At 43.0% G+C, this 72,089-nt stretch overlaps 1 protein-coding gene across 1 annotated transcript; it reads left to right on the top strand.

Moving 5' to 3' along the window:
* Window positions 1-25,247: 25,247 nt before the first annotated feature.
* olfml2a (olfactomedin-like 2A) lies at window positions 25,248-50,027 on the top strand. Its single transcript, XM_061261063.1, has 8 exons — window positions 25,248-25,533; window positions 37,165-37,428; window positions 40,668-40,775; window positions 41,670-41,846; window positions 42,380-42,626; window positions 45,411-45,680; window positions 45,859-46,044; window positions 48,140-50,027. Exons 1-8 carry the CDS (start codon window positions 25,462-25,464, stop codon window positions 48,742-48,744), a joined length of 1,929 nt encoding a protein of 642 aa, XP_061117047.1. The 5' UTR covers window positions 25,248-25,461; the 3' UTR covers window positions 48,745-50,027.
* The last annotated feature ends 22,062 nt before the right edge of the window (window positions 50,028-72,089 follow it).

Genomic DNA, 72,089 nt, shown 5'->3' with positions numbered 1-72,089 from the left:
TGATACAGCATGGCTTCACCACTAGGGGGGGTGCTTTAGTCAGGAATGAGCCTAGGTAAATAAAATAAAAAACATTACTGAGCCATTCTTCTTAATGTTGTAGTTAGATCATCTGAAGAACAAAGTTCTGGTAAAATTACAAATTAACAATTCCTATTGTCAGCACCTACAACCTGCAATTAGTTTTCTGAAGAGTCCAGATATTTTCACCAGAACCACATTCTGTTTGAGGTGCAAGGGGCTAGACTTTTTAATAGCACAATTATTTACACCAGAAGAATCAATGTTGTTTCAAAGCAAGTAAATTTGTGTAGAAGCACAACAAGCTCACAGTGACTGAATGAAGAAACTGGTCACAGTCAGTAGGCATGGAAGACAAAACTGAGGTGAGGATACAGGACACAGGGAAGCATCTGTTGCATCCATACAGATCTATCATGATATATATTTGGGATATAAGGAATCAGCTTAATAATACTCGTATTAAGGTTTTTAAATTAAATTGTTGTATTAATTACTACATACGATCACGCTACTTAATTCCACAGAGAAAAACTGCTGGTTTGTTTACAATTAAGAAATGATAGCATGTGTTATGGGTTTTTTGTATGAATCAGACAATTAGAAAATTACTTACCTCTGCGTGGGGCACTTTTATTATTAAAAAAGACTTTTCATGGGCAAGATGAAAAACAATGCATGCGCACCCATGCAAGTTTACAGTGAAATGTCGCCCAGAGTATAGACGTGCGATAACTGCAATGACAGCAGGTTGTGAGGAGTCGCAGTGCGTTCAGGGAGTGTGGGTCTTCAGTGGGAACGTGTGAATGTGAGAGTGGTACTCTGTTTTGTAATAAACCCCTCGTGAGGTGACTCACCTATCCCCTCGTTCTGTTCAGCCTCCAGAGCATGGTCTGCATAGAAGCCTACAGAGGACAGAGTGGAGCAGAGGAATATTTTAATCACTTCTAAAACCCTGGAAGTGCAATATGAGAGATTTATGTAGGACTATAAGCTATGTTAGAAATTATTATTGTTTCACAGTAGCTTCAATGCTAACCAAGCCTCTTAAGGGCCACTCCAAGCTTCATCAGTAAAGCAACATTTTAAAAACGAATGAACCTACACTTGAACGCCATTTTAAAAAGTGAAAAAATACAACAGCACTGGAAACTTAAAAGCATTTTTGTTTACTTGCTTCATACCCTGCATGTAAAGCATTGTATCATTTTTTGTAAATTATTTAACAAAACAAGTTTTTGTTAAATATCAGGCTCATAAGAAAAAGCAATACACATATGCTTGGTGAAGGATAAGCTTGTGTTAGGCACGGACTGAATGCTTTTATTAATAAATGAGGAATAAATGAAGAATACATGAGATGTTAAAACTGAAAGGAGTGAAAAATAAGATGTAAAAAGAGGGGAAGACGGGGGCAGAGCGGGGGTGGTGTGGGAGGAGCTGCTCCTGCAGGAGCCTGGAGATTAACACTATTGTGCAGACGGGGATTTCAGGAGGCTGACTCCCCAGGAAGGCCACGCGTAGGCACGTGCCACTCACCTGACCACATCCCCGTATCCCCGAATCACACCCCCACGCGGCCCTCACCCCTGCCCCCGCTGGCCCCGAGGTTAAGTAAGTGTATCGCTGGAAGCGGCGGGCTAAAGCCTGCTGTTGTTTGCAGATTGTATCAGCCCCCACCGAGCCTCCCTGGATCAGCTCGCATCAGAATCACATCATTTGAAAACAGCTGGCTGCCTTTCTGTCCCCACTGAGGGGACGGCCGGGCCCTTTGTCCCCCACCAGGACTGCTCCCCACCATGCCCACACACACACACACACACACACACACACCTTGTAGGGGAAAATTCACAGAACTGTTCTGTGAATTTTCCCCTACAACCTCCTGACGCCTTCTGGAACTTTCCAACTCTGCACACTTCTCCCATTCTCTGATAATCTGGATTTGTGATGTCGGTGTCGCAGACAGTTCGTTTTCATATCACATTACAATTTATTTTTATCCAAAGCCACCTACAAAACAGTACATTCATATACTGTATGACTGGGTATAAGGCCATGAGAATATGTCCAGTACAAAAAGTAGGTTGGCCAAGTCTGTAACTCCCGTACCAAGACAAAGTATCAAGTATCAGGCAAAGCAAAAGCAGCTGCCTTAGATTATTGATTGGTACTGTTCTCTGGGTTCACTCATTTCACTTGACTACAAATGAAACAGAAGCGCTACATTTACTTCATCGACACCACTGTAATTTGGACTAACATAAAAGCTCAAAAGTGTGTTTGAGTTTGGAGGTAAAGCAGCATTATCTGCAGATAACTGAAAAAGGAAGGCTTGGAGACAAATTGTATGCCAAGGCATACAGGGCAAGAAAATGCACGATCACTTAAGCACTACATTTTACTCACTACAGTACCTGCATTCTGCACTTTGTTAATTGGTCTGTATAACAGTTTCTATAAAAAAGATTTTTTTGGACAGCCTCAAAGAAACTAAGCTCAAAGAACTAGTGCCCCAAGGCCAAGCTAAATCAGTTCCATCATCTTGCTGATATTTCTGTTTTATAGAAGTAGAAAGCAAGAACACAGGCTCTTCCATCTTGTATAGCCGATGTGGCGCTGAACTCAATCAGCCATGTCACTCCCAAGAATTAGCTGTACAGATTTCAGTTGAGATCCCATCCCACTCATTTTCTGTCCATTCGAGAAAAATAAAAAATAAAACTCATCTGAGATGGATCATATACTGGTATATGGGCTTGAGTCCCTTACAGACATTGACAGTATTTTCCCATTTTCTAAATGCTCAGAGTTGACAGAATGCTTATGGTACATATGCAGTATGCTTGGACAGCCAAGAAAAATAAATGAAGAGAAGGTACTTGAAAAAAGAAAATCACTATTCTTGTTTCGTATTAAGTCTATTAACTGCCAAGGCAGACAGCCTGGCACTCTCCTGAGCTGTCACTCAAAGGCACCGTGGGATACGGCTCCCTGTGTGGCGGAGGCCTCTGTCCCAGCATGCAGTTTGACTGTGAAATGGACACACGGGGCAGGAGTGACAGAATGAGTCCGGGATGTGATGAAGCAGCGGTCACAATGTGATTCATCGTCCCTCCTCTTTCCCCCTCTCCTTTCTCTCCTTTTCCTCTCCCTCTCTTCAGATGCGACCGGAGTTCTTTTCAAACCCCAGATTCCTGGCGGCCTATTCTCCCGAGCTTTACAGGCAGCTATCCCAAGGCCTCTGTGAACCTCTCCACTTAACACCTCAACACTGGGCCACCATTTATACACAACCGCTCTTATGCAACGTCACTTACGAACACAGCACGACCGTGATCCAGGGCTGTGACCCTGGTGTGGAAAACAACCTGAATGCAACAGTGAATGATTTTCCTCAAAGAAACGCAGCCCGCGTCTTTATCTTCAATTCACCAGTGATGGACAATCACTGCAGCAGCCTCCACAACAGTCGCTGAATCACAATAAACTCAGCGAAAGGCTAAAAAAGCTTCACAGCCATTATTCCACCCAACATACAGTATGAGCGCTACTAAACGACATCTTTCCATTTTTTAATAAAGGAGTGCCCTCCTTTCATTTCTTTTTTCGGTTGTATTCAGGCAGGTAGAAAGCTGTACACAGTAGCAGACTGAGAACGGACAACAGCTGAGGAGGAGTCATGGCGAGGCTCAAACCCATACCCGCACAGGAGGAATGGCATGGGGCTGAGAGTTGGCCACCCTACTTACCATGCCAAACCGCTTGCACAATGTTTCATATACATATTTCAACACAAGGTTTGAAACTCTGCTAAGGCTAACTCTGCCACAGCTCCACTTACAATCTAAAGTAATCCCCACAGCAGTGACACATTACCCGTATAACTTAGGAAGCAGACACTGAGCATCCCCTGCAGCCCTCCCTATTAGACAGCATGCATGGCAGTGCAGGAATTATGGGAATTAGAGTTCCCTTGACTCACCCAGCATGCTGATTGTCTGTGCAGTGGCACTCTCCCAGTGACTACCACATCAGCCTGTTCTGCGTCTATGCCCAGCTCGGCCTGCTCTGAGCACGCTCAGTCATGCCCAATAAGAGACCCCCTCACTCATTCATTGACTATCCGATCATCAATTACTGCACAGGGCGCAGTGTCAGAGTGTAAGTCCTACCCCACCCCACACTTCCCCATGCTGCCTCACACACCCCCCCCCACCCGCTGCCACCACTGACAGCTGCAGATCTCTGACCTGACACACGCATCCGCCTCCTACACACTCCGCTGAGCAGCAGCATATGTTCCCCCCCCAAGCACACACACTTATAGACACACGAACAAAACACTTAGATAGGCACACGCGCGCACACGCACACACACACACACACACACACACACACACACACTTATAGACACACGAACAAAACACTTAGATAGGCACACACGCGTGCACACACACACACACACACACTTATAGACACACGAACAAAACACTTAGATAGGCACATGGGCGCGCACACACACACACACACACTTATAGACACACGTACGAAACACTTAGGCACACATGCCGCCTTATATGTAACCTACACTGATAGCCATACACTGTATACCAGAAAGATATAGTAAGTAAATCTTACAAAACGGACACATAAATATGGCAACACACTAGGTGTAAATTGTTTACATTTTGATTTCAATTACACAAAATCTGGGCTGCCCAATCTTGTTCCTGGAGATTTACAGTCCTGTAAGTCTTGCCTCAAACACTAACAAAGCACACCTCATTCAACAGCGAGAGATCTCATCGAGTTGTTAATTAGTAGAATCTGGAGTGCCAAATAAGGGTTGAAATGAAGACCTCTAGGAGATCTCCAGGAACAGGATTGGGCAGCCTAAAAGGTCATTTCTGGCTAGTCCCTGTGAAGTTGTCCAGGTGGAGTGAAGGAGTCTCATATAATATAAGATCTGGTTACAATCTTGAAACAAAGAATTGAGTCAAAGTTTTGTGCTTCCAGTTAATCTCCTCAGAAATAATGCCAATTCTTAAATAGACAGGAGGTGAGAGGAAGGAACTGAACAGGACTGGATTTAGGATTGGGGCGACCCAGCAGAAACCTGAGTCAGGCTGGCCAAGCAAAGGGGACAGAGCTGTGGACGCAGCGGTTCGAGGGGTATGGGGGGGGGGGGGGGGGGGGGGGCGGTGTTTGGGGGGCTCACTACACCGGCTCTGCGAGTCCTCAGCTAATCCCTCTGACCCCCGGATTGACCATTAGAGCCTGGGGCAGGGCGAGACCATGCTGCCCATACCTCCTCTGTGCTCCATTGTGTGGTGACAAAGAAGCTGGCAGTCTTTAACCTTTCACCCCCAAAGCCCCTGCAACCCTGGGCACATTTAACACACATGCGAAAACAAAATGCTGAAAGCGCTCTCTGCCACTTCTCTTCATCACAGAGGTGGGCCAGGGACTAGGAGAAGCGCATTTTGCACAGCACTCAGCCGCAGTGTACACTTCTGTTCTGTAACAGGGGAAGGAGGCAAACTCTATTGTCCCTATTCATATGAGCGTCTACTGTAGGGAGCAGGCAGGTTTAAAAGAGCAGGTTGGGCTTGATTTGCTTTGAAGAAAAAGGCAGCGTTACATAACGGGAGAAATCGGTTCCACTTTTGCCCGTCATTGTCATCTTTTCTTCATACAGTAGCTGTTACATACACCTCTACTGTTGACGTTAACCATGCAATCAAAATGTTTAAAAATCTGTATTCTTGAACAGTTATTTTTGGAGACATTACCCAACTGAAATAGCTTTTTTGTGTTTATGTCTATTCTGTCTAGTTTGACACTTTCTGGCACTGGAGCTGTGACAAATGCATGCTTACTGCTACATCTTTAAAAGCATCAAAGAAATTAAATGAGCAATTCTGAACAGATAAAAGTGCCAATATGCACTCCGGTGACTTGACAGGTAAGAATACAATTAATAAGCACCAAAAGATCAAAAACCCAATTAAAAAAAATTGTGAGCAAATGAGTACAACTATAATGGGTTCTCTCAAGACAATGGTGTCAGAAACACCATTAGATTGGGATTTTGCCACAGATTGTTGCTGCCATTTGTGTGGAGGCAATGTCGTACCTGGAAAGATGGAAAAGATTAAGATCCTAGTATAAAGGTTATATGAAAATGCCTGAAGGGAGTAATTTCATTTGAAACAAGCATTTAAAACAGGCAAGAAATAGCCTTCTGGTGTAATTTTACAAAATAATAAAACGCCAATGTCAACGATGATTACAAGAACATTCTGTTACTTATTCATCACCCATGAGTTCTCTTTTAAAGGTACAATAGGTAGGTTTTTGTTTTAAAACTTTGTTAATCCCTTTCTATCATTGAAAAAGGCTCACTAACATGTTGATTCACCCTCGGCCTGTGTCTATAGTCCTTATATTGCGGTTTCAAAATAAGCAGTTGACATGCCGGCACTCTGTACATATAGCTATACAATAATTCAAGCTCATTGGTTGAAAATTGGTTCTAATTGCCACAGCCAATTGCATTTCAATGTCAGCGCGTTCACAGAGAAGGGGGATAAACAGTGTTGTGGTTTGAGCATGTTTGTTGCTGCGATTCCTCTCTTGACCATTAGAAGTCCAAAATTAGCTATTGTACCTTTAACATTTTTTAAATAGTTTTGTTAAATTAGTTGTAAAAAGTACTATGCTAGATAGCCTATATTTGCACAGGCCATTAAAAAATGAATTAGCATTTTTAGCATGCATCAGTAACTAAAAAAAAATGTGAAGTAATTAAAGGCAATGTAATAAAGTCCTTAAATATAGATTCCATTGAACCCCACATACTTCCACACAGAGCAACAGGCAACCTCTCCCCCAACCCTCACTCTGTTCATGTGAACCGTGCATTTGGCTTTGGACATGCGGCAGGCTACGTCCCCCAGCAGTGAATTCCTGACAGTTTTCGGATTTTGTGGAACAGCATTCTACCCAGTGAAGACAAAAGCAGACAAAGTGAGGACAAATTCAGGAAACAAGATATTCAGGAAACAATGAATGACGTTTTGAATAATGCAACACTGGGTCACAGCGTTTGAACAAATAATCATCCTTCCTTGTGCAGGCTAATGGGATGTTAGCTTTTCTATATAAAAATATATGTCAAATATAACCATGTTATATTTCTTTGAATCGTACAATTGTGGTGTCTTTTAAAAGAGACATTTATATTTTCACAACATCAAGTTTGCTTAGCTACATGAATTACTAAACCAGTTGAACTTGTTGTTCTTGTGGACTCAGCCCTGTGCTGTATGCAAAACACAATACAATTACTATACTACTACAAAGATGGTACACGTTCATTTTTATTTCACTTATTTTTTTATTATTAACTGTCCACACACCATGTACTCAAATACAAATATGCAACCGTACCATAAATCTTATACATAGTTTTATTAAATCAGAATGCTCTTTGCTATTGATTTTTGGTTATAAAGAAATAAAAAAAGACTAATAGCAGGATTATGTAACCACTAAGGACAGGTCTCGGGGGGGACTAATGCAAAACCTTGGAACTACCATCTGCATTTGTTACTTTTAAGACTCTTCATAAAATCTAGTAAAATGTAATAAACCACAACATATAAATGTTTAATGATGAAGCACACACTCTCTGCGGTTAAAGGGGAGGAGTGGAGCATGTGAGCTCGCGTGGTGGGAGAGCGGTGACAGTGCTGTGGGCGGGCGGTACTCGTGTGGCAGAGTGTAACTCTGTCCGCCCTGGCAGCCCACCTCAGAGCCCCCACATCGCTCCATCACTGTCCGCCCCAGATGGCCGCTGTTCCGCTTGGGCAGTGGAGGAGCAACCCGCCCTGTCATACGAGCAGCCAGGCCCCTACCTGTCCGGCTGGCCTTATCTCACCCGCCAAGTGAATGATATCTCTATCGCATTTCATACAGACAGGCCCTGTGTGTGTGTGTGTGTGTGTGTGTGTGTGTGTGTGTGTGTGTGTGTGTGTGTGTGTGAGAGTGAGTGAGTGTGTGTGTGAGAGAGCGAGAGTGTGTGTGTGTGTGGGTGTGTGTGTGAGAGAGAGTGAGTGAGTGAGTGAGAGTGTGTGTGTGTGTGTGCGAGTGTGTGTGTGTGTGTGTGTGTGTGTGTGTGTGTGTGTGTGTGTGTGTGAGAGTGAGTGAGTGTGTGTGTGAGAGAGCGAGAGTGTGTGTGTGTGTGGGTGTGTGTGTGAGAGAGAGTGAGTGAGTGAGTGAGAGTGTGTGTGTGTGTGTGCGAGTGTGTGTGTGTGTGTGTGTGTGTGTGTGTGTGTGTGAGAGAGAGCGAGAGTGTGTGTGTGTGTGGGTGAGAGAGAGAGTGAGTGAGAGAGAGTGTGTGTGTGTGTGTGTGTGGGACAGAGTGTGTGTGTGAGTCTGAGTTTGTGTGAGTGTTTGACTATGTGCACATACATAGATGTGTTTACAGCCTGTGCGAGTATTGCATGTGTGATAACATGCTCATGATGTATAGAATGGGTAGTTTAAGGTGCAGTGAGCATATGTGGGTGTGAACACAGGCAGGGCACGGGTATTGTGTGTGGAGTGAGTGCAATGGAGCGCTTTGGCGGACTGTGTGTGAGGCGTGTTTCAGCGAATGCGTCACAGGGGTGGTGGAGGTGAGACAGCAGCTGGAAAATGATGAAGTGATTGCAGAGCAGCTCTCTATTATCAAAGCAGCAGCAAGAGGAAATGGAACAGGATGCACTTAAAAACCCAGAGAGGGGGAATAAAAACACCCCTCCGTCCTCTTTGTCTTTGGAAAGGTGATTTATTTCACCTCGTCACCGTAAACCAACAAGGTCAGGCCTTCGCAGAAGGTAGAATCGTTTCCCTCGATGCCTGTCCATTTCCCTTTCTCTAGCTACATTTTGTGCACAAGATGGAGATCTGCTGCACAATTCCCAAACACTGGTCCCTCACAAAATGGCTGGCAGTCCCCAACAATTACACTCAGCCATAAATAAAGGCATGATTTTGTTGACCTTGAAATATCGGGCCTTCCCTGAGAATGCAAACTGCCAGTTGAAAAAGCTTGAGAACCACTGCAGTACAGCTTTCAGCATTCAGCTGAGGTAATACCCAACACTAGTGGTCAACAACCCTGTTGCTGGAGATCTACCAATGCCTACCATCTGTAGGTTGTTACTTCAACTCAAACAAAGCACACCTCACTCAACATCTCATTGAGCTGCTAATTAGTAGAATCAGGTCTGCCAAATTAGGGTTGAAATTAAGACCTACAGGAGGGTAGAGCTCCAGGAACAGAGTTGGGAACCAGAGCCCTATAGTACCCTACTCTGAAGTTTGCCCCCTGCCTGAACTTTTTCCACTTTCTTAATTTCAGACTCTACACCAAATTCCTTCCCAGAGGCAAGACATAAGCACATGAGCAGATGATAAAAGAACCAAAATAGCCAATGAACAAAGAGAAAGGACAGCATTCTGAATGGAACATTTTCTCATATTCTGCAGAATATGGCAAGAGAAATATCCCATCAAGTACAATGCGTGAATCGCTGATGGGAGGGAGAGGGGGAGGAGGGTATAGATGGGTCTTTGTTTCCATTACATTACAGCAAATCATTTATCATCTTCCCTGAAGAGCTGAGATGGTCACAGCAGAATGGACTTTAGGCAACGCTCATTTAATTCTGCTCCTCAAGAATGAGGCGCATTTGTAAGGACTCTGCCACAGGGAAGCTTTAGGGTCCCGGAGTAGCAGATGTCGTAGAGGCGTGTTTCGGACAGGGTGGGCCAATGCCACCCCAAAGAAAACCTGAGCTCAATGTGTGCACGTGTCACCGGGAATCAACAGAGAGTCCACTTTCAGGACCGATTCCGACCTCACATTTACCGCTCATCTCAAATGAACTTCACCCGTAAACTGGTATAGATAGGGACAAGGCAGGGCCAGTCCCTCAGGGTCAGAATGAGTTGGGTCTTTAAGGTAATGAGACATGAGATCAGATTAAAGGTTGGGACAAAACTAGTCGCTCAACTCCAATCCCCTAAAGACTGCATTCAACTGAGGTTACGGAGACCTGCCGGTCCGGTGGATAGGGGCTTCACAAAGCCTGCTAGGCAGGACGGTGATGTGCGGGGGAGGGAAGGGGGAAAGCTGTCCGCCCTACAGAAATACAGTAAAAGGAAATGTCCAAAAGCAGACAATTACTGCTCCATCACTCCCTCAACCTTCATCCTGTTGCATTTGAAAAGTTCCTAAAAACAAAACAAAAAAGCTTGGGCATCTGTTCTACCCACCTTGAAGGCCCTTTGTCCTTAATTTTCAGCAACCTAAATAAGCGGATTCTTTTCACAGTCGTTATACACATTTTCCACACAAAATAGTTTCAGCTGATGTTAAGAAACAGTACAAAATGAAGGAAATGGAAAGCATGTTACAATAGTTTGGATCCAACACATTTGAATGGAGCCAGAGTGTGACAGTTTTATATTTGGCACCTTTTATGTTGCGTAAGTGTATGTCCGTATTCAAGGCTTTAATTAGCTTAATGTTCCCAAGTAACACAATGGGAAAAAAACAGCAACCATTTTTAAAGAAATCACAATTTCTGTTCTGTACTAAGGCTGATTAATTTCACAGACCTTTTACATTGTCAAACAAAACATGCCTTCAGCTTAAATGTTATGTCCCAGATTTCAATCACTCAGGTCAGTCTCCACTCACTGAGCACTTCATTAGGAACACCTACTTACTCGTGTGATTATCTAATCAGCCATCAACTTATTCATGCAATTATCTAATCAGCCAATTGTGTGGTAGTGGTGCAAAGCATAAATGGTTCAGGAGCTTCAGTTAATGTTCACATGAACCATTAGAATGGGAAAGAAATGTGATCTCAATGATTTCGACCATGGTATGATTGTTGGTGCCAGATGGGCTGGTTTCAGGATCTCTATAACAGCTGAGTTTACTCAGAATGGTTCAAAGAACATCCAGTGAGCGGCCATTCTGCAGAAGGAAATGCCTTGTTGATGAGAGAGGTCAACGGACAATGGCCAGACCGTTTAGGGCCCAAACTGTTAATGCCAATAGATCATTGCATGCCACAATCTATTTGACTATTGTTGCTGATCATGTGCATCCCTTCATGGCCACAATGTTCCGATCTTCTAATGGTTACTTCCAGCACGATAATGCAAAGTGAAGCAAAAGTCGTCTCAAACTGATTTCATGAACATGACAATGAGTTCAATGTTTTTCAGTGGCCTTCCTAGTCACTGGATCTGAAACCAATAGAATACCATTGAGATCCACAGCATGAATGTGCAGCTGACAAGTTTAAGTTAATTTAAGTTAATTTATTAAATAGCTTCAATTTCTGCAAATCCATATATTTTTCTTGGTTTCATTATTGTTGACTTTTTAAATTGCATTAATTCTATAGGCTGCTATTTTCAGTCACAACAAACACAGACAGTTTGTAGACCCTAGTCCAGGGCTGCCCAATCCAGTTTCTGGAGATTCTGTAGGTTCACACTTCCAATTTTCACACTCACACACAAAACACATCTCAGTCAACAGCTAAGGATCTCATTTAGCTGTTAAATAGTAGAATCAGTTGGGCCAAATTAGGGTTGAAAAAGAGACCAGTTGATTTCCTGGAACAGGGTTGGCAAGCCCTGCCCAAATCCCATTGATACAAGCTGAATCTACTCGGGCTCCCTCTAGTGGCCAATACTTGATACCTCTTGTTTTAACAACAACAACTCACACTCTGATACATCATATTGCTAAAGAACATTCATGTTTATGGTATAGGTTTATAGCAGATTAAATCACTTCTGACGTGCTGGTTGGTGCCTTGCATGGCAGCCAATCACACCCTTGGTGTGTGTGAATGGGAGAATGAGAACGAAATGCAGACGAAATGCAGACATGTGCTCAAATGTTGAAAACTTTAAGAGCACTAGTGCACCCCAATTATCAGATGTGCCCCCAATTATATTTCCAGTTAGCATTCATCAATTTTCAGGAGCAAATATTCTTAAAATGAGCACTGTAGACCCCTGTAAGATCAAGCATTCCTCAAATGCAACTTTTTGATATTGTAGCAGAATGGCAACTCCAAGTTAAAAGGAGGTCTGATAAAAGGTTCAACAGGCTCTCCGTATCAACATATTTGTGAAAAATGAAGAAATAAAATTCACTTTTAATTTTCATGAATAATTGACGATTTGACTAGTGCACAATTTAACATCTGTTCTCCTTAATGTGAGTTGCTACATGTCTTTAACCTGTACGACTTGTCAAAGCACCCATTAAAAACGCATCCTGGTTGCTGTTCGATCTATATCGAACGACAGGGTAACCCTGGGTCTTGCATTGATCCATTTGTTCATTAATGATTAATTAAGTAATTAAGGAATGACATTAAACACATTTTAAACACAGATAAAATGCAGAGAAAGCGAGAGAAATAATGAAGCGTGTTGTAAAGAAGAGCATGATTCAGAATGTCCGCAAGGTCTCCATTAATGTAGTCCAGAGCTTCAGCCGTGAAGATCAATCACACGTCCAATCAGCTACCCTCGCCACTTCAGCCCCACCCCCCCTCTAAGCGCTACGTGTGGCAGCCGTGGCAACGTGCACAGATTGAGGAGGAAGTGCACTGCAAGAGCCACAGGCTGTCCAGTAGTCACTCCCCTGACCTCGGCCGCTGACCTCTGGCCACCTCGTAATACCGCGCGGCACAATGTCCGCTCTGTCCACCGTCCTCCCCCTCCTCCTCCCCCCAGCACGGCCGGGAGCCGCACAAAGCGCGTCACTCTCTTTCAGACAGCAGTCTGTCACCGCTGCAGCCTCAAGTTCACAAGTGAGGCTCGCTCCAAAGGGGGAGCCATGGTCATCGCCTTCAGAGAGATCGCCTTCACGCGTGCGCCGTGAGTTTAAGAGCACGGAAACCCACGCAGGACTAAGATACGCGTTCGGGAGGAAAACAAATGGCCAGCAAGCGCTGAACAACTTATTATTCTTGTTATTTTGTTGTTGTATTTATTTATTTTTTGTGGGGGTTATTGGAAAATCTCCATATTACCAATTTTCCTTAAAAAGGAAAAGAAAGTGAGGCAGCAGTTTTGGCCAGGTTTAGGTGTGAACGTAAATACCTTTGCTGAACGGGAGGGCTGCTAACCTTGCAGCTCCTTATCAACCCTGGTCCTTTTAATCTTCCCCTCGGCAAAGGGGTCAAGCCCTGGTCAGGGGCAGGGGGGTGTTGTTCCACCACACTGAATGACAAGCTCAAAGGGACATCTTCCCTTTCAACATAAAAGAGCCAGAGATTTACAACCTCTGGCCTGGCGAGCGTAGTCCACACTCTGACGGCCAATAGCCGGGGGCCATCTCCAGCCACTCGGGTTATGGCGTTACGCACACGCATGACAAAGGCCCGCTGACCGTTACTGTAAAATTACACCCAGAGTCTCATTTATATGATTTGACATTAATGTGTTAACCAGTGTGGTTCTGCTTCAAAATGAGGTTTCCAATGGAAATGACATCTGTCCTGCAGGCCCCAGCACACTGTTTGTGCTCTGCTAATGGGAAGAGTTGTTAGGGTTTGGTCACTCCAGATTGTTAGCAGATTCCAGTGCCGATGGCCGTGGAACACATGACTGTGTGCCTTTGCTGTTGACTGTGAAATTTCTCCGGCAAATTCTCAGTCTGGAATTTATGTCGCTCTCCTAAGCCGACCGCCACAGAGTTCAGCACCTGCTAAACATACTGGCATAATTGGCAGGGCCATTTACTGACACGCACATAAACTAAAAATGTTAAGGGCCAAGCCACGGCTCCACGGTGTCTGTTACCTGCGAGCCACAGTAAATTTCTCTCTCTTAGCAGACATTCTCGAACAGTGTAACTGACTTTCAGGTGGCTCATTTTTAAAAAAGGACACCATCCATTAATTACAGCAGTACACTTCAGGAACCTACTCAAGTTGAACATAAAGCCTCAAGTCATTAACCGCTGCAGTGGCATCAAACATCCTAGAGAAGGGAAGGAGGGGAGAGAGAAAAAAAAAAAGAGAAAGAAAAGGCAAAAGTTCGTAAGACCGAGCAAAGAGCAAAAGAGAAAGTGTTTTCACTGATCAGTGTTGGGGCACGGTGAGTTTATTACCACAGAGGAAGCACCTCCGCATGCATCTCCAAGGTTCTCACTGTAAATAGCCCAGGATTGGCCTGGAGAGTGCCTCCTTACACACCAAGTTCAGGGCTTTATGGCGGCCTGTAAAACCACCCCAGCCCAGAACCCAACTCAAATGGGGGCCATTTTACAGCTCTAGGCTTCCCAGCTTGCTGAATATCACAGGCGCATGAGAGAAAACCCCCCACCGCATCATTCGGGCTGGGGGTGATACTGTACCAACTGCACCAGTGTGCTTACAGTAACACTTCTGCTGTCGCTGTCACCCCCTCCCCTGCCTTCTCACCCCCTGCATTTCAAGGGCAGCTGTTTATGGTTCTCCCCCCCCTTGAGAGTCATCCATGGCGAACCGTCTCTGCGTTGGAAACGGCAGATCTGCGCTCTGTGCAACACGGCCCAGTCCATAGATCCAGTGAAGGCAGTAAACCGTGACCTGGACACACAGGGGTCAGCGGAAGCCTGGGCACTGTCGCCCTGAGTGAAGGAAGCCTTAGATCGCTAGCATTCCTGATCTGGAGAACATTGGCTGTGCAGAGTCATACATGAGGAATCAAAGACTATATCGGTATGTATGTATGTATGCATGCGCATGGTGTGTGTGTGTGTATGTGTGTCTGCGCATGGTGTGTGTGTGTGTGTCTGGTTTGAGTGTTTATGTGTGCGCGCGCACATGTGTGTGTGTGTGTGTGTGTGTGTGTGTGTGTGTGTGTGTGTGTGTGTGTGCGTGCTTGCTTGCTTGAACATACATGTATGTGTCCAAGGCCTAAAGCAGTGCTTTCTGATTCTTCCCAGCCAAACCCAAAGCAGAGCTTCCCCAAACACAGAAAATAGCAGAGATACGACTCATCGATCCTGAGCTCCGATCGATCCGGGTTCGGCCATCTGAACATGTAACGCTGGAAAGATCATGCACGTCGCATTGACCCGCTTCAATGCTGCCATGGATACGGGGCGGGGCTACGGCTCCACGGCGACTGCGGAGAGCCCAAACGCGTCCGAGCGGCTGATATGCATGAGGGCAGAGTCTGCGCAGGGTAGAGCGCTCTCCACAGCCCTTTAACCAGACCTGGTCAGATCAGTCACTCTGCCCTCCCGCCAATGTCCTTATCCCTACCAAGATCAGCACAAGAATGTGTGTTGCCTAGTAACAGCGCTCTTGAGTACAGTTGCTGGACAGAGACAGGAACAGGATTGATCCTTGGATGGCGCATCTTCAACCTCCCCTTCTCCCCAAGCCAACAGGTTCGCATCTCTACAAGGTTTAAAGTCACAGCAACATTTGATTTATACTCTGGCCGATTGGAGTGCTCTTACACGTCTTACTAAAAAAAATGACAAAAGTCTGCGACAGGCGACAATAGAACTTACATGAGTGTTCTGTCTGATTTCAGTTGAGTGACACTGTCGCTGGACAATAAAATGGCCTTAATGGGGGGCAGAGACAGAGTTGCAAATGAATCATCAATTAAATTTTTAGAAATATACTTTCATTAGACGATAAAATTAAATCTTTCACTCTCAGAAAAGATTAGATTGTCACCATCCAGATATAAGAGGAATGCAACTTATCTCTTTGAGCAGTAGGCTCCATTGCATTACCTGTGGTGAGAGTTACATCACATATCTGTGGTTTTACACCTCAAAGGGTTAAAACAGAATCTGGTAAAGATACCAAGTCATTCCTATCAGTCAGACCAGCCCACCATTTTGTCGTTGGAATCTACAAGACTTTGAGTTCTTGTAATGCAACTGCCTCTGTAGATGAAATTCAGGGACTTTGATGTGCCTCCCGAGAACAAGTGTCTATGCCTCCTTGCAATAGAGAAGCCATGTTATTTCTGAGTGACATTAATCCTTGTGGAAATAGCCTCTGCAGAGTGGGTGGCCTGCATCTGAAGCCCTCGACCCCATATTGTGTGTGGACCTCACTCTCAGGCAAGTTCAAACCCTTGTATCACCATTTGGGACACACACACACACACAACCCCCCCGTGCCCGAATTAAACACAGTGACACGGGACACCGCAGATGGAGCAGTTGGCTACCCCAAGACTACAGTGCCCAAAGCGAACATACTGTATACACCAAATGAAGTGCTCGCGACCAGGGCACAGACGGCACACCCCGAAAATATTGAGACGTACTCCAGACATGCCGCAGACATGCGGTGACTCTATACCCCGCACACACGGCAACACTCTGCTCGCACCATCTGTGTCCTTCACAACACCAGCCTATCCCCTGAGGAAGAGGCTTCTGCAGAGACTCACTGCCATACACCCATCCCTCATGTTCAGAGAGAGGGAGAGAGGGAGAGAGGGAGAGAGGGAGAGAGGGAGAGATGGAGAGATGGAGAGATGGAGAGATGGAGAGATGGAGAGATGGAGAGATGGAGAGAGGGAGGGAGGGAGGGAGGCAGAGACAGAGAGAGAGAGGGAGAGGGAGAGGGAGAGAGGGGTAGAGGGGGAGAGGGGGAGAGAGACAGAGAATGGAAGATGGAATAAAAGAAGAACAAAAGAGAGAAAGAATATTGAGGGAGAGGAAAAGATACAGGGAACCAGAGGAACCAGAGAGTGTGTAATGAGAAGAGAGAGAAAAGGAGACCCAGAGATAGGAATAAATGGGGAGAGGACAAAAAAATTAAGAAACACAGCAAATAAAGGAAAAGGTGGAAGAGAGTGGGATAGAGACAGCAGGAGAGTGAATAGGAGAGGAACTATAGAGTGAGAAAGAGAAATAGAAAGAGGGAGGAGGAGGGGGGAAAGCTCACCAAAACCCTGACAGCAGTTTCAATGATACTTTGATGTGAGAGAAGAAATGGCAGAAAGTCCATCAAGCAAAATCAATACAGTTATGTGGGCAAAACGTTTAAAATCAGAGTGCTTTTCAAGGATACGAGGTCACCGCAAAAACCAGGAGAAGTTAATATGGAGAGTATTCCAGAATAAATGTTCAAAATTGAGCAATTTCTGTTTGGATTACTGGATCCTTTTGTGGCAAGAAAACCCAATGAAAATGTCATAGGGTTAATTATGAGGCAGAATACAAGCAATGAAATGAGTTTGAGGATAGTTAAATCAAATGAAAGAAAAGGAGGACTACACTGTATGTAGTACAGCATAGCAAAGGCTCCAAACGGAGCTACCCTGCATAAAGAGTGGGACCCAGAACAACACGAGGAGCTGGTGAGAGATTTGCACCGTGGCAGAGAACATGACTGCCCATCTCTACCCCCCCCCCAGAGCAGATGGGACCAAACCCTGCCCGCTGTGTCTCCAGCCCCCACCCCCGCCCCTGTACCAAACTTCCTGCACTGTACTCTTCCATCATTACTGAGTCTCAGCATGCGGGAAGCTGTCACCCTCCTCCGCCTCTCCCTCCCCCTCCCCCTCCCTGCACGCAGCACTGTACCCCCCAGGGAGGGAAAGTGGCAGTATCCCCCCCCCCCCAATCCATCTCCTCCAGACACTGCAGAACGTCTCAAACAACCGCCGGTTTTACCCCAGGTATGCCCGTTCTGTATGCACACCCAATGGTATGGTTCTATGGTTATATTATGGAGTCAAATCTGATTACACCACATTAGCTATCAATTAAGTCACCTATTACTGGCAAGTGTGAAGTGTGAACTAATCTTACATTCCTTAAAATACCACCACAATGCTGAAAGGTTCAATAAAATAATGACATCAATTTTTAACCCTTGACAGCAAATCACTTGCAGCTGAAGGAGGGCTATTTTATCCATCATAGTAAGACAAATATGCTACTTTGCTGTTTTTAAGGTAAAAAGGAAGCAGAATTTATTTAAAGAATGTAAATAAAAATGTTATTAGAAAACTCAGTTTTCACATTTTTTTCCACATGTTGGGTAATTAAGCAGAATGTAAAAAGAACAAAAATTTTAAATCCTGCATTGTGTTGTCTCAGCTGAAGACAGAATCAAAGAATGCTGAGGGCCAACTACTGAGAAAACCTAAATGACAAAATCAATCAGGTTACTAATTGCTGCTGGAAAAAAATGTTCTCTCATACACTGAGGCATGGTTTTCAATAAAAATACTTTACATCTTCTATACGGGTAATCACTTTTAAAAAGACATGTTGAATTGATCTGCTGCTAAACAATGTTAGTGCTTGATTTGCCTTTCCAAATCCATGAAAATTAGATTTTGTACCTTAGCAATCAACCAAAAACACCAGCCGACAAAGAACTGTAACTGATCAGAGTAGCCCTTTGCTCCCCATCTAACACTCTCTAAATGTAGGCTAACTTTTTCAAAGAAAAACAAAACCGTAAACGAGACCCTTTCCAAAGGAAAACACATTTGACATCAACCTTATTAAAAAATGATATCAAATAAAACTAATATTAATGTTTTCTTTAATGTCCCAAAATTAAACACTATTTTTACTGTTGTGTCTGGTATGAAAAAATCCAATTTATTTAATAATTTTCAATCTGAGAATATATATATCCCAAGAAAATGTCCCTCTGATTTTTAAACATAGCCTAATTGCTAACTCATGAATAGGCTACTGAGACATTACATTACAAGTAATAGTATTTGACACATATCAGACAGATTATAGACTTAATTGTGGCACAAATTGTAATGTAGTCAATGGGATTACAGTCAATTTAACCTGTATAAATAAAGGTTCATAAATAAATAACCGTTCTGATTCGATTTCAGATGGTATCTGCAATGGCATTGGGAATTTAGACAAAGGGCTCATTCTACACCAAGTGAACCATTGTGTCCCACCTTATGTTCTCAGATTTAACATATTTAAACAGGCATACACATTGTTTCATATGAGTTATGAGAGATTGCAAACTTTATTTCAAATTTATTTAATTTGCCTATACTTGAGTTAATATTATAAACAGAGCCTTGAGCACTAAAATATGAAGATTTTCAAGCAGTCCTTTAAGACTGAAAACATTTTAGCAGCAAAATTAACTTCAAACCTAGAGACAGCCCTACTATAGCGTTATAAAATATATAACTTGCAGCTTGCTCCTACTTATCCCATATGGCCATCCAGACAGCTCAAGTTGTGTCTGTTTGTGGCTGGTGCTAACTTCAGCAAAGGTCAGTTTCACAAACTATAAATCCTGTTATTTGAACACCATTGTGTATACATTTGTTCATAATACTCTGTGCACTTCTTAAAGTACTTCAAATCCTGAAATAAAAAACACTCATAACAGCATAATTTAGCATTTTTGGGCATTTTGGGATTCTTTTTTTTTCTTTTATTTTTTTTTCTCAGGTTTAGAGCCAACAGAACTCAAGACTTTTCCCGAATCTATGGGTGGAGATGATGGTATTTTGGTGAAGGTACCTTTATTAGAACAGGAATTACTGAAATGCTCTAAAATGAAATGCTATTTCGCATTAGCAAATATTTTTTGCTATTACTTATGTTTTGAGTCATAACCTAAAAAGAACCTAAGTTGAATTCACAGAATAAAAACTGTGCAGCCTTTCATAATTCATAAAACGTAACAAATATAGACAATTCCCAGAGGATCAGAGACTATGAGTTGGGGGGGGAGGGGGTTCTAAAATTGGCTGTTTTCACATGGAATGATTCAAAGGTAAATCCCGAAAGCCTGCTCATTGCGGTGTGAAGAAAGTTAGATCGTAAAGAAAGCAGGAGAAACTCGCAATAAAAAATAAATGCATTGCATTACACTATTGTCCATAGTAAATTATATCATCGAAAAATATATCATTTTCTCACTTTACAATGCTCCTTTTTATTTTTTTCATTTGAGGGATACAAGTAGTGGCATAAATTATGTTAATTGCGTATTCCTTGTAAAACGTGTATGTGTGTCTTTTATTTCACACTATTTCCCCAAAGTAAAGTAATAAATATGATCTTCAGGTTGTAAGAGAGAGTTAATGAATTCTGCATAACAACAATGCCCCAAGTTAACATAGCATTTATGTTTAGATTTGACAGATAAAGTAGGCTACGCAGAGCATCGACCACTCTGTGTTGAAGTCATGAACTGCCCCGTTGAGACCTGGGGACACTGCGTTATAAATCGAACAGCCTGCGCACATTCCTAATTTATTTTTGATAATTCCTATGAGCACTTCTAAATATTGTAATAGTAATTATAAAATATGGAACCATCTCATACAACAGAATAGGCACATTATTCTCGGTGGGATCATGAAACGTTGTTGATTAGTTGTTTTAATAAAATGAAATGAATAACTTACTAGGCTATTCGATAGATTCATCACTGGAATTACTAAAATAATTTGTTGTGTTCTTTAGTGAAATCTAAAAATGAAGCAAAAAGCATTTTGTGGAAAGGGGTTGATGTGGTGGATAACACTTTTAGAAGAAAAATTGCGACTTGCCGCGTAATCAGTGCGCAAGCAAATAAAACAACAGGCATTAACGATGAAGATACATCAATCAGTGGATCATTAAAGCCTGCTGAATTTTAAGTACAGTGAGAGTACAGTGAGACAAGTATTTATATATTTTTCTTCCTGTCAACGACGCAGTCCCAACAGCTGACAAAATGTTTGTTTAACCAGTGAATTCGTCTAATTGATGCAATTAATTAACCCGCGCAGCCATTCAAGCAGTCGCTAAAAGAAAACATGCAGTCTTCACATCACCTTGCATCACATACGTGGAAATACTAAATTATATTTATTTCCTTTAACCTGGGATCAAAGGAATGTATTTTCGTCTTGGGAATGTCTATAAATCTCAACAGCCATTCAAACGGGACCCGATGTATGGCATTGGCGCCTCGGTTTGAGACAATAATGTATTCCTCACTTCCCTGAAACAAAGGGCAATATTAGTTAGCTGGTAACAATGGAGGTTTATTTATCCTTAGAGAGAAACAAGGAGTTGTAAGCTTTCACAAATAAAGGGAGTTCAGTTATAATAGGACAAGAATGTTACCTTTGATTAAGCTGTTTCACTGCTCACCGTATCTTAGGCACAGCTATAAAGATGATTGAAATGCCACTCACATGACACGTTTAAGGAATGTTTACTCCTGGATAACTTGGCCAACAAAACTAACGTGTCAACGTCAGTTGAAGCACTTGAGCACTTGCATTTTTTGTTGGGATATTTATTATTTTGATTTATATTTTTGCCTTTTATTTTATTGGTAAGATGCCAGCAACTCTTTGTCTGCTGCTAATCATTTAATTTTCAATGACACAGCAGTTCAAGCGCGTTTTACAGTCCAGACGGTTGTTTGCGGTTGTTTGTGCAGTTTTGACTTAGCAATGCATCTTTCGCTGCTGGCTTTCGCCCCCACTTCTGGTCATTTTTATCTTTTGTAAGGGGATTCACAGGAATCTGTTGCTATACCTAACAGCTTCAGGGCTTTCTCCAAGTTCAAAAGTTCACCTTTTACGATCTCCCGAAGACCACTGACTACCCCCGTCCAAATAAAAACATTCCTATTCCTCCTCTCTCCAAATGAAACTTTTACACAGAAGACAAGGGGAAAATACAGCTACATTCTTAAGCGGAAAAATGATTAATTGAACTCAATCAATGCCCCATTATCCAATAAGGGAAGAGGACCCAAAATGGTTTATACGCGCACATTCGCAGAGTAATTCGTTTTCCTTTTATTTTTTCCAAGATTCAGCAAATAAAACATGAAACCAGCACATAGTATGTAGAAGTACCATATTTGTTGTGAGAAACAATTGTATTGAGACAGCTTTAAGATAGCCTATTCCAATACCTAGCCTACATTGTCACGTTAAAATGACACTAGAATAAAAACATGAATAAAACTATATACACTATTTACTGAATGAAATATTCAGCAAACGAATCGTCTTGAAGCAACTTAAACATATTTATTAACTTACAAATAGTGTAATCCTGGTGCAATGGAAATGTATAGCAATTTGCATCAAATATTCATTGCAAACATAATTGAACAGGGATGATGACTTACCGTTGGCGGACTTCACGTTGTTTCTCTCAGTATATTCGAACCCATTTGTCCTGTTCTCTATCTCCATACTCCTTTCTAAATACACCGTCCTCTCCTCCACTTCGGGCAGCCCTTTCGTTATTTTAATGCTTCTAAATAACTAGCGATCTCTCCTGGCTAATGCTCCTACAATTAGGCACGACGGAGTCTCCGTTGCTCCATGCGCACTGCTGTCAGTACACAGAAAGATATCCACGCTCTTACACCCACAAAAACAGCCCCTCGTACAGCCACAACATTTACGTAATGACGTGTACTCGTATGTCACGTTAAAGCATCTTGGGCTTTGTATGCTTTTGGCCGTGTCGAATCAGCGCACTTGCACCATTCAGCATACAAGTCGTTACTTGTATACTCAAAAGTAGGCAAGTGTCTTTGTATTTCCCTTTGTCTTCCCTCAATGAATGATTCCCGATGGAGAGTTGGTTTCCGACACGCAGAATTGCAGGAGCCTTTGTTGGAATCAATATTTGTCGTTCGTTTCATAAACATGCTGTGGGATGCACTTGTCCTTTACCCCAATTTAAACACAATACTTTAAAACATATACTTTTCTAATTAACAAAAACTAAATACGAATAATATAATTTATTTAAACAACCAATTTGAAACACGCAACATGCCGCAATGCAGTGATTAACACACACACACACACACACACACACACACACACACACACTTTAATGAAAGGATATTCAAATAAACCTCATTGAAGGAATAGAAAATTGATCCGTTAGAGAAGCAAGTTTTTATGATTTCACTTCACAGATATACATAAACAATTCATGTAAACTCATTTCACCCTATCAGGAAGTCCCTTTGTTCTGTGGCTTATATTTCAAACTAAATCCTCCATACTTCTTCCAACCTACCAGAAAACATGGTCCTGTTTTCAGCTTATTATCAGTACACCCTTCCTGATTATATTTACTTTTCCAGTTCCTTTTTACCTACAAATAATCCAAGGATACTCTAAATACACTGTTACCAACGACAATGCTTGTCACAAGAATCCCAATTAGTTTTATCTCAAGGCCTCCAGCTACAATGACTGCCCAGTATCTGAGCAACCCCACCTCAATAAAATAGTTAACATTTGACACCTTTATCCAAAGCCACAATTACAGCTTACAATGCAGCCAATTAGAAACAACTTAATGGAAGCATGTATAAACCACGCCGCCATTACATCATGGGTTTATATAAGACATTTGTATATTCTGTATAATATTATCATTTTACATAATACCAGCAATTAAAAGGAGATCCATTAGGACTCTTCATCAAAGTTTGGGGACATTGGATGTATTGCGTGCACACTGAAGAGAGTAGAGGTTGGTCTCACGGCTATTTGAAGTTTGACCACAAGGTGGCCATCTTGGGTAAAAAACGTCTCGGAAACAACTGGGAAGTTTATTCAATTTAACTGAATAGCACTTCTGAGGTTCATGCCAGTACCTGAAATAAGCACTTTTCTCATACTATTTACATTTCATGAACAAGCCATTTTAAAAAGGCAAATAATATGATCCATTCCCATTTTATCAACATGTTAATTTCACAACTGTAACCACCCCTTTTCAAAATCCTCATCCATTACAATTTCTGTTGAGCCAAAATTCCTTTTGAATCTTATTTGCGTACAACCTGTTAGTCATTTCTTCTCATGTTTGCTTATATAGTCATATAGCAAATGTACATGGAAACAAGATGTTGGGCTTTGTGCTATTTCTACTAGCACAAAGCATTAGCATGATAGTGGGACGTTTAGGAAGGTAAAAACAAAGGCATGAAACAATTAGGTTTAGTTTAGGAAAACAATCAAAACAGGCCTTTACATTTTTACCCTTTCTAAAGTTTTAAAGACACCCAAACTTGTAATTAACACGATTTAAGGCAACGTTCATAAGGATAATGCATTAAGATTAACTGACGATTGGTGGCCAGTTCTTTAAATTACAAACCTGTTCATAAAACAAAGCACTCAAAAGCATTTCAGCACAATTACCAGCTTTAAGTTTCGTGTTTAGTCTAATGTATTTTAGGCTGACGCATTTCCATCACTGTACAATTTGACACACAATGTCACTTGACAGTGAGTTAGATGAGGGATTTAACTGAATACAAAATAAAAATAGCTCATGGCGAGAAACAGCCTCTTCTAGATTGAATATTCAACCACAACTCTCAGACTCCGGCACAAAGGAAGAGACATTTTTCTACTTTTGAGACCTGGGATGCCGTAATTCATAAAGAAATGCTACAGGCCCACACAGATCTAAAAATAAAATAAAATAAAAACCTAATGAACCGGATGAAGACATCGTGGGTTTCAGTTGAACAGTGTGACCATTATTTGTTAAGTACTGCTATACCAACTTGTACCAGAAGATGCCACTGCCCTAATATTATTTGAGGTGATGATCCGTTTTGCAAAGGGACTAACAGAACAATTGCAATATAAAGTGTACAGAGGTGTTATTTTTTGGCCGGTCAGGCTTTCCGTTTAAGACATGCATTGTTTGTAATTGTTCAGTAAAGTAAGAATATCTTTACATGTGAATTTAGGCTACTGTGATTCATATTAAATATTATAATTATTAAATTGTTTCGTTCTGTTGAATATTACAGTAAAAATAACTTCCACCGTAATGTGTGTGCGCGCGTGCGCGTGTGAGTTTTATACATCCTTAAATCCTCTGTGTTAATTCAAGTAAATCACTTGATTAAAGATATTTTGTCAGTTTCCAATTAACTTTTTAAATCGAATTCAATTAATCAAACCTTTTACACTGATAATTCAGCGGTCTATAATCCGTATAAAGAGATGGCTAAAATGTAACGTAGCATCACTTTGTAGTAGTGCGTAAAATTGCTTTGGTGTCCAAGCGATGCCAGTTGCTCCTCCTCCACTTGAGTTTAAAAAAGAAGAGGGTCTGAAAGTATTGCAGTACATACAGACACTGTCCGGGCAGGGTTGTGGGGTGTCCGAAGTAATTGTGGGCGGCAAGCAAGACACCATCAGCCAAAGGGTCTATGGCAACGTTGAATATAGCTGTCTGCTTCTCTCTTTTACCCATGTGAATTTACCAATCAGGAAACGTCTGTTCTCTGTAATTAAGTTTTACCTTGTGAGAGCGCGAAGACCTCTCCACTCTTGCTTGCGTGTGTGACTGGATGTGCCGGAGAGATGTGGAGGTTTACAAACATCATAGCTTGCATTGTCCTCGTGCTGTTCAAGGACGTCACTGCTCAAAACAAGGTGGGTTCAAGAATAACCTGTATTCATACAATACTGAAGTGGCCCGATCTGGGTCTAGTCACATTTACATTGCAGTTGCCGTTACAATCATCTGATTAATTATGAACGCGGACGCACCTATGCAATTGAATATGGATTTTTGACTTGCACGCTATTATCAAGATACAATCTTGCAATTATTACCAAATCTCTTTGAATTTAGTAGTTACTACAGGAACATAAACTGTCAATAAGATTATCATTGCATTGTAAGAGGAATGGGTATATGGGTACGATTAACTGGCACACATTTCTGACTGAGGCTATGTAGGCGAGTGTGTTCAGAGTGGAATCAGATAGAATATTCTTCGGGATATTCACAGGGGAACAGTGTTGGATGATTCCACTGTACACTGTAGCCACTTTTCATTGAAAACAAATTCATGAATCGGTTTCCAATCATAATAGACCCAGTCATGTGTTTAAATCTAAACGAGTTCGATCCATTCATGAGCTGTAGAATCATTGCTTTTGTTTTATGTTTTAATATCCTGATTTGTCAATCAGTTCAATTACCAGTATTCGGCAGTTGTCGGATGATACACTTTCTGGTTCAAGCCTAGCTTATGTTTGAAAAGCCATTCATATTTTGTCAGTAGGCTATAATAAAATATATTGTGGAGTGGATAAGAGTTGGCAATTCTTTCCCTGTGAGGTTCTGTAATGCATAAGAAGCCTGCAATTCCAAAAGTTGTTAGCACAATGCTTTCTGGTGAATGCTATCACCAAAAGTTCATCTTGTTCATTAAACGGAAATGGGAAGAGGGAAATCTTGTTAAATAAGTTATTTTATGATAGCAAGCCTATTGCAGTATTTCAATGGACATTTAATTCTTCTATACACATCTCGATCTGTTCTCGAGTATGGGCACCAATTACGCCACGTTTATGTAAATTCAACCCGCATTTGTAGAGCTGTCGCCTTACAATTATAAAATTATCCCACCTTTAAACCAGTTTTGCTCACTGTTATATTTCAAAATCCACACTGTCGGCGTCTTGGCTTTATTTTCTTTTGGTACTGCACGCTATAGCAGTTGTGTACCTTGGCAGTGCGCAAATTTCAGGAATTTGGAAACTGCTGATACAGTTTGGACAGCATATTAATTTACGAGTACACTCATTTTTGAGATGCTCGCTTTTCTTTCTGTGCAGCGCTGAGAGTGAAGCTTTGGTCGTCCTATTGTAGGCGGGTTCATATTCAGGAGCGCTCTGCTTTATTGGTGCATTTCACTGATGCGCCAAGGTGACATCACACATTAGGCAACAAGTGTGCAGTGTTTTCAAGGGAAGATGGATGAGCGAAGAAGACAATAGAAGTGTGCCTGGGAAATTGGTAGTTACACAGAAAAAATATCAAAAGGATGCAACAAAGTGCTCCTCATTGCACTTTGTGCTGGCTTGTTTATTACGATTGTGTTTAGCTGTCATCAACATAAGTCCATGAACCTGCAAACTGGTATATGACTTGCACTTAAAAGACGGTCAATGATTGTGCAGGGCTAATCATTTTATTCTAATAGAGTTTGACATCTGAAATCATAGTCTGATTAATGTTCACTGTTTTGTATACTTGTTTGAAGTGAAGGTATAACACCCTCAACCGGTGTCATTGTCTCTACATTTTATGTCTAGAAATGTGTTTATTGGGTCAAGAGAACATGTCGATTGAGCTCACTCCTGTCCGCTGAGGTTGTGCTAATTATTGCTGCAGGATGACAGTCAGACTTCATTGTGGCCAAAAGGAAGTCTCAATGTGACATTACTGACTGCAGAACAAAGGCCTTTCTGACAGCTGTGGGACCGTGAACCATAAACCGAATGACTCAGTGATGAGAAAGTTTGGCCTTAATGCAAAGTTCCTTTCAAGTCTCCAGTTATATAATACAAGTATGTGTTGCTATAAAGTGTATTATGTAGTAGGGTTATGCTGTGAAAACATGGATACTGTATTATATGATGCATAGCTTTCATGTTGAGTGGAATCATTTTTAAATGAATGTTTGGTTGGTTTATACTGAATTTATCTGTAAATGTGGTGGTAATAATACTGTTAATAATACAATTGCATTTTTCTAAATAAAAGCACAGCCCCAGCAGTGGCTGATGATTTCTGCACTATAGCACAGTCTGTTTAGTTCTATCCATGAAAGGGTGAAAGGTCATATCTTGAGGGCAGACATCGTCTCTAATAATAGGGGCAAAATGGTACGCTCGGGAGTGATCACGGATCGTACATTCCTTTCTGAGTGCATCAACTTTTCAACAGATCACACGGGCTGCAAAAAGCAGTGGATGGATTTTAGCAAATGCCATGCTGAGTTTTTCATGTGAAACAGGAATCTTACTGTGAAATCCTTTGACAAATTTCCCATATGACAGGCCTACTTAACATGGGATCCCTGAGCCATTAGAACATCCCTATAGGCACTTCTTACTGGAATCTGGCCAATTTCATGGACCACATATCTTTGCCCGACCTGAATTGTTAATCTAGATAAGGATAGAACATCATTACCTTGACTAGGGGTGCAGGTGAGTTGTTGGTGGGGTGGAGGAGAATTGATCCACTTCACTGAAACACTCTATACTATAATGGAGCACAGAAAATAGTTTGACATATTCAAGTGTCATGTGCATCTGCCACGTGGCCTGCTTTTATTAAACCCTACTGGCAAACACATGTCCAGGGTGTTCCTGAACTGGCCTTCATGGCCACTGAGATGGCCTGGGTGACACACCCATATGCTATACTTCTCAATGTCCGGCAGTCCAACGCTCTGCCTGTTTCGTACCCAAAAAGTAAACATCCCACTTCACACATTAACCATGTTATGTATTTTTACTTGGATTTCTATTTGGATTTCTAAATATATATTTTAAATATATATTTTACTGGAGCAGATGCAGCCAAGTACCTTGCTCAAAGATTACAGCAATGCTGTAATCTCAGGGCCCAAAACCCTGTTTCAATAGGAAGGCTTGGTTCTTCCTAAACTCCCATTTCCTGCCTCCACTGTATACAGGAAGTATGGTAGTGTGTGACCAATAAGACGCAGGAGTAGGAAAGGAAAGGGAAGCAGTGGTGGTCTGATCAGCCATGTAGACGACAGGAAAGGTGCTTGTGTTGTAAAGAGAAGCAGCATTGGGTCCAGACAGCAGACGCAATGGTGCATTTTAGTTTACAAAAGCACTCTGGAGAATTTTGCAGCATGCCCCTGTCGACCATCAACGTGCTCTTGATACTATGTGTGACTCTCTGGGTTTTACTGCGTATCGTTTGTTTTCTCTTTCTGGTGGAAAGTGCTTTCTCTCGGTCCTCTGTGATGGCCACCTTCCGCTGCTTTCCTTTCCCGTGAGGCAGCGAGGGGAGGACTTGTCCAGCCTGCTCCCTGGAAACCCTGGAAAAATAAACTACACCTTCTCCTCAGCTGTCTGAAGTTACACAGACACAGGAAATGACAGTGCCTCACCCCCCTTCACCAGCCATGGGCGCGCGTTCGCCCAAAACATCACTCAATATCCTGCACGCTGTTTTACATTACATGTATTTATGTTTATCCAAAGCGACATAAAATAAGTGCATGCCAAATGCCATAGTAACAACTACAGAACACAGGTCGGATAAGGTGCAATTCACATAGTATTACAAGTATCAGTTGTCTACAGTCAGGATTATTCAACCTAGTTCTACCACATGGTAAATATTGGGTAAGTCAGTAGGTATGGTATGTCAGACAAGAAGCAAGGCATGCAAGATGATATTTTAAAAAATTCAGTGCATTTAGACAGCTTGCCAGCTCTCACAGACTTGGGAACATTCAAATAATTTCCTTTTTGTCTTTGGAAGCTCAGACCAGTTAATTATCCCTTTGGCATCCATGCTCACTGAACGATTACCCAATTTGGAGTGAGATGCCATCGAGTGGGTTCAAGACAACAATATTTGCCTTGTTTGCACAGCTGCAGGATTTCTGAAGAGTAACCTCACTCCCCCTCTCTCAGATCAGAGTGCCCCCACCCTTCCGAAAGCGCTTGCTACTCCCTCCTCCCCAACCATATACCATCATTCCAGGATGACAACCTCCCCCTGCAAATAAAAACCAGGGGTGTGTGATCCGTTCCAACGCCAGCCAGCCAGCCTTCCTTCCCATCTCCATGTTGTGAGTGTCTGTGGCAGGGAGGTTATTGTGATCATGGAGCTGGCAGGGTCACTGTACAGCTAAACTATGCTTTATAATATTCTACCCTCTTTCATTTGGAAACAGTCTGTGGTCTGTTATGGGAAATTACAGAGATGAGGATCCTCACTGTTATTGTTATCATTATTTATTCCTCTGATGGCTTTGATATTTCAAATTCCTCACAAGCACAGGTGCAATAGAAGGTTCAATAACAGATTCAAATAATGATCATCATTATTATCTATTATAATAATTGTAGAAAGCTGAAAGGGTCCAGAGGTCTCCCCCAACCTTTTACTTATTCCACCCGCTGTTGGCTCCCTGTGGGGTTACTAGAGCATAGAGGGTGTCACCTTGCCTGTGCCCCCACCCCTCAAGACTGGTGTGAGTTGACAGGCGTTGGCTGGGCAAATCAGAGAGGCCATGGGGCGTGGGAACAGCAGGGTGCGGTTGCACCGTCTTGGTTGCAAACTACTTCAAGATTACAACAGGGAAGGTCAGGGATAGTGCAGGAAGAGGAGCCCCAGCCTTTCTCTGGAAGTTTTGACATGTGGCGCTACACTGAAGGAGAACTGAGAAACTGTGCCCCCAGGGTTTGGCATCAGAAGATAAAGGAACGGCAGCCACATTTATGATACTCTTCTCCCCTGAGCATCACACTGCCTGAATAACAGATAAGGACAACCAGCCATAGCAAGCGTGCCTCAGAACAATACCTCTATCATTCTTCTGGGACTCTTTTGGTGAGAAATCATCCAAAACAGAAAAATCATCCTCTCACAGAACAGGCAAGAGTGAAGACTCGTGTCTCCAGTAACAGCTTTGAGCAGAAACCTGTGTTTCCGTGCTCTGCAGTCATAATGTGGTCCTCCATAGGGACTAATTTAACACTCTCTGTGCCATGAAGGAGTGAAGGACATGAAGGACATTCTCCACTGTCAGCACTTCCTGTCTGGCCATCACATATGCACACTTCCTGTGCAGAACGTCCCGGGGGAGCGTGCTATCAGGCTTGAGCTGCCGGAATGCACCACCCATTCTGGTCCATCTTATTGGCTCACAGCAGATGGGTTTCTGAATACAAAACTCCTGAGGAGATCTAATATTCTAATATTAGTTAGATAAAGTGTCATTGTCAGGCTCTTATTTTGATAGTTTTTGCAGTGATATCTGGTCAATGTCTCTGGACAGGTTGTGTTTGGACAGCTTCATTTTGATGTTAGAGAGCAGATGACCCACATCAAGTTAAATTCCATCTTTCAAGCCACCACCCCCTTCCCCCACTCGCCAATCGCATGGTCACAATGGGAAACAAAAGTTCAGCAAAAACAAGAGCAAACCTGACCCGCAACTTTTTAAATGTGAGCCCTCAAAGTCAACAAGCATTTGCCTTTTCGCTTTCAGGCATTATGCAGTACCTTTTAGGCTTAATGTTAGTCCGTTGTCGCAACAGATTTTGACAAAGACACGGTAATCCCCATTGCTTATCTATCTGAAAGCTGCGGTATCAATCCTACCCCGTTTACTGAAGGCCATGGGCACACATAAGCAGATTTCTAACATGAACTACTACCTACTGAGATTTGGGCAGCGATTCAGAACTTGAAATAGACTAAAGTAAATTAATTTTGTTACCTGTGTGTCTACTGAGCCTCTTTGTATAAAAAAACCAACATTTCACACCCTTCGGTAAATTGTCACATATTAAAAAGGCTCTTGTGACCCTATGCATATTTATGTTGATTACTCAGCTCAGAATACACAGACAGACACTCAAAAGTTCTGCTTCTTTCCTGCTGGCCTATGACCTCAAGAGGAAACTTGTTAGTGTGTGCACCTCTGAGCCAAAATGGTTCAAGGAGGTATGGGGAGGCAGTAGGAGAAGCAGCCGGCATGCGGCATAAGAATAGCCTGCCCCACCTCTTGTGGTGGGTCAGGGGGCCATCGCCACTAATCCAAACCTTAATCAAGAAGGGTAAAGGTCATAGCAAGACAAATAAACCTCCCCACCAAAATACAAGCTGAGAACACCTGAGAACTGTAATTATCTGGTTTCTAACAACATGCTGCAGGACCCCGGTAGTTGTTTTGTCAGCTGTTGGGCAGTACGATACCTAACAATAGATTAGGCAGCACCTGACACAGTAGAGATGTCTGAGCCCAATAACAGATACACCAGTTCATGTGGCTTAGGGCACAGACAGTGTAGCATCTGTGCTGTGAGCGAGCGGATGAGCCACATTAAATCGCGAAGGCTGCGATGCATTCCATGACATCTGGAAGAAGATTATACAGGTGACAGGAGACAGCACTGGTGAAGTAGTAATGTGGAGCTGTGTGGTGATTTAAAGGCTTTCCCGCAGATTTGGCTCTGTCATGAATGGCTGTCCAACATGGTGGCTGTTGATTAAAACAGACTCCAACTCCTTATTTAATCTCCTACCTGTTTCACGCCCCAAAGTCGGTTTTGACATAACCTGTAATCTTTGTGTCGGCCCAGTATACGACACCACCATTCAGGTCAAACTCTTTTGAACTCAAGCTGGCTCAGACTCTTAGGCCGAGGGGAAAGGCCGGGATTGTAGCCACGTGGAAGGTGACTGGCTTGCTGATTGTGGCCAAGTGCAAACCACCGTCGTGTAATGATGGTGGAATTCAGGCACTTAAGGCCTGTCCGGGTTCATTATCGTCTACATCATTTGCTTGGCAGCAACAGGACAATGGAGAGCTGATGATCAATGGAGGCGATATCCCTGTGGCTCATGGACTAAATACATCCATGATCCTGTCCATACCGCCAGCATAGAAAGTGGAGAGGTGATGCAGATAATCCAGAGTAAATATCGTAATAGGGTATCCAGCTGCAGCGAGCCATGGATCTTAAAAGAAATGAAAGACACTAATGGCAATACATTAATTGTGTATTTTAAACTGGACTCCCCAAACAGACTTTTAACCCCTTCAGTCTCACCAGCCCGTTTTTGAATAATAAATAGCATGTAAAATTAAGGAATGTGACTTGTTGAGGGGGGTTGGGTATTTGACAAAAACTTCAATCAATGGACCTCAATGGATATATTAGTAAACAAGATGGTATTATTGTGATTATTGTATGTTTTTTCATGATCTTCTCAAGCTGGATAGCTGCAATGAGAGTTGGGACAAAGAGGTAGGGGAGGGTGACAAGCGTGAGGAAGTGCTAAAATAAAAAGTCTTGTATAGTTTAGTACGCAAAAGTGCAGCATTTTGCACCTCATAAAACCTATAATACAATTTAGTATCCATATTTCCTTTTGGAGTCTCTTTTTTGGAAAACTGCCTAGCCATAGATGAGAAAAAAATAATGCAGAATACAATTTTTGGTGATATTATCCTCAAATTGGGATTTGTGAAGTGTTGTTAATTGGCGCCATTGTGTTTCTAAATGCAAAAGCCACAGCTACAATAATCTGTATCCAGTCAAAAACCGAAAATCTTTTCAGTGAGAAAAACACTTTTGGGTTACCTTCCAGAAGAGACCAGGGTTCAAGAATAGTAACTATTTTATTTTAGGTATATAATTTAAAGGCTTCCACAGCAAGAATGATAACTAAAATTATAAATATAAATATGTTGTTTTAAATATCTTTCTAACTGAAGTTGATGGTGTAGTCCACACCACATCTATAACGACAACAACAGCGACAATCGTAATTTTGCTGCATGAATGAAAAAACAATGATAGCCAATCAAAATCCATCCAAATTTACAAAGTGTCACATTCAAAATGGCAGAGGACATAGCCAAGAGACTATTTACAGAACATTATTGTTCAGCAGTGTGGATGTTCACATGAAAGTTCTTTGTCTGCATGGGCCTTAAATTCTGTTCTCATTACAATTTTGCTCTGGACACTATTTCTCAAAAAAGCACCAATGGGTTCAACCAGTGGCCTTGTTCCCAAAAATGTTTTTGTCTTTTTACAAAAAAATCCAGGTAATATAAATGCACTAGAATGTGTCCTCTTCTGATGATCACACGGCAAGTGAACTGCGTGTGAAGGACTGGTAAATTCTAAGGCAATAAATATCTTGTGTTGGCGTCAAACCTTTTTCTTTGTCAAATAGAAAAACAAAAAAAAAAAGCAAACACAAAAAAGGAGAGCAAACTTGAGCTTCGGAATAGTTTCAATTTTGAGATGTTTACCAAAGCTCCCCCAGTCCCCCATCATGATTGGACAAACCTGAATTTCAGTACTTTTTCAGGACTTCATACTTCACTCCAAGTTACAAGCGTCTTATTGCTGTGTTGCTAGGGAGCTGTCAAAGTCAGTCCTGTGTAGGTTTCTGTAGGGCTGAATGACAAAAGGGCTTCAGGGGGTTTGGACTGGAACCCTTCCAAGCCTGGTTTGATCTGTTAATCCAGTATACTCTCATATGGGCAGGATGTTTGTTATCCTGCTGCCATTTTTGGTTGACATCAGCAGAAAATAGCCTTCTGCCCTGTAGGGTACCCTAGGGTTCCTGACCAAGAACTGAAGAGGGCCCCGGGCGTAAAATCTCGCGTAATGGAGGTTCACGCCCCACGCTCTCACTGTGGCCACATTCCTCTGCTAATGAGCTCCCACTTACGACCCTGTTACTGTTTACCTTGATAAACCACTTTGCTTTGAAAGTGGATGCAATCAACTTTGATATTTGCTCAGAGAACATAGCACAAGTGCATGATGTTTTGTTAAAACAGTCCTGCAAGGCACAGTCCTTGGACCTGTACAGTTTTCTGCACACATGTGTGCATTTCCTCTTTGAGGAAAAGTAGATTTGCCTTCTCTTTCTAGAAAGTACCAGAAAATAGATAATGGTGTATTTTATATTGGAATACTCTTACTACTTAATGCTGTCCTTTACAACAATATTCTACACCATTATCTTGCTCTCACTCTCACTCTGTTATTCTGGAATGGTTGTTCCATTGCTATCCTTATTGCAGAACACATGCAGTGTCTTTATCATCCCATAGCTGCCATGGAGAAATGGTTTCAAACCAGTCATTTTATGGCCCCCTTCTGATCTTGTAGCAAAAAATACAGAACTCACTGCTGGTTTGGTCTCTGGTCACCCATGTCCACCCCTCCACAGCAATCAGTGGTGTTTAGGCCCCAAAGCAGAATGGCAGTAATTGAGACAGAAGTTGAGCCTTCAGTGGTGATCTGAGAGATAGTGTAACCTCCCATGACATGTGGGTCACTTTTTGAAGCCTCATCTCTATAGTTTCCGTAATTTTACTAAGTGCTCCTATAGCAATTGAGGTTACTAGTGCATATTGGCTCTGGTAATCCCAGGAAGAGGTTATCTTGTCTATTGCATTAGATAATCACAGACTCCCATGAAAACAGGATGTTTTAGTAAGGACTGAGGTCATGATAAATGTGTCTACACACACACACAGCTCTTTGGTGGTTACTGATTGTAAAATGTGCCTCACTCACACAATGGTCTCCCCTCAACAGAAAACAACAGCCTGTGTATTGACTCGAACACTGTCTTTTATTTTGTTTAATTCAAAGCAAAGAAGTAAGTGGTAAAAAAGAGTTTTACTTCTTTGAGGGGGACTTTATCTATGATTATAAGTGTGATTGCCCAGTCAGTTTCATATTAATCCACAGAGTACAAAAAAGTATAGTGTAGTAAGTATGTGGATTTGATCCAACTGAAATTATTAACCAGCAAAAAAGCAAATAAACCAAAAAAATGACTACAGTCCGACTGTCACTGAAGAATTGCAGTGGTTTCTTCTTTAACTCAGGGAGCTGCAGTTGCCGTTGTGTGGTCTGTTACAGCAAGTAGAGCTTTCCCTCATAAACTGCTGGTTTTTAGTCCAAATCCACAGGCTCAGGTACCAGCTTTGAGTCAGCTACCAAAAGCCACAGCATTTAATTACAGACCACGAGGAAGGAGAATAGCAGGAGGGTTTAGGCACAAGCCCTACAATGGTCATTCAGTAAATCAAAGGGGAAAGCAGCAAAGGCACAGCACGTTGTGTAAGAAGGTTGTGCTTATTTGTATCTCTGCTCTGACTGTATCCCATGCCTCCTTTTAAAATCCTCTGTCAGTCATTGACTGGCATAATATTTTCCATCTAAAGCTTCCCTATGAGGTTTTTGCAAAAATTCACCTTTACATTTGGCAAACAGTTTCATAGTCTGGCATGATATGAAGGAATATCCAGCCTTCAGTAGCCACGTCTCAGGAAGAAAGGACAGACAGGATTCTGTAATGAAGAATTTCTGTAATGCAGGCATCTTTTGGTCCTCAAAGTGGTACCACATGCGGGCTGGTCCGGAATGTATAGAGATCACTAAATCTCATTTGAGAAAAGATGGCAGTGTAAGCCCCTCAACCAGGGGTTTCAGACAAGCCAGCCTATCAGGCTGATGGGAGAGAGGAGTCAGGGGAAAAAGGTTCAGCTTCTGTGAGCTGGAGGCCCCATCATCTTAACTCCCGTGCAAGGGCAAACGTCCATTAAAAAGATTTAGTGTTTTCACCTATTGAACATGAGCAAAGTTTCAGCATTTTGTTATATTAGAACAGGTCAACTAGTGCGAGTGTAAAGGATTGTATGGTTACGTCACCTACTTCCCCTATATGTGTAGTGCGTATCCCTCTCAGTTAAGGAGGAGAATTAAATGGTGGGGCATGGCTTTACTACCATTGTCCAATTTTTATGTCACTATTATTGCCTAGTCAGTTCACTCTGGTAGTTGCATTTACGGCCATGAGAAGCAACTGCTAGCTATCTTAGATAGCCATGCCTGTGAAATGTGTTGTTGATGATTTCATTCGTGTTTAATATGCTATACCTGGAAACATTTTTTATACATTTTATATAAGTAGTACATTCAAAGGGTGGGAGACTTCGTGTGTTTCATGTTCCATGTCATTTCCAGTGTTCTGCTTTTAGTTTGTATGAATCCACTCGTAAGAAAGATGAATGACCCAACAGGCAGAAGGGAAAAATGCATAACAATGACAGTGTGATTGATAGATTTTTTTGCCTCCCAATATGAGGGACAAAATGCATGAATCAGCACATACATTCTGTATCCAGAAGTGGATTTATGAGGGGGTAAAGCTCCTGACTGATGGCTGAGATACTATAAAGAGTGAATCATAATCATTGCATTCACAAAAGGGGTGTGAAAAAGAAAATTGAACAGTACAGTACAGTCATTCTAAGGCAAATGGCAGACAGTGGCTAAAATGAACATAGGCTTCATGTCATGGAGCATAAGCCATATTTTCGGCAAAATAATGTAAACAGGGCTGCAGAAAGTGCTTCATTTGTTCCGCTCCGCTCCCCCCCCCCCACCACATTTTACTAACTGTTAGAAATGTAACACTTTCTGTCGTCCCTGGCACGGCCGGTGCAGATCTTCGGCGAGACGGAGCCGGTGCGGATGACGTCAGAGGGCTCGGACTGCCGCTGTAAGTGCATCATGCGTCCGCTGAGCCGCGACGCCTGCGCCCGGCTGCGCAGCGGGAGCGTGCGCGTGGAGGACTTCTACACCGTGGAGACGGTCAGCTCCGGCTCCGACTGCAAGTGCTCCTGCACCGCGCCGCCCTCCTCCCTCAACCCCTGCGAGAACGAGTGGAAGATGGAGAAGCTGAAGAAGCAGGCCCCGGAGCTGCTGAAGGTAAACCATCCGGGCATAACTGTGTGTGCAACAGCTACAACAGCTACTAAACCGGGTCACAGTCCCCCTCTTTCTCCCCTACACCCTCAGGAATGTATGTGTCATGTTGCTTGCCAGAACTTTGTAGTGTTGGGTGATTCCCAGTGATCCAGTAGTCAAAGGCAGTTATCATGAGTTGTGGCCAGGTAATGTTATTGTTTGACTATGACTCCATTAGCAACGGCAGCATACAGCCCAGGCTTCGACCCATAGGTCATAGCCTGCACTCGTGGTGAGTGCTTTTATTTGGACCACTCTACTGGTTGGCCAAGGATGGGTGATCCTCTAATCAGAGCCAGCTCTCCCCTGATTGGCCTGGTGGGTGTAGAGTGCTCACTGCTTTCCAGGTGAGTGGATGGGAGAAGTGGACATGCTTCATCTGCACTGTTCTTTGCATGGAGTGGCGGTACCATAGTGATTAACTAAGAGGCGTGTTGTTTTATTCACAACCCAAAAACAGCAGTGCTCCAAAACATGAAGCACTGCTGTAAGGCATGGAGAGTGGGGGTCTGGGTGAGAGAGAGGTGGATGGGGGGGAGGGGTGGTTGGGGCTAATTCGCTCAGGTTTGTTGCCTCTGCAGGTGTCGACTGCAAATCTGGCTCTAATTTCTTACACAAACAGGCCGTGACTCAGTGCTGTCTTGCTGTTACGAAAAAGAATGGTTTACACGCACAACTGGGAACGGAGGAATGAAGGAGGGTCTTTGAGTAATGTGGCGTGCGGACAGCTGCTGCCGACAGTGGGATCAAGCCATAAACATCAATGCTGAACCACTTATGTGTGTAAACAAAACGGCAGTCAATAAACTCTGGGCTTTATGTAATATCACTGGGTGGTAGTATGATGCACATTTGCTATTAGTACAAAAGGGTTACAGGTGGGGTAATGCCATTGTGTGTTAAACCCCCCTCCCCCCGGACCGCCATCGGTCCCGACATCTCTCCACCTTGGGGATGTGCATGTTGTCTGGTTTGGCTAATTCTAAATGGAAAAGTCATGTAAGTACCCAGGATAAAGGTATCCACTGACAAAATAAATGATAAATGAATGTAATACTGATGCTGTGATAACGAAAGGGCCAGTGATCATGCATTACCTTCATGTTTTGGCATTTCGGCACGATGACCGTGATAAAGCGTAGGGCTTAGAACGCAGTAAAGGTTATGAGACAGCTCATCGAGAGATGAAAAGCAGCGTGCAGTTCTGGGCTGTCTCGGCCAAACTGCAGATACAGCGCTTTTGAAATATGGTTATTTTTTTCCCCTCTTTTTTTAAAGTGCATACGACTTTCAGTAGGAGGAAAGACACGCAATGCCCTGTGTGAAAAAAGGAGGGAAAGTCGACCAGATGCAGGCTGGCCGGGAGCACCTGATGTAATCAGACTCGCTTTGGGACCGTGTCCAAACGTTAAGCCACCTGCTAAAATGCAAAGCGTACAGTTGGAATAAGACTGGAACCCTTTCAGGCATCGGAGCGCTTTGTTCTCTCCCAGCAGGGAAACGGCCGTCAGCACGGGGGTAATTTCCTCCCAGTTAGGAGGCGGCCGGCAAATCAAAGCTTTCAGAGAATCCAAGCCGAATGACTTTCTTGCGTCAGTCAATAACCTTTCTCCCTAAGGCCAGAAACAACAGAAGATGGGTTCAATTCAGGAAGTATCATACTACAGAGGACGAAGCAGTATTGAAACAGAATTTTAATAATTGTAGTCCATATAAGAAGCGATAATTTTCCTCCCTATAAAGTTATTTAACACTGTTGATTTTGCACCGTCGAGTACTGTTGCTATTCATCTTCACCTATTCTACACAGTCATAATGGTTGAAAAGTATAGGCTTCTCAACACATGGCAGTTAGCATTACATACAGTACCATACAGAATGGAGGTCAATGCGAGCTGTGTATGGTAAATCAAGGATCATCAATTATTTACTGTTGAATGGTGCTTAGCGTCACATAGATAGTGCAAGCAAAACAGGCAAACATATAAACAATAAATGTCCTGATGCTTCCGGTCAGTACCGTAAATTCAAGCACATTTATATTGATCTAGTCTCAGGCTGCAATGTAAACACAGTCTGCTGTCCTGTCCACCCAATGACATGTTGCCATTTCAGCATATATAGAGCACTATGCAGTCAATTCCCCGATATTTCTTCCTGTTTGGAATGCTCTGAGATATCGTACAGAGACCCTGAGGTCCTCAGGAGGTTCAGGAGAGTGCACCAGAGCAGAGGTGAAACGCATGTAGCCAGCCACTGCTCCTGTTCATCCAGCCGCCCACCCAAAGCGCATGATGCAGTGCCCTGCAGAGCTGCTGGCCATATTCACCATGGCCACAGTCAGGTTGTAACTTAGCAGGTCCTCTTAGCAGGACACACAAGCCAAGAGTCACAGTTGTTGGTATTTTAATATCAATTCATATTGATGGTCTGAATGGACTCAGCTAGATAGGGGTGGCACACGTCTGTCTTCGTAGATACAGTATATGCTCTCTCACATGCACACTCACAGACGTACACGTGCAAATGTACACACACACACACACACACACACACACACACACACAGACCAGTACTGTGATGGCATCTCAGAAGAATCAAGCAAAGAAAAAGGAGCACCAGATCTTTCTTTCCTTTATTCTTTTTTTAAACCAAAAATATATTTTAGTCTCACCATTTATAAAGCCTATGAACACAATGTGTACACGTATTTTGAGTGTTCGCGTTCCACACCATGTCACACCTGCATCCAGTCTGTCTTCCTGTGGTGGGAAAAGAAGCACTATTAGCAACACCAGGGTCATAAATTTTTCACTCCATCAAAGACCTGCTTGGCGCTCAGTCGCCTTAGCCTCGTGTCTCTCTGTTCATGTGGTGTAACTCGCAACCAGTGCTGTCGCCACACGCAACCACATCCAGATTCCCTCTGAGGACACCAGCAGGCTGAAGGATTTCACAGACCTAATTGGCGGTGGTGACTCTGGGGTTTGGGCCGATTCCACAGCAGGAGGGCATGCACCGAGCTCTGAGAAGTCACAGAAAGCAATTAGGGTAGGGGGTCTGGTGAGAAATTAGATTAAGAGAAAATGCAAACCCTGCCCAGTGAAAGGCCAGGAGAATTGCACGCACAGAAGACGTCTCTGCTTTAAGTGGCTTCACGGGTGTGTTTGACTTTTTCTGTATTCTGGCTTTCTCTGCAGCTGCAGTCGATGGTGGACCTCCTGGAGGGAACGCTGTACAGCATGGACCTTATGAAGGTCCACTCCTACATCAACAAGGTTGTCTCTCAGATGAACAACTTGGAAGAGGTGAGAAAAGGCTCCCAACACAGAAAGCATTTTTGGTCGTAAAAAGTCAGTGAAAAGTCGGTGAAAAACTGTCTAGATGTTTAGGTGAAAATTTGTCTTCATTTGGTTAAAAAGTGAACATAGGATGCAGTCAGGCTATATCCAGGTAAAACCTGAGCTATATTGGGGTTAACCTAATCCGTTCATGTCAAAACATCTCTCAGCCTAGATTTCCGTCCCTCTAGACGTCTGGATTCCAGCTTCTGCTCACTGGGCTTGAACAGCACAAAGCAGAACAGCTGGGGAAAAAAGAGCCTGGGGTTCTTTGAGAAAGCCCTTTTTTTTCTTGGATCTTTTTCTTAAATTCAGCATGACACATCCTTATTTGAGAGGAATTAATTCCATATTTGTAATGCTGCCTTTCTGGAGATGTGGTGGTCTGGTGTGGTTGAAGTGGTTTCTTTTCAATTGAGTGGTCACCCGCACTTTGCCTAAGTGCTTTCTTTCCCATCTGTGCCCCACTCTCTGTTGCTAATATAAGCCCTTTCCCAGTAAGAACCCCCCCCCCCCCCCATTTCCCCACCTCCAAGTCTGGTGGTTAAAAGGGTCTTCAACTGCTCATCTGTGAAGCCAAGAAGTAAGTTTTAACAGGAAGTGGTGCGTGATTAGGTTTGTCAGTCAAACTGACACAGATGACAAAACATTTTTGCAACGGTTCCAACAAGAAAGAAACCAGGATATTGTGCTGCAGGTTATTTCCAATCACTGCCTTGTATGAGATACAGTGCTATTCCATGAACTATATCAGAAAGTGAAAATATGTAAAATAAATAAATGTAAAAAAAAATGAAGGAGGCCTCTCTAGATTTCTGCCACCAATCAGACGGCCCTGTGTCCTCATTCTCCCTCCTCCAGACCATCAAGACAAATCTGACACGAGACAATGACTTTGTGAGGGACAGTGTGGTCACCCTTTCGAACCAGCTGAAGCGCTATGAGAACTACTCAGACATCATGGTGGGCATAAAGAAAGAGATCTCCAGCCTGAGCCTACAGCTGCTACAGAAAGACGCCCCTGAAAACAAGGCCCAGGTACAGTAACTGAACCCTGCCACGCTCACCTGCCCTGCGAATCTGTCCTGTTGTAAATTATTGTAGTGTAACCCTGGTCCTGGTGAGCTACTGAGTCTGCTGGTTTTAGTTTTCAGCACCCTGTTGAGACTCAGGTAACCAGGTGAGGTGAATTAATTGCGTAAGCAATTGCTCTAATTGATAAATTAAGTGTAGAGTAACAACAAAAACCAGCAGACCCTGTAGCTCTCCAGGATCATGGTTGGAGACCACTGGTGGCTGAATCATACATTAAGCATAAGGGCCTAATATCCACAAAGACACATGCACACTCATACTCAAACATGGATTATGATCTAGCATTTTAGTGGCCCTAAACAAGAATGTATTTGTGTCCTCAGAGTGCTCCGACACAAATCGCACCCACCATTTAAACTTGAATTGTGTGGGCCATGGTTACGGATGGTTACAGCCTTAAATGAGTGTTTATGCCAGAGACCGGTTCTCATTTGTACACACACAGCACACATACTTTATTAAATCTCCATTGGCAGGAAACTTCTGGAGAAAAGACCGCCAAGTACCCAACCAAAAAGGCACCTGGGTCCAAACCACCCCCCAAGCCCCCCAAGGAGAAGATAGTGAAGCCCAAGAAAGAGACGGTGAAACAAGTGAAGCCGGCCAAGCCAGACCCCACAGCCAAGGCCAAGCCAGCCGGACACCAGCCGGGGGTCATCAGGGGAATCACCTACTACAAGGCAGCCAAGATGGATGACACTGAGCTTGGCGGAAGCAGTAAAGGTGAGGGGGAGCATCTGGGGGCTGGGGAGACATGGGTCTCTTCTACTGAAGAAGCAGCATGGGATTGATGCCAAATATGATCAGATGTTGAACTGTCGGGAAACCACACCATAGCCAATGAAGGTCAGTGAAGTGCGGTGGTGGTTTGTGGAGCAGGTGTAGTTTGCGTTGAAGAGACTCGTCCAATGGTAACACTCTTTTTGGAGAAGCGATGTTCTCCAACGTCTGGTATCAGATCACTGGCACAGGGTAGCGCATCATTGGCAATAGCAAGAGGGCTGGAGAAGGATTAGACTACATGCTGTCATCCCCTCAAATGCGCTGAAACCCCAGAGGCAGGTTAGAATGTCATGCCTGGCTAGATTTGTTAATTATTCTAGCCACGTTCTCCTAGACACCTCGGTATATTCAAATGTCAACTGTGAGGGCGGCTGGCAGGCTTATTCAGTTAAGGCATCACACCTTGCTGCGCGTATCAACCCCGCAGACTCAGACTAAAACCAGACCTTGCCAGCACTCGACTGTGGCAAGCAGGTCTGTAGTGTGACACGTAATTTCATAATTCCGTCACCCATTTTCAACAACAAACATTTTCCTTATGGTACAGTACAGTATGTGTGTGTTGTTTTATGTTTTGGCCAATACCTTACACAAGACAGTAATAATAGTGAGATGAAAAGGAGACATTAACCTGGATTTAAAAAAATGTCCACCTGAGATTTTGGAGATAGGAATAGATCCATGCTTTCAGGTGTACGCCCCCCCCCCCCCCTATGCGTCAAGCTATCTAATAAGATGGATAATGTGAAACCAGCATTCATTATATAAGCTGTTACCAGTGCCCATCTTGACAAAAATGTATCTCTGAAAGAAAAACAGTGTTGAGGCTCAGCCAGCATTCAGGATTCATTTCCAATCTACTGTCATTTAGCAGTCAGAGAACTCAGCCTGATGGGAGTACATTACACATTGGGCAGCATGATATCTGTGGTGCATATTTCAAAGCTTTTAGACTTGAGAGGATGAAAATAAGTATTTAAATGATCTGTCTTTTACACTTTAGGAGCCAGCAAAATCATGGCAACAAAATTTGACAGTTTGCCACAACAGTCTCCAGAATTTGCAGAGAATGGTGCAGAAAACAAAAAGCATCCAGGGAGTAGCAGTTCTGTGGGCAGAAATGCGTTGTTAATGAGAGAGGTCAGAGGAGAAGAACCAGTCGAAGCTCACAGGAAGGTGACACTAACGCAAATAACCACGCACTACAACAGTGGTATGCAGAAGAGCATCTCTAAGTGGATAGGCTATAGCAGCAGAAAACCTAATAAGACTAAAAAATAAATCTAATAAATACCTAAAAAAAACTGAGTGTACGTATGAGGAAAGTGCTCAATGAGGTTGGTTGTTCAGTGTTTTGAACATAATTGCAATTGTGTGGATCCTGTATTTTTGTCATCATGGAGATTTTTTTGGGGCCTAAATCAAATGGTTTTAACTGATGTTTGATGTTTTGAGGGGTATTACAAATAAATATATGTGTTTATTAATATGTGTTTATGTGAATACCATCTCATATGGGATGTGTTGTGATTAGGCATGAACAATGAATGAAGTGCTGAAGCATTTTGGTGTCCCCAAATGGTATTCCTTGATGCCCTCTAGTCTGGTCCAGATGCATCTCAGCCAAGGCCGCATGAGAAAAACAAAGACCTATTTATCCTACCTTCTTTTTATGGAATGGTTCTTTCAAACCGCTTGACAAGATTTGTTCTGGATTGCAAAACCAGACATGCAGTGACCAGACATCAGTGTGTGTATGACACCTGTGCCAACTCATGTGTCTTTTGGGTACAACCTCCCCTTAATCCCACCGAACCATAAAAATCGGCTGACCCTGGGAGTGGACGAGAGGGGAGGGGACAGGGCACGTCTAGTCATCCCTGTCAGAAACGTGAATTGAATTTCCCTCATTTACATAATCCAGAGGAAAGAGCATCCTGCCTGCATTCAGCCGGGGGATGCGACCTGCCCGTCGACCGCATGTCAAAGAAAAACAAGGGGCTTCACACCCAGAGCCACGCCAGGCCTGACAGCCACATCACAGTGACTTCCTGTGGGACTCTGCCCTCCTGCCATTGTGATTTAAACTAATAATGTTGGAGTGACTCAGTGACCCCAGTGAATAAGCTCTGGGGTTTCACAGCTCCTAGTCTGTTTTATTTCAAGTTCAAGGACATGACGGGAGGCACCTGCCACCCTCCCACGGAACATTCCTCTTCTCCCTTTCTCTCTGAGAGGTTCATTGTTGCAAACAAGTTATGACAGGGGGAAAAAGGGTGGCCCCTATCCCTGCAGAGAGAGGAACACACTTGTATTTTAAACCACATTTCAGTGTTAAATCCATATGCCCTCTGTGTGCATATGCCTGCATGTGGGTGTGCTTATGGTGTTTGTGTGTGTAGGTGCATGTGTGTATGTCTGTTTGATTTACAAGATCTTCATGGCAATCCTCTGCAGCATGGTGGCATGATGCAATGTCCCTCACTGCAGCCACACATTTAGGATTTTCTTGGGCTGGGAGAGAGGGGGGGGGTGCAGGGAATGTAAAGAGTGTGGGTGATGGGAGATGCGGGCTAAATCACTTGGAGTGTTCAGAAAGATTTAGCAGCACAGGTTTCCTCTCGAGTGTGTTGGTCTGTATTCAGCCGCACTGTGAGGCTCTGATTCCACACAGACACAGGAAGTGGTCCCACAGACACCAATGCTTCCTGTTGTGTCTCACAGAGAACACAGGCAAAGGCCAGGCGGCCCAGGAAACCAAAGAGGCCGTCTCCGAGGACGCCAGCTCTGAAGTCATCCTGGAAGCTACAGAGGCCCCCACAGCTCCACCGACAACAACTACAACCACAGCAAGCACCACAACTACCACTGCCTCCACCACCACCACTACCACCACCACCACGACTGCAGGCAGACCAGAGAGGCCAGCACCAACCATTCTGCTGGTGCTGGACAATTCTGACAACAGCAGCCGGTTCATTCCCAACAAATCAGGTATGTTGTCTTCTTTGTGTCCATACTATCATTATTAAGTTCTTGCAAAGCATGATCCCATTACAAAAAGCCTGAAACTTTGTAAATCCGCTAAATCTTTTCCCAAATGTTTTTGTTTGTTGCTTAATATATTTGCTGAGATGTTTTTGAACATTCTTCAACTTTGCATTGGTGGCAGTGAAAGATGTGGACTGTGAAGGGACCATAGCTTCAGTTGAGCCCCCGGAGAAACAGCACAGCTATGGACGCAATGAGGGAGCCTGGATGAAGGACCCTGTCGCCAGGGACTCCAAAATCTATGTTACCAACTATTACTATGGCAACAACTTGGTGGAGTTCCGGAACCTGGAGAATTTCAAGCAAGGTAAGAGTACCATGAACAAAGAAAAGCTGATGAAATTGCAGTATTCAGGGGGAGGCAAGATGCCAGCTATGTTATGCCACATTGTCCTACTGACTGACACTGGTTTGACTATCAGTCATAAGTTTTATGAAAACTCAGGATCAGTTTATTTTGAGAAGTGTATTATCACACTCAGTCAGTGAGCACTTTATTACATAGACCTGTTAATGCAAAAATTGAATCAGCTAATCATGTGTTAACAACTAAATGCATGAAAACATGCAGACACGGTCAATAAGTTTGAGTATGTCAGAAACTGCTGATCGCCTAGGATTTTCACATACAACAGCCTCCAGAGTTTGTCGAGAATGGTACAAAAAACTAAAAACATCCACTGAGCAGCAGTTCTGTGGGCAAAAACGTGTTGATAATGAAAGAGAGCCAGACTGGTCAAACCTGACAGGAAGGTGTAAAGCAAATAACCACACAGTACGTCAGTGATATGCAGAAGAGCATCTCTAAACAAACAATGCATGGATAGGCAACAGCAGCAGAAGCCAATAAGCCCAAAAAATAAGTCGAATGAATACCTAATAAAGTGCTCAGTGAGTGTATACATTAATTTTGTAAGTGACCAGCATTTGTTTCATCATGGAAGAAACAATACCTCAATACTACCTCTAAAACACTATATCTGAGCAGAAATCATCATCCTCCTTCAGGAGATTAGGGAGGGTTTAACACAAATTATTTTGAAGTTTCAGTTCTTGAATTACAGTTACAACTGTTGCAAACCGCATAGGAATTCCACGGGGGCAATTCCCCCGTTGTACACACTGACAATTTAAGGGCAAAGAGGTTCAAGTTCCAGCTGCTGTGGCCCCCTGTGCAGCTGACATTTGCCCTTGAATGGACAAGCCCCACTCACAGCCATTCCCCCAAGGCCCATTGGGAAGAGGGTTACAGGATTCTTCAGCAATGAAACAAGAACCAGGCTGGTTCTCTCAGCCAGACTGCATGACAGGTGTTAGACTACCTGAGTTGGCTGTGTATCTATGTTGTTTAGACATAACACAGAACATTTTAACTTTAAATAGATCCTATTTGTAACTGTCACATCTAATGAAGACGCAAGCAGGAAATGATTTGTGTAACACTGAACTAACCTGTTGCTCATTTGAACTCATGAGGCTGTAAACCTGTTTCTGTATCATTGAGAGTTGGTTGAAAATGGAAAATGGCTTTATGTGGTATTGAGTGAAGGTGGAAATATTCCCCTTGTTGTTCTTGTAAATCACAGAACTTCATTCATTACTTTAAACACTCTTCCTGAAGTGCAAATATTAGGAGAAGACATGGGTAGGTACTCAAGGACATGTGTTAATGCAAGACATGTTTATACAGCAGGGATGGTTAAAAAGAAACAGGTGAGAACAGTCTTTAGAATAAGAAAACTCTGTGTATATCCTAGAACTTTTCTCACGTTCACATCTCAGCTAATAAAAATATTTGTGAGATCTTTTATCTTTCACTGGTACCTATAATACTTGACTAAGCCAACTGTACCATGAAAAGGTGAGGGCATATGAAGCTGGAATATGCAGATCACAGTGACATAGATGTCTGCCAGTCTTGTCTTCATCTTTGACCAAGAAATAATTTCTAATCTTGATTTTGTCCCCATAAAGCCAGTTTGGTCAGTTGAATACTCATCAAAATGATCTCTCCAAATTGTGTTTGTGAAACAAAATACATTTGTAATTATCCATGAACCAGACCTGGGTTCAAATAGTATTTGTTATGGATTAAAATACTTTTCTGCAATTGACTGAGATTGCCTGGTGTATTGGAGAAAGCAAATTAAATAATCCAAAAAGTGTTAACCCCACCCTATCTGCTCCTCCTAGCAGGCTCTATTGCAACAGGCAAGATAAATCAACAGAGCACAGAAAAGTATTTGAACCCAAAACAAATACTTTTGAACCCGGGTCTGCCATGAATCTAAGCACAAATGAATCCAAAAGTATTGATGATGACATGAGGAATATCTGTTATGGGAGGTTTGCCAATTTCCCAGAGCCAGTGAGATAACCGGTCTGCTCTGGTCTCTCCGCAGGGCGATGGAGCAACCTGTACAAACTTCCATACAACTGGATCGGCACTGGTCATGTGGTGTACAATGGTGCCTTCTACTACAACCGGGCCTTCACCAAGAACATCATCAAGTACGACATGAAGATGCGCTACGTAGCAGCCTGGACCCTCCTGCACGATGTGGTCTATGAGGACACCACCCCCTGGAAGTGGAGGGGCCACTCGGACATCGACTTCGCCGTGGACGAGACCGGGCTCTGGGTTATCTACCCAGCGGCAGACTATGACTACTCCCAGCAGGAGGTGATTGTCATCAGCAAACTGGACCCTAGCGACCTATCGGTGAAGAAGGAGACCACCTGGAAGACAGGTCTGAAGCGCAACTCTTATGGAAACTGCTTCATCATCTGCGGTGTGCTGTACGCCATCGACGTCTACAACCAGAAAGAGGGCGAGGTGTCGTACGCCTACGACACCCATACCAACACGGAAGCTGTTCCACATCTGCCCTTCACCAACGAGTATGCCTTCACCACGCAAATCGACTACAACCCAAAAGAGAAGGTGCTCTATGCCTGGGACAATGGGCATCAGCTAACGTACAACATCAACTTTGTGGGGCAGTGAGCAACGTGGGGGTCTTCTGTGCACCTCCATCAACTCCATCCTATCACCAAGCACTTTTTTATTTTTATATTTTTTTATTTTTTGATGCTATTTGTTTGCTTGTTTTTGTGATTTTTTTGTTTCAGTCAACAGCATTATCTGCAGTGTCTGTGTTCCTTAAACAAGTGTTTTTAAAGGAAGAAGTGATGCTTCCTTGAAAAGATATAAACACAATTTATTTAGTTTTTGTATTTTTATATTTAACCCCTGGATTCAATCAGATTTGTGACTTTGGAATGCAGGCTTCTTTTCTTCAAACAGTTAATTCCTCAACTAAATCATTGCAAATATGTTTGTTTCTATGGATAAAGAAGCAAGCACATTAGTTAGTCAAAGTTGAATCCAGGGATAAGGGAACAAGTCAAACTGCAGCACTCAGCTGTAGCCATAGGTTTTACAACATGAATCAATTAAAGGAACATTGTCAAGACAAGACAGCAGTTCTGTTGTCAATTGGTCAAATATTTGTGGTGCTTTAGCAAGACATCTTTGCTGACTGATTTTACCCCTGTCTTCTAACAAAGGGACTGGATGGACATTCTCTTGCAAAAAATGTCTGTAGTACTGTAAATTAATTGTTAGTTTGATAACCAATAATTGTTCAGAGGGCTTACAAATAATAAGCATATGCACACACACACACACACACACACATACACAGTCAGGCAGACACCCATACAATTTGGAGAATGAATACCTAGCAACACTATAGGTTTAGGGGAATGAAGGTAGCCCATATTTACAAATAGGCACACATTTTTAGTATGTTCAGTATTGTCAGAGGTAATAACTTTAAAATAACATTTCATTTTATAAGTACAGCAATTATAAAACATTCTTATTCAGTGATTTTAACATGTCATTTTGTAAAATAGTTTTGTTTTGTAAATAAGAACGTCAGTATGCATTTGTTAAATAAAAATACAGTTTTTATGCTAAATGTAGGTGTGATAATAAATATTTGCTACTTCACATTTCAATTATGCAATATTTATTCAGGAGTGAACTGAAAATATCTTTGTGTTACGTCTAAAAGTTTGACCAGATATGTTTGATATTAAACATTTGGATATTTTACAGAAAATGCTGTGCATAATTTAGTTGTTGATGTTTCATTCACATACTGCTTCTATGGGAACATTCTTCTCACATCCAGAGATGCATTTTAAACAAATACTCGTGTTGTAACATGATCTTTTCTTCAGTGTCTTCATAATGGTTCAAATAAAAATATATGAAATCCCTTTCAGATTGTCAGTTTCTTGAAAGGAAACACAACTTCTATAAAAGTCTCAGTCAATCTAAAATTGTTGTGTATCATGATATGCAGAAAGCTAATTTGAACGTAGTAATTTCATTTTCCAGAAAAAAGCCAATCAGTTTGGAAATCCTCAGGGGGAAAAGGTCAGTAGGACTGTCTAACCAAGAATTCTAACTGGGAATGATAGTAGTTTCCTTAAGAGAGCATTGCTCCTTAAGAGTGCATTGCTCATTATATATGAATATTGTTGAGGGAGAGGGTTGGGTTGCTGTATGGGGCAAGAATGAACAGCCATGTTACAGTGAAAACTTGCAGTGATGTGTTGTTTTTGAAAGAGAGCTAGAACTACAACACTGTCTGCCACAGGAGAGGGATACTGTACTGGGATACACTGACCGCTGACATAATTGTTTAGTTTCATATTGAGTACATTTTGCCCAAACAAGCCTCTGGCTTCAGGCCAAGATCAATAGAGGTATGGATACCAAACAGTCCATATTTACTGTTGAGACTGTGAGCCTCCACAGTTGGTCTGAATGAAACACTCCCAGCAATTTTACTGTAAAACAACTAATGGATTGCTCCCTCCCAAGTCTCCAGTGCCTAGATTGTTCCTCATCTCAATTCTCATGAATTTGTCTTGCATCTGTATTTGGTTTAGCAATTCTTTGGAAAATGTTCAGCAGGTTCTTTGGAAAGTGTATTTTATGAAAAACTAAGTCACTGCCGACTCAGTCTTGAACTACATTTGTCTCTCTGAGGGGAAAATGCAGCACAGAATTCTACAATTGGTGAGGGTTTTTTCAATGGAATAGTTGGGTAGAATATGTTAAAGATAAGTACACGTAATGATGTAGGAAGATAATTTGGTTGAATGAATGACAGTTTCATGAAGCATGTAATTCAAAATTAAAAAGATAATTCACTGAACATAATGAAAGGTAACATAATTAAATGGTAACTAAGATTTGTTTACACTCAACGATTTTCATTCCTTGTGTTGAGTACTGTTGGCAGAGATAAGATGTACATAGATCACTATGAGCGAACTGGTTTACAAGCAGTAGTAGGACTAAGGCATCTGTCCACTTTCAAGGAAGTTAAGGAAAAGGTGTCCAGTTATTTTAAGCTTGTTTAAATTCTGATAAAAAGGAAGGGTCATTCAGAAGGGTCATAACTGAATTTTAGCGTTTCTTCACATGATGGCATGAATGCAAGCTAAAAATAAGAACCAGGTTGGCTCATCATTTGTCATGGCATGAGGGCTTCAGTCTGCAGTATTGTCCCAATGTCATTACAAAAGAACAGCTTCTCTGGTAACTTACTGAAGGGACCTGCACCAGCACATGAACAGTGTGCTCTGACACAGTGACTGTACAGCTGTGCTTCATATTGGCTGTTCTGAATTAGAAAAATAATTTAAAAACAAAGTAATAAATATTGAAATAAAAAAAGTGAGAACAGAAGCATTAAAAGAGGTTGTGAAACACTACATTGTTGTAGCCATTTTCAGATGTTGCCTTCGAAGAAATACATTTCAGCTGCCTTTTTCATAACATTTCATCTCAGTAACAACTCCCTAGTACCCCCTCCATGCCCCCCAAATCCAATGCAAGCTTAAGAGTTACTGACATTGAAAATTGGCTGTTTAAAAGAAACGGTAATTAGTTGCTACAAATCACTGATGCAGCTGAACATTGGACACACATCAACTGAATTGCACAGCGGGGGGAATTTATCTTACTAATTAAACTGGAGGATGATAATACGGACAGACTGGGAGAGCCACAGTTGGAATTTGGCAAGGACAGCAGGGAACCCCCTACCTTTGCCCCAGTTCCAGGTGACCTGTACTGACCACCAACCACAGTGGGTCAAGAGAACATTTAACACTGAAATCATTTCTGGAGCAGGGCATTCTCTTTTCCTCTTGACCTGCTAGCTCTCAAACTCTACTTCCAGCTGTCTTCCAAAGAATAGAAAAAGGAGGAAAGAAGAGGAACAAAAATACTGAGAAAATTTCAAAATAAAAAAGACGGAGTTGGTCTCAGCAAGTCCTGTGATTACATATTATTTTTTAACTGTTGTATAAGTAAAGATGATGATACTTAATTTCATTTTTTCCTCTTCTATATCACAGCTAAAAATTGGTTCAATTGATCCAATCCCCTGGTTAAATGAATCACTTTATTGCTCTCTTGCCCATTGCTAATTTGAACTCTTCGGGGGGAAATAATGTGTTTCCCCAGTGTTAGTTGGGAGTTGTTGAGTGACTCATTAGTTCTCTTCCTGGTGATGTTTAATTAAAACCTCTCACGGAACATTTGTTCTGCATTCAGGGGTCACGCAACTAAGTCTGGGTTTGTGTTTGTGTTGCATGTCTGTTTCTAGCAGCAAGCCAAGTAGAACTATATAGAGTATAAAAATGTGCACTTGGGGTAGGGTTTGATTAGCGGGCTCCTTTGTTATTTGGAGACGGATAATTCAACTCAAAGTCATACAGTGTGGATATATGGACTGGAGGCTGCCTCTAAAGTGAATGCTGGGTGTGGATCTCTTCTCATGTGGCTCTCATCTGCTATTGTGTCCACTGGTCCATAACGCTGCATTAAAGCTCCCACGCTAAGCTACATCAGCACACTAAAGGCATTTCCCATCATTCTGTAGCCATTCTGCTAATGGGACAGTGTGTTTTTGATTGCAAAAAAAAGAAGAATTTATTTAGGGGTTTTTTTATTATATGTAAAGCACAAAAACTGGGACGTTCAGGAAGGAGCATCTATTTGAACAATGCCTTGAAAAAACAGTGCAGTTAAAAACGGTAACCTGCCTTTTGTGGCTTTACTTCAGGCAAAATTCTGCCAGCTTGGCGGTTTTGGGGTGGGCTACAGATGGTCCAACATTTTCTCAAGCAGCTCAAACAGATGTGCGAGTACTGAGAACACAAGTCCACGTCACCTGTGAGGGAAAAACACCTGCCTGGATGTTTTGCAGGCTCAAACTAAATTAACTTAATTTATATAGATCAGGCACTGTGTAGTTTTCCTTTTTTCTTCCTTTTTTTCCATACTGTAATTATTGTGTTTGGGGTCCTATTGAAGGAGTGAACAGTTCATTTAGTGTGATTATCTTTACCCCCACAAGGATTTTCATAAACTCCCAGCACATTAAAATCTGCAGGTGTAGGGGAATCCAAAGACACTCTAGCAGAGACTCCCAGGCCAAACACAATCCAATAAATGGCAAGGTTGCAAGCGCTGGGGAAACACTTTGGAAAGGCCCTAACTGCTGTAAACTAGGGGTTCTAAATTGATTCCTTGCAGTCTCCCAGTTCCCCTTTAAACTTTGCTTTCCAAGTTTCTTCTACACAACAGGCCCCAGAAGGGCCAATGAAAGTTTCACAACTGGAAACAAAGGTCATACAAATACCAGCACTTCACTTTTGGTGTCTAAGTAAATGCTTGTTCAGCAGAGAGGAATTTAGAAATTGCAAAGAGTGTGCCACGTTATGAAATTAAAAATGGATTAGCTGATACTCTATCCAAGGAAATAAGTGCTTGCACAGTATGAAGGATCCTGTCAAAACACCAGTTTCCAAAGAACCATAATGTGTTGTTTTCAAAGGAGATGGGGAAAGAGGGGGGTAGAGATGAACAAAGATTCCCAAATTCTTCAAGTACTTGCTTACTTGTTCATACAGCCTTCCAATGAGTGGCTCGAACTTCCATCTTTTGAAAAGTCTCCACAAGTTTAAATTGATATTCAGAACAGTCTTTGAGAGACCTCAGTGGCATGCAAGACTATTTTGTTTTCAAAGTATCCCAATAGGTTAAATGTGTTGCGTTACAGAGCTCTGTGACATCATCACAGGTCCACTCTTCTGCTTGCTGTAATGTAAACTCTCCCCAGAGAGTAAAAGGAAAGGGTCTGATTACTTTCAGCATGCAGACGTGTGTCCTTGGATCACAACTGAGAGCATTACATCATGTCAAACAGGCACACAGGCACGCAGGCACACCAAGTGTTCATTCAACAGTCCTGTGTGCATCAATATACTCAATATGCTTTAGGAAACTGCAATATGAGCTGTGAAATGTCTAAATGCTTCAGATACTTATCTGGGCTTAGCCACTACATCAAAGGATATGGGGACACATGTGGCAGAATGGGATTCATATAGTTTCCTCATTTTTGTACATTATAATTTTTTTGTACTTTATGACTTTTCTGTTCCTTATGAATTTTTTGCATGCTGTGTCCTGCGCTTGTATGTAACAGGTGTAGGACCGCTGTGGGTTTAAACTGGCTACATGGTGCAGTAAGAGATGCAGTTAGTTTATTGAGCTGAAGGCCAAGGTCCCCAGCAATGTGAACTAATCTCACTCTTACAAATGTGTGTGTAGCTTGAGGGTGTGATGTCACCGTTTGTAATGGACGTGCACTTGACATGTCATCCATATCCCACTCTGACAAGCTCTTTCAGAAACAGCCTCTTATGAAAGCCCTGTGAACATATCCTAACAAATCCATTGTTTCACTCATTGATCTGTGAATGTGTGAAGTTACAGGTCATGTAGTGCAAGATTATCCAACATATAGTGCCACCAACAGAGATAACTTTCCTGCAGCTAGGGGAAGTTTTAAGGTATTCATATTTATGGTGTTAAATCCTCTTGGATTCAATCAAAACTACCAAGTTATATTAAAGAGGTAAAGTGCTATTCTATAATAAAAGTAAGTCTTCTTTGATTATTCTTTAATTTTTGAAAACAAAACATTTTCACTGAAACTGAAGCTCACCAACCTTGTTGTTCCAAAACTGCACTTATTCAAGCAAAACATAAGGCTTTATAACAGCTGAAATAGCAAAACAAAATCGCCTTTCCCCAGAATCTTCAGCACTCTAAGGACATCAGTGGTTGCTGGTCGAGAAACATTTATAAGTGCCACTGTTCAGGGCATCAATTTTCTCTCCAGCTTATTGCCAGACCCTGTCACAGTAAACAAGGGTTCAGCTGCAGGGAGAGCTCAAGCCAAAAATGCTCATTTAACATTCTGGGCTTCACCTTTGTTTATATAATTTCTAATGTCTCTATAACAAAGTAAATGAACAGAACTGCTCTCCAAACAGTCATTTTAGTCAGGTATAACACATCCCCTTTCTGCCATTGTAGAATAGATTCAGAAAATCTTGTGGAGGCTGCAATTCAGACGCAACGCAGACCAAAATGAAGAAAAGAATTTGTTCCTTGAAGACATAGAGAGAAGAGGAGGAGATACCTCCTAATCATTTTATAATAATTTTAAATGGTCTTTTAGCATTTCTTATTAATGACACCCACCTGCTGGCCCCACAGCCCCCAGCCACCCACAATGCTATCTCCAACCAAAGGCATGGCAAATGTCTCATAATTACTCTCAAAATTTTCCAAAACCATGAAATCCCTTGATGACGTATGCATTAAGCTAGGCATGTAGCAGCTGCATTCACATACGTATTTCTGAGTGATTTATCAGGACTACTATGGCCAGTGGTGATGTAAGCCTTGTTAATAAAGCCTCTCAATAAAAACACCCAAATGGAGCTTGAGGTAAGATTGTAAAAACTTAGTACATGAAAAGTATTTAAAACATAGAGAACACTGGAGACTTGAGGAAAGTAAATGTAAAATAGAGCAAAGTGTAACAGAGCTATAAAGTTTTGCATGAGTGGTTAAAGATGGTGTCTCAGGTACAGATCCATGAGTCTCCAAGAGAGAACTTGATAGCAGCAGACTTCGCAGGGGGAAGCTTAGCCCCTGCAACCCCACTGCTCTCCATGTAACATGAGTCCAGCCTGTTCCACAGCAACTGCAAGCTATTCTTTCATAGCAGCGTACAGTTATGCCCAACACTTTGCCCTCGAGCTGTCCTTCTTTGCTAAGCTAAACAGAGCTATGAAGCCCAATGAAGCTGAAACCCCTTGGCACTTTCTGGCCTGTAAAACATTCGATTGATATTAACCAGAACTTCCCACACTGTCCCACGCTATTGTGGACACGATCATTACAGTTTTCACGTAAACCGTGCAACTGGATATTTTACCACGTTATTATTATGGTGCCCAGGCTATCATTTAAAACGTGTTACACTTAAAATAAACAGTAATATCTATAATTGCGAGTGTGTGGAAATGTCCGGCAGCTCACAGGATGACTTCCAGCAGGGTGTGTTCAATGCCTCCTGCGTTCTGTCTCAGAACGTGTTTCATTAGGAAACACGGTAATGCGCAGTCTACTAAAGTTCCACACTGACTCAGTTAAGCACAGCTCTACTGCCAAGAATGCGGGCGCTGACATAAGTACGTATATCCCAATATGGTTATGTGCATTAACTTTAAATGTAATGGGGCAGCCACAAGAAGACAGCAAGCATGTATTTATTAGATCAAGCTGTTAAGTAATTTCCTCTGATTTAACATGAGCCTTGAACAGAGCCACTTCGTTGTCTTGGTTTTTAGTTCCAGTGTAAGGATAGATGGTTGGTCCATTAAAAAGGTCCCAGTACAGTCTCACCGTAATTGACTAACACATGTGACCTCATAAAGAACAGAGTAGCGAATAGGAGCAGGCTTTTCCTGTGCTGTTCAGAGGGCTCCAGGCAAAGAACAGGAGGATTTATGGGCTGACTTAGTTTCGGGTATTTGTGAAGGTAAGTTTCCAGCACTGAACACCTCAAAAGATTGAAGGGAAAATGTTTTGTTTTGTGAAAGAGCACTACTGAGTCTCAGAGTAATAAAGGATCAAGGTCCTAGGAACATGATAATAGATTAGGCACTGTGAACCTCATGAGTTCAGCATGTGGTATGGAACATTAAATATTACTTAATACTGTCTATTTTAGCTTGAAAAATATAAATACAAGAAAGTGACATATTTTGTGAATGATTTCAAAAGAAATACATTGCTCAGCTTCAGTGCAACACTAACTCAAATCCCCTGGGCAATTCCTGTCAGGGCAGATATAAAAAGGAAGTAGACAGGACATCAGAGTGGAGCGTGTCTGAAACAGAATATAGGACACAAGAGAATTACCTCCGACAGCACACAAATAAATGACAATCCACAAGCAGAAGAAATGAAATACATGAACACAACTTGTCATGTTAATATCCGTAAGCCACTGGAGATGGCTATGAGCAAGGCCAATAACTTATGGGTAAGACTGGCACCTCATTAATAAAGGAGTTAAACAGCTTTCTACAGGCTTATAGCAAAGCGCTGGCACCAACTAAATAACATCTCATTTCCACGGTAGGAAGAAAGTTTTCCCCATGTCTAGACACAGTGATCAGAGTAGAGAGCTAAAGGACACCATTGTACAAAACACAATAGGTTCTTTGGTGATTACCCACAAAGAAGCTTAGTGTCAGCACTGTAGTTACACCAAGAGGGGCCTGGACCAAATGGAATGCAAAGAAACCCCTACTCATGCATAAAGGTCCTGGGCTCTTACACTGCCCCGCCGGAACATTCTTCTGCAGAGAAATGCAGTAAATACAGGACATCTTCTGCACTGAAGAAGCCAAACGGCCCCATGTGGTCACGGATTCCAGCATGTTTTAATAACCTCAAGGCAACACTGCAATCCTGTTAACAAGAATACAGACTTTACTTGTATTGGAAAATCTATTAATCCTATCATTTCGTCAGGATTTGCTTCATCGTGTCTTAATCCTTTGAAAAATGTTGTTTTACCATGAAGTGGACAGACAGCGAGGCTGATTCCTGATGTATTTTGTTTAGGTTGACCAAGCCCACAGGCTGAAATAAAGCAGAACTTACACTGAAACTGCACATATGCCATATGTGACCCCAGAAATGGTATATACAATGTGAAATGAAAGAAAGTAAATTGCATTGATTTAACCCAATGGAATCTCAGACCCTACACTAACAACAGAAGAAGGATTATTCAACAATATTCAGCTCTTGGCAGGGCAAGACACCACCTGGGCTCCTTAGTGACAAAGGGCATGTATGTAAACACAGCAACACTCCAACTACAACTCTGCTGGGCATCAGATGCCAGAGTGAAACACTAGGAAACCCCAGTGTCCCCGACCAAGGTCTCCACTGAGATTTCTTAACATATGGAGGCATCACACACTGTTGCCAATAGGAACAGAGATTACCAAGAAACATACATGCACAAGGATCTTTTAAACCTTTTGTACGGGTAATTATGCTCTCACTGCCTGAAAGCCACATCACCCCCATTTGATTTACTCTAGAACATGTGGTATGTGTGAAATACCAGATAGGATGAAAACCAGGACAGGGTAGGGATAGGAGAATCTAGCAAATAAGGATATTAATGTCACAGTATGCTAGCAGTAATAGGATTGTAAGTGCAGGTAGGGTGTCAGTCAATGGCAAATAAAAGAAAATACTATCATTAGAACATTAGTGCCACAACTTACAAGTTTCTCTAAGTTTTGTTTCAGAGAATTTAACACAGAAAAAAAAATATCCCAGTGATCAGAATCCTAGTATAATAAAATAAAAATGATACCTGTAAATACTGGCTCATTCAGACACCAAGAAACATAGCAGGGCCCCAAACCTAACGTCATAGCTAGCACTGTGCTACCAGCCTTAGTACTGTTGGAGAAGAGTGACTGCATGACATTAGGGTAAATGGATGTGTCCTGTCTTTACTTTACCCAAGGGAACACTTTAGTTAAGTAGATCTTATATATTGACAGTCAAAAATGACATTGTTGTTGAGCTGGAGCAAATTAATGACCTTGTGCTTTGCTAGTCATGTCTAACAAAATCATGCAATCTCCACGGAGCCATAGTTAACATGGCATATTTTCTTTCGATTAACAGTCTTGCTCTCGGCACAGAGGGAAAGAGAAGGTGAATCTCTTTGTTTAAAGTACCATGTGGTAGGTCAAACAAACGTAAAGGAATGGCATGCCCTTTTGTTCTCTCCTGTGTAGAAGCATTCTGATCAGAAGAGAGGAAGTGGTCTCAAGGCCTGGCACTTTAATCTGTCTAATGTAAACTGGACAGCTTGTCCCTGTGGGTTTGAAATTGAAACAAACACACACAGACCCACTTCAGGTCAGCTCTGCCTTCACTGCTTTCTGACAATTGAGGATGACCTCATTAGCACCCTTGTGATATGGTAGTCTAACCCCCGGCACTAAAACACAACAAACTCTCCGGAGAGTCTGTGGAAATCTGTGGCTATGTTTGTGCAGACTTGGCTCAGGCGGATGCTTATGGCACAAGCTAAATTCCATACTAATGCGGAAGGCCCAGCGTGAGAGTGCTTCTGACACAGATATCTCCTGGGTGGAGATAACAGGGCCATAAGAGTACCTGTGAGCCTAGAAGGACTGTATATCAGTGCCTGGGCCCTTTAAACACATACACTCTCAGTGCAAAAGGGGCTTTGGGCTTGTCTCCATAGAGGAACCCTTTTTAAGCTCTCTAACCCTCTATCATAGGTGTCAAGTGTGAAAGCTCCCAGACAAAGAACCATTTTGCCTGACAAGGAGCCCTTGAACTAGATGGAATAACAGGGGTCCTTTTGGAACCATTCTTTCTTTTTTCTGAGAGTGTATAGTGGACACTGTTCGATTACAGAGTAATTCTTCCTCAGAACTGTGGATTCAGTTAGTGAAACACAATAAAGGTTTATCTTTGGGGGGGATAAATAAAGTAGAGTTCATCAAAGCCATTACCAATGGCCTGGCTCTGGATTTCATAAGGAATTCCAGAACACTACCAAGGCAAAGTAGAGTACAAATACAGTGCCAGTTCTACTCTGTATCTTCCCTGGCTAAATAAACAGCTGCTGTGTTCATTCAGGAAGCCAGTCATATGTATGTGCTACATGACAATGGTGTGTATATAAAGCAATTGTACAAAACATGTTGTTCTAGGTAGGGCGGGCTTAAATTGATCTGGTTGGTACAGGTTACCAGCTGTAAGCACTGAGACATGCACTGGTCCTCCAGTGAGTACTAGTTATGTGTAGTGTGAATTTTATCATGGGAAACAGTACCCAGCTCATTTTCAAACACAAACAGTAAATAAATGACATACAAAAAGAAAGTGGATTTGATTTCTAAGGGATAAAATGCACTGAAAAATGAGAGTATGGTGAGTTTTGAGTTTCAGTGTGGTTAGAGGGACTGAAGACCATGCCGTGATGTGTCACAGTGTGAGGGAGCAAGGGCGGGAGACCAAGAGCGACCGGGAAGGGATCACAAAGTTACCAACGATAAGTTGGATAATCACTGAAATAAGCAAGGAAAATAATAACAGAAAAAGGGAACCAATCTCCCCAGCGATTCGCCAACTGAAAATCTGACCCAAACTATAACAGTCAGGAAATAAAAAACGAGATTTCCAAATGGCAGTCTCGAACAGGCTAATCTTTAGCGGCAAACTCTGCCACTCGCTCCTCTCAACGGAAGCGAACCTAAGCACCCAAAAAATAGGGAAGGTTCACGGGAACCAACCAAACCAGGAGAAATAATATAGGTCCCTATATTTCTAACTAATTTCTAATTTCTAAGACAATTCAGTCTTTCAAAACCTCTCTATCTCTCTGTCTACCTCTAGACCTCCATACCGGCTCAGTGCACGTGTGAAAATGAAACACTAAAGCTCAGAGCAGTGCCAGGAAGAGACTTAAATAGCCCTCCATGCAGCTGACTGCAATCAGCCATGATTACACCCGCATTCCACATGCGGGAGGTAATTTTCCTGATGAACCTGGCCAGCACCCCCTCTAGAGGTCTAGAGAGGTAAATGCTGGAATTTCCATAAGTAGACAGGGAAAACCATGACAGCCCCCCCCCCCCCTCCTTAAGGCCCTAGACGATCCTTCAGAACCCTGTCTACGGAAATTTTGATGAGCTCCGGGTCCAGGATGTTCCTGGATGGAACCCAACAGCGCTCCTCTGGTCCACAGCCCTCCCAGTCGACGAGGTACTGAACCCCCCTGCCAACTTTCCGACTGGCCAGAATGCGGCGCATGGTGTATGCTGGCTGGCCGCCCACGATCCGAGGGGGCGGTGGTGTTATCTCTGCCGGTGCCAAAACACTGGTGAGCACTGGCTTGAGTCGGGACACATGGAAGGTAGGGTGCACTCTCATGGTGCGTGGTAGCTGGAGGCGAACCGTGACCGGGTTGATCCGGTGTGTGATCTTAAAGGGCCCAATATACCGGGGGGCGAGCTTCTGGGACTCTACCCGCAACGGCAAGTCCTTGGTAGCTAGCCACACCCGTTGGCCAGCCGGCTGGGCGGCGATGTTGATCAGCAAGTGTCTTCTGGTGGGCAGACGAACGCAGAAGAGCCGCTCGTGCTCTCCTCCAAGTGGCCCTACAACGGCCGACGAAATACGCAGCAGATGGCACCCCAGCATCTCTCTCGTGTTCGGGGAACAGTGGTGGTTGATACCCAAACTCGACCTCAAATGGAGAGAGACCTGAGGATGCGTTGCGCAGGGTGTTGGGCGCATACTCCGCCCAGGCGAGTTGACGGCTCCAGGAGGAGGGATTGGCAGAGGCCAGGCACCGAAGCGTGCTCTCCAAGGACTGGTTAGCGCGTTCAGTCTGGCCATTGGTCTCTGGATGGAACCCAGAAGAGAGGCTTGCCGTAGCACCAAGGAGGGAGCAAAAAGCATGCCAAAACCGTGCCGTAACCTGGGGGCCACGATCAGACACTACGTCTATAGGAAGGCCGTGGATGCGGAAAACATGGTCCACCACCAGTCGGGCAGTCTCGGGAGCAGATAGTAGCTTTGGAAGGGGAATGAAGTGGGCCGCCTTGGAAAAACAATCCACAATCACCAGGATTACAGTGTGTCTGTCTGATATTGGCAGACCGGTCACAAAATCCATGGCAATGTGGCTCCAAGGACGGCTAGGGATGGGCAACGGTCTGAGCAGACCAGGTGGGGAATGGTGTGACCCCTTGTTACAGGCGCACACTGCACACGCTAAAACAAACTCCCGCACATCTCTGTTCATCCCTGGCCACCAAAACCGCCTGCTCAGGAACTCCTGGGTACGATGGACCCCCGGATGCCCAGTCATCTGGGACGAATGACCCCACTGAAGCACCTGAGTCCGTGTCTTACTGGGGACGAACAGACGACCCGGAGGGTCGCTACCCGGACCTGGCTCCAGACGTTGTGCCTCCCGCACAACGGTCTCAATACCCCATGACACTGGAGCCATAATTTAGGTGGTCGAGATAATCGGTGCAGGAGGACGGTCCTCCTCTGACCCATCATATAGCCGGGAGAGAGCGTCCGGTTTTAGGTTTTTAGAACCTGGACGGTAGGTCAGAAGGAAGTTGAATCGCGAGAAGAACAACGGCCACTGCGCCTGCCTCAAGTTCTTCCTCTGAGCACCCTGGATGTATTCTAAGTTTTTATGGTCTGTCCAGACCTGGTCCTCACCGGACCAATCGTCCACCAGAGGTTCCTAGTCTACTATCGAATCCCAGGCCAAACTCTCCTTCCCCTTCTTAGATGGTGGGGGAGACCCCCCGTGATCAATCAATAAACCAGCCTCCTCCTCCTCGCTATCAATGGCAGTATCTAACTCGGGACCGCCAGTCTCCGGAGTGGTAGGTGATAGCTGCCCACAATGAGATGCACACTGGGGGCCCCACTGGAGGATAGCTTCTCCCACCCTGCCCCAGTCGACCTGAGGCTTGTGTCGGACCAGCCACGAATGACCTAAGACTAGGGGTAAGGTAGGGGAGTGAATTAAAAAGAACTGGATACGTTCAGTGTGTTCGCCCAGGGCAATGTGCATGGTCAGAGGAACGGTTATCCTCTTTACTAGCCCGGTGCCCAATGGGTGCCCGTCCAGGGCTGATATGTAATGCGGGTGTGTTAGGGAGTAGAATGGAATGCCCAGTGCCTTCGCCACTGGGAATCTATGAAACACTCCACGGCTCCGGAGTCCAAAAAAGCCTCAGTGTTCTTAGAAGCCTGGTTTCATCTCAGCTGGACTGCTAGCAGGGTACGAGGAGAGTGGGTGTTGAGTCTCGCTGTGCCCCCTCGTTTGCTCAGCGAGACCCCCCATTTTCCGTCAATCTAGAACATGCCTGTGCAGTGTGCCCTGTGCGCCGGCAGTGATGACACCACCTTTCTTTAGACTGGGTTTTTTGTGCAACCACGAACCGTCCACCTGCATAGGTTCCTTGTAAGTCAGAGAACCATGCATGGTTGGAGAAGTGGCGTGGGGGGATTCAACTGTGAGAGCTAGCCGGGATGGGCGATCTCTCCTACCACTTCTCTCCCTCTCTCTCTCCCCAAGTCTCTTATCTATGCGAATGGCGGTAGACACCAAAGCGTCCAGTGTTGGGGGCAGTTCAAGTTCACGTTTTTGACCGGCTCTGAGAGAGCATTGCGGAATAGGGAAATTAGTGGTCCCTCAGGCCACCCCGTCTCGCCTGCCAAGGCTCGAAAGGAGATGGAAAACCCTGCGACAGTGTTGTTGCCTTGCCGGAGACGGGTTAGCTTCATGGCCGCCTCCTGGCCCGAGACGTCATGATCAAAGATCATCGCCATCTCTTTCATGAGGCGGATAATCCCGCATAATTGGGGCATCCGCACGAATAAGGGGATCTGCCCAGGCGAGTCCCCTCCCGGTTAATAAGGACAGGATAAAGGCTACCCGTGAGTCGTGGGTGGCTGCACTTTAAAAAATATCAGGCATTGGGATAAGAAACCTCTACATTTTCCTGACTCCCCATCATAACGGAGGGGGAGTGGGAGTTTGGGTTCCTTGTTGTTATAGTGCTTTGGGTAGAGGGTGTATTGGAGAGTTGTGCTTGTGCTTGTGGAACTGTAGCGGGGATTGTGACTGCCAGACGGCAGAAGCTGTCTGTTAATTTGTGCAGACAGTCTTCCTGGAGGCGCAGTTGCTCTACCAACAAGCCCTGCTGGGTCATCATATTCTCTTGTTGAGCCTGAAGGTGTCGTGTCTAGGAAACGACAGAGTCCAAATCTTCAATTTGTCGAAAAACATCTTCGCAAGGGAAAAGACGACACCAGGCAGCAAGATCTTCAGGAAAATCAGACTTTATTAGGACACGTGCATAAAGCCGGGTCAGCTCTCCAGAACTGAACCCCGACTGGCACTTGTACACCCATTTTATACACAGTTACTCCACCTACAACTCCTCCTAAAACCTCATTCTGGCAAATCACCCATACTTTTCTTATCGTAACTCCTCCCAACGCTCCTCCCACAACGTCATTGTGGCAAATTGCCAACGGTCCTTATGCTCTGCCAACTCTGTACAAAGTTCAGGGCATTCTGCCAACTACGTGTCCTCACTTCACCCCGCACCTGCTCTTGGCAAACTACCAGACCTCATAAAGTTCTGGATGCCCTCCCTCTAACACGTCATCCATACACGTCACTCTGTATCTTTCGCTTTTATAAGACAAACTAAGCAGCAGTAATCATTGAAAATATACAGACAAACTAAACATTTCATTAATATTCACTTCTAATATACTTTTCTAATATACAGACATACTAAACATTTGATTAATTATTCTCCTCTATGGGAATAAATGTACGTAGCATTCTTTGCTCTCATTTCAACAGTTTTCACTGTGGTTTCTTGCGTTTTCATAAGCTCAGCTATAATTAATGTATTAGGTCAAATAGATACACTCCTGGCATAAAACATCGAGAGTCCCGGAGAAATCAGCTGTACAGTCATATCTTGCTCTGCCCGTGTCCTTGAAAGTTTGGTCTACACAGTTCAAGACGGGCCCCCCCCCTGCCAGCTGGCTGGGCTCACTGTGTAATCCTAGCACAATTTAGCAGTTAATCAGTTTGAAACTATACAGGGTACATATCATACTTAAATACAGATATTGATAAACTTTTAGCACACATCGTCGAGAGTTTTGGAGGAACCAGCCTGCTCACTAAGGTGGAGTCTGATTTTGACTTGTGATTGGTTATCATGCTTTTAGGAGGGAGATCTTTCGTTCTGTGAATTTTCCCCTACAAAGGGCTTGAAGTCCCCCTTCATGAGCAGTTATCGTGGCTTGCTGCGTGATCAAAATCTGATCCAACCCCGGTGGGGTCGCTGGTCCCTCCATAATAGGCTTTAGTGTTCTGTGAGGGAGCAAGGGCGGGAGACCAAGAGCGACCGGGAAGGGATCACAAAGTTACCAACGATAAGTTGGATAATCACTGAAATAAGCAAGGAAAATAATAACAGAAAAAGGGAACCAATCTCCCCAGCGATTCGCCAACTGAAAATCTGACCCAAACTATAACGGTCAGAAAATAAAAAACGAGATTTCCGAATGGCAGTCTCGAACGGGCTAATCTTTAGCGGCAAACTCTGCCACTCGCTCCTCTCAACGGAAGCGAACCGAGCACCCAAAAAATAGGGAAGGTTCACGGGAACCAACCAAACCAGGAGAAATAATATAGGTCCCTATATTAATAAGTAATTTCTAATTTCTAAGACAATTCATTCTTTCAAAACCTCTATATCTCTCTGTCTACCTCTAGACCTCCATACCAGCTCAGTGCACGTGTGAAAATGAAACACTAAAGCTCAGAGCAGTGCCAGGAAGAGACTTAAATAGCCCTCCATGCAGCTGACTGCAATCGGCCATGATTACACCCGCATTCCACATGCGGGAGGTAATTTTGCTGAACCTGGCCGGCACCCCCTCTAGAGGTCTAGAGAGGTAAATTCTGGAATTTCCAGAAGTAGACAGGGAAAGCCATGACACACAGACTGTATTGTTTGAGACTTTCACTCATTAAATCCTCCACAGCAAGAGAGCTCTGTTCTCTGAGAGCCGTCTCTGAGCTCTGCAGTTTGTCTCTAATTCAAATGCCACTTTTTTAAAAATGTCCTAATTTGCGTGGGCTGCCTATGTTCCAAGCTGCCTAGATTTGTGCCTGTTGTTTTTTATGCTTTAAAAAATACTGGCTGATGATATGTCATTTGTACTTGCTTGACTTATAATCTATCATTATAATGAAACATTACAGACAAAAGGTGATATTGCATCTTTCATGCTTCAATTTTTGAAAATCACTTAAGAAAATTACATTAAAAATGACGCATATGAAATGGCTGGGCCCTGCGCAACATGAGCTTTGAAAAGGGTTTCATCTGGTGCCGAAAGAATGTGATCTCTTGAGCACTGTTATGAGGCAAAACATACACCATAACCATCTCCACACCATTTAGTATGAATTGCCTTGACATAAAGGGGAATATATGAAACATGAGCATTCTTGCCCAACATGCTGAAATGCACCATTACACAGGTCTGGAAAAGCCAACAACTCCATAAGCAACACAACAAAGCACCCAGAACTAAAACTGAGAACACAAAATAAACATAAAAATTACTTCCAGACCTGAGACAAGATGCCAAATCATCCAACCTTTCTTCCACGCCACCCCCCCGCCCCCTTCATTTAAAGAAAATACAATAACAAAACAAATATTTTAAGGATAATAATATTGTTCTAGGCCAGGCTTAAAAAACCAAGCAGTCAGCCTTGACGGTAATGTCCACGGGAGAGAAGAGATTTGTAAGAAAGGCAGGATGTCGGAGAGCTGACACGAAAGGCCTGGCACCATGCCAAGATCAATCTGCACGGCATCCCAGTGCGCCACGCCTCCAGTTCTGGTTCAAGCTCAGTTGTTGTAGGACTGGACCGGCCTAGCCCTGACCACCAGGACTGACAGCACGGAGAGACCAGCCCGTGACTTCATCCTCTGTCAGGACAGTGATCACTCATGATGTTCCCATGTTCTCACGTCTTGAGTCATCATCAAACTCCAGAGCAGAGCGTGTGAACAGGGCAGCAACACGCAACAAATTCAGGGATAGAAATACATTAAAAATCCATAAAATTCATGGTGAAGGCTATTAGCTACAGATGAAGGATAATTACTCTCCACCCTATGGAAAAATCAGCAGCTCATCCTCAAGCACATTTAAGGCTGAAACAAGTAAGTGTGTGTGCCCGGCCAGCTGACATTTGCCCCAGTCTTTCTCTCTGTCTCCTCTCCAAATGAAACGTGTTGACGCATTGCAGAGTGTGCCAGAGGCTCACAAATCCGGCAGTGCCTTCAAACCGGCATTGAACAGTTCTCTGATTCTCTGTATAAGGCATCTAATGACTATTTCTTCCCAGAAACCTCAGCCTACCACCCCGCTATCCCCTCCCCGCTGCAGTGGTCCCCCTCATTCACCACAACAGACCCAGTTTTCATGTCTCGCCGGCTGGAATGCTAAAGGCAGTGCTACAGTATCAGAAATCTGAGCTAGTCAGTAACACAGCCATTGTGCCGTCAATCAATGTGTCGCGCTGGCCAGAGATGGCTTCCCATGCATAGCCACCCAGCCACCAGCCAGCTGTTGTTTTGACTTTGTGGAAAAAGGCAAATGTTTTGGCGTGCCTACAGTACAGTAGGCCAAATTGCATCTTTGTGGAATTCTTTCTCACAGACCCCACAGCAAGCAAAGCCCCATGACTATAAGATTCCTGTGAAACAGAAATGTCCCACTGCATTCGCCTCCTGTCGGTTTAGACCACATCCACTGGATGGAGGGGGACACTGGGTTCAAAATTCAAGATTTAAGATCTCTTAAATCTGTCTTGTCCTGTCAATGCTGCTGTGTAAATGCATTACACAATAAAGGGGGAACTTATCCAAATGTTCTCACCTACTCAAATAGAACATCAGTCAAGGAGATAATTGTAGTTCAAGCAGCACCTCTCCCCATCCCTCCCTACCTCCCTGTGAACCTTAATTGTTGTCTCTGTGACTTGCTTTGTGTATCGGTATTTTTAGTTAGCTAGGTAAGCAGTGTTTGGATAGTTAACTTTGGTCACTTTTGCTCTGTTGTTTGTTTTGTTTGTTCAAAAAAAAAAGAAAAAGAATTGGCGCTCGTCCTTATCTTTGTTGTACAGGTAGCAGTTGAAATTGTACTTCCCTCTAGGGTCTTTCAGCGAACTTATCCGTGGTTATGGGTATGCACTCTGTTGTACGTCGCTCTGGATAAGAGCATCTGCCAAATGCCAATAATGTAATGTAATGTAATGTAGTGGAGACTTTGGAGGCCTAATGGCTGAAGAAAGACCACAGAATTAGCCTATATTTGACTATTAGTAGACTTGCTGTTACCCAGGTACAGTGCTCTGCACTTTCTGTATGATCGGCTTTTCCTGGATAGACCCCCATGAATACATTCATCAGTGTTCATTTTTAATCAAGGAAATAAAGTATTGACTGGTGGTAAATAGTTGGCATTTATATAGCGCCTTTATCCAAAGCGCTGTACAATTCTGTATGCTGTATGCTTCTCATTCACCCATTCATACACACACTCACACACCGACGGCGATTGGCTGCCATGCAAGGCGCCGACCAGCTCATCAGGAGCATTTGGGGTTAGGTGTCTTGCACAGGGACACTTCGACACAGCCCGTCGGGGGATCGAACCGGCAACCCTCCAACTGCCAGACGACTGCTCTTACTGCCTGAGCCATGTCGCCCCATGGTGGGCCATAGGCTTCCCAATCTAACTCTGACATTGTAAACTACTTACTCACAAAATCTGCAATGAACACACTGAGTTACAATGGATGCTACAATTTTACCAGAAAGAACTGGCAGAATGAAGGCAGGAAAGCTGTTGTCAATGGTTGTCATTTCACAGGTCAAACAGGTCCATTATAAGTACTAGTTCATGATTGGTGTTGAAAATGTGATAGGAATGTGAGTCAAGCACTCGTGCAAGGAGACTACAAGATGGGATTTGTAACATTTCTCAGAAAATGATTGGCTGTAGTCCCAAAAAGAGGAAATTTGACGCAGGGATTCATTGATTATAAGAGGGGACAAATCCGGCATTTCTCAGAAATGCATGGGATGTGTCCCCTGCCAAAGGTGCTCTGTTAGGCTTATGATTTCAGTGCAATAAAGTGCCAACACGTATCGGATTCAGAGCACCATTGAGTTCCAAAAGCTCAAGCACGGGATTAATGAGCACACTGAGACTCTATCTGGATGGCATGTGTAGATAAGATGCTGTTGAATTTTTCAGACTGAGGTCGCATCTGGCGCAACTGTAACTCCTCCAAAGCACACAATCCATTCTCCCTTCCACACTTCAGTTCTCAGGCGCCATCTTCAGATTTCCATTTGAAGGTCTCAAGTGGAGTAGGGGAAGCCGCGAGACAGCAGATAACAATGGTGTTCATTATATGCTTTCCAGACTCATCTAGGATACAGTGATTCAGGTCTAAGGGCCCCATCTCTGGCAGCAGTCCCAGTGTTTGCATGGGGACGGGCGGGGGGGTATTGCTACAAGGCTACAGTAACGAGGCTTATCTGAGCCTTTCTTATTAAAATACCAAAAAACCCTGATCTAAGCAAAAGATGAAATACAGGATGGGACATTCTAACCAAAGTAAAATAACATTTTGATAAGCAGCCTACCGTGAGTGTGGAGGAGGCATTCTTCCCCACAAAGCTCTGTGAGATGGTGCTACATTGAAATTGGTTTCATTTCAGACAGAACATGCAAGCTTTAACCTGGGACATGTCAGCAGCCTGATAAATTAGCAAAACGAATTTACAGGATATTTTTAGAACAATTATCTATCTGAACAAGGGGACAGAGGCATGACATTTAAACTGAATCAATCAACAATAATCCATCTGTGCTTTGCTGCATGTACTACTCACCACAAAACCACAATGAGGCAGGAGTGGCACTATTCAGTGCATAAACTGTCTGAAGTTGGCAAATGACCAGAGACTGCATGGAGAAAAATCTTAATCAGCAAAATAGAAGCCTACTGTTTGTTCTTTGATTTCTGTAACTGAATAAGGTTATATCTTTAGGCAACACAAATCCTCATTGACCTCTTTATAACATCTGTCAGAGCCTGGACTAGGACTATAACCATATAAAGAGGTATTGTCTCTTTACTTTATTATTTCAACATGCTTCACTCACACAGTGTTATTTTCTTCAAAAGACATTGCGCAAAACTTTGTCCAGCCACATTATGTACATGTCAATTACAGAACATGAAGTAAAACCCCATTCAAGCCCGTTATTAAATGCCATCTGTGTGCAAGTTGACCTAAGCTTTTTGGTGGCTCGGCATTAATAACATTTCGTTTTGACCAGTTATTTTTTAGGTCAATAGAGCATAGGATTCACGTCAGCAGAAACAATTCAAAAATACATATGTTCCTTTTAAAATAACTCTTGGCCATTGTACTTTCTCCTGCTGCATTGATCTCATAGTTTCAACAGATTCCAGCTGAACATGTGCTTTCCAAATGGAGCTCATCTGATCCGGCTTCAGATGTAACGTAATTCACATCGCCCTTGTGCTATTCATCCACTTCCTGCAGAAAGCCGGCTTGCTGTCCCCCATTACCCCCATTAGTTCACCTCTATTTTTAGAACATGGAGAGTCTGAGTTAAGGCAATGTAATTACTATTTAAAATTGATACAGTTGCTGTGTTTGACAGAACGCTTTGTACACAGGAATACCTTTGCGTACACGGCTATGCTCTCAGCGAAGGAGAGCTGTTCTTTCACACGTGGTTCCCCTCACAGGATGACCAACTGCCGCAAGCTTTTTGGGGAGGGTATGCTGAAGCTGCTGTCATCATGTCTCCAGAATCACAACGATGTTGTATAAAGTGTCCAAGTGTTCACCAGGAGTACTGCAAATGCAGACTCAAAGACAGAAGAGTGAGATAAGTGACATTCATACTCCAGTTTCCATGCCAAGCCAGTGTACTCAAGACAGTTGTTATGCTCTGGGCCACCAACACGTGCAACAAACAATAACAATGATGATGAAGGCCAGTGCCAGCACCCCTGATGTTTAACTCCAAGACCCTGCCTAGAGGCAGCTGGGCCTCTTCCCTTCCCTGTGATACATAGGGCCTCAGTTGAAACAGAGTAGTAGTAAAAAAAATACCAGCTAGTCCCTCTTGTTCTTGTCATAGACTGAGCTGGATCAGCAGTGAGCATTCTATTTCACCACTGGATGTGTTGACCATCTCTGTCTCAACAACTGGCCCACATACTGTAGCTACAGGACTGGAGAGGCATCCAAGAATTTCCTATGTCAGCACCCAGTGCCTATAACATACAGTAGTCAGATTACAGAACCCTGCTAGGGCAAGTCAAGAGACGCACTTCCTGCTCAACCTGGACATTGAGAACAGGTGATTTTCCAAATCATTAAACCCAATATCACATGACGTCAATGTTTCACATGCACCGACAGTATGCAGTTGTTACCTGCAAATCTGGTTGTTAATCTGACTTTGAAATTATGGAGAGTTAAAGGGTTCAAAATAAAATAAAAACAAAAATTTCAGAGAAATTGTAATGCTGAACATAATTGTACTTAGAAATGCTTCATTATATCGTCTTATATTATAGTGTTTTGTGTTTAGCTTATAATATCCTGTTCTTGAAGGACCAGGGAAGAAGAGATGGGGATGCAGCTGGTTATTGAAGCGTGGTCCACAACTGGAGGAAATCTACATGCATGTCACAATTCACCAAGATAATGAATAACATTAATAGGACAGAAAGAAGATTCCAGAATAACTAAATCTGCTTTATATCATCATCTCTGTTGGGACATTTCCTCATAATAAATGAAATGATATAGGAGTGGGACCAATAAAATGAATGCTTCGCAACTATTGAAAATAAAAAGGTCTGGTGGAATCAGACCTTTTTATTTCCAATAGTTGCGAAGCATTCATCTCTTTATTATTATTATGTATTACTGTGATTTGCCACATAACTTATTAATTCGAAGAGTTGTGTATTTCCAACATAATGGTTGATATTAATATCTGTGAATATAAACTCATATTTAGGCACAGTTGTAAAGAGAATTACAATTGCAAGGTTTTTGCTGTTCATTGAAGAAGTCACATTACAACCATTTTCCACAAAGAAGGAA

The sequence above is a fragment of the Conger conger genome, chromosome 11 (genome assembly GCF_963514075.1).
Source record: "Conger conger chromosome 11, fConCon1.1, whole genome shotgun sequence".
Lineage (NCBI taxonomy): Eukaryota > Metazoa > Chordata > Actinopteri > Anguilliformes > Congridae > Conger > Conger conger.
This window is presented reverse-complemented; position numbering and strand designations above follow the sequence as displayed.

Bases quoted from the DNA above. Each gene is read 5' to 3' on its own strand.
- olfml2a (XM_061261063.1), top strand. From the start codon at position 25,462: ATGTGGAGGTTTACAAACATCATAGCTTGCATTGTCCTCGTGCTGTTC. The intron at 42,627-45,410 runs GTGAGGGGGAGC...TGTGTCTCACAG, and splicing joins GCTTGGCGGAAGCAGTAAAG to AGAACACAGGCAAAGGCCAG. The intron at 45,681-45,858 runs GTATGTTGTCTT...CATTGGTGGCAG, and splicing joins GTTCATTCCCAACAAATCAG to TGAAAGATGTGGACTGTGAA.